The sequence below is a fragment of the Falco rusticolus genome, chromosome 5, assembly GCF_015220075.1.
Source record: "Falco rusticolus isolate bFalRus1 chromosome 5, bFalRus1.pri, whole genome shotgun sequence".
Lineage (NCBI taxonomy): Eukaryota > Metazoa > Chordata > Aves > Falconiformes > Falconidae > Falco > Falco rusticolus.
In genome coordinates, this window is record NC_051191.1 from 18,225,623 (window position 1) to 18,297,711 (window position 72,089).

A 72,089-nucleotide genomic window follows, 5' to 3' on the forward strand; every position below is an offset into this window, starting at 1 on the left:
GCTTTCCATCAAAATACATAGCTTTAAAATCACAGTTGGCATAACTCAGTATTGCTGTACTTAGACCAGTGGAATTCTGTTTATTTGTACAGTTGATAATTTGCTCAAAGAGTTATTGTGCCTAGACGTTGGCATTCATATCTCAACACGGTTAAAATATTCTAGAACATTTCCAGTGCATATAAATAAAACTACAAAATACTGTAACATTAGTTAATTTTGAGGGGTTTAATTTTGAGGGTCTTTTTTCAGTGAAAACACAAAAATTTCAACACACAAGTTAATGTCTCCACTTCTGGGGCACAGTAAGGAATTTTGCAACAAAGCTTCATTACACTACAAACTCATTTAAAATACTTCACTACAATGACAGTAGTAGTTTTACTACTTCTGTTGTTTTACTTGTTATTTTCTATGCAGTCCTGTATTTCAGCTTCCCTCACTGAAGTAGTTTTTCACCTCATTTCCCTGTCACTTTGGTTAGGTGGGTTTCCAAGCTGTCTCCAAGCTCTTACCACCTGAAAAGTGGGTAATCTAGGCTAGTCATATAGTTAAATCTATAGGAGTGACTAATCCCAAAATGGTTGAATACAATAGGCGACAAATTGTCTTTCAGGAGTTTCTTTCTTTCCCTTTGCCTGTATGGAGGTAACACCCACTAGATAAATTGCTTAGATTAGATGCCAATTTCTTGATAGCTAAAATGAGAAGGAAAAAAAAAATCTTAACTGGTGATGGGAGCACAGCTTGGAGGTAGCTGATCTACCTTTAACCCCTGTGGCAGCACAGATGCCAGCATGCACTGTAAACTCAGGCAAGGCAAAGAGAAGGTTAGCATGAGGCAAGCTCTGTGGTGCTCTCTCTGGACTCGTGGCACCAAGAACGGGTCAAGTAAGAGGTCATGTGCTGCTGCAACATCTAGTGGGCTGCCCAGGAGTAGAGGTCAGGGAGCTGTGAAGTGTAGGCTGAGATAGAAGGTGGTAGTCAGAGACTAGTGGTAGGGCTTTTGCACATCAGTGTTCACTGAACTGTGCACACCTAGCTTTCATTGTCCTGGGAGAATATGAGATTTCTTTCTATTTCTGTATCTACAGAATTCTACAATGTATGTTTGCATCCTCTACATGTCAATATATGTAAAAGGATTTCAAGTAACATAGCTCCTCTTGATACTTTTTGCATTAAAATGAAGACATGTTAGTAGTAAGAGTCCAGGGTTCTCATTTATGATCCCTCCTATTTGCTTCTTATAACCTAGCACACCCAATTGTTCTCTTCCATCAATTACGACAGCAATTACAGTGAATAGCTCACGAGTTTCTCTGGTAAATAGTAGTATTTGGATCTAGTCATGTTGGCATATTACTGCCCTCAGTAGTCACTATATTTTCTTTGCAGTACGTTACTGCATCTGCAATAAGAGGAGCAAAAGTTAATGTATGTCAGCTTCTCAGCTACTACAATCCACTGCCAGCCACATTTGATTAGGATACCAGGCAACAACAGGGAGAAAAATGAGCTGAACACAATCTTCTAACCATAGCTCTGTCAGTTGTATTTGCAAGTTATTAAAAGATTTGTATGATTTTGCAGAAGAGTAATGAGGAACTCCAATGAACTCAGAGAACTCAGGCTATATGCTAATAAAAAGGACAAAGCTAATTTCTTGCAAGTAACACCAAAAATTAACAAAGGTGTCATGCTGATTAGTTACAGTTTGGATGAATAACTGGGAATGAAGTGATGTGTAGAATTTGAGCTCTAGCAAAAAAAGCTCAACAACCCTTCAGCCTTTCCATGTTCCTCCTCCTCCCCACCCCTACCAAAAAGACCCTCCTCCCTTCCCGGGATGTGAGACATGACCAGTGACAGAATCAGAACCAGGTTGTGAATCTGAGGAAAGGCAGGATAAAACTGCACCAGCTAATGATTAAAACCCATCTAATTGAAAAGGGAAAAGTCACTAAAGGACAAGTATTTATGATCTGGATTTGCAACAAAAGATGTGAAGCCAGAGCAGGTACACAGAAAGACTAGTGGAAGGTAACAACGGCAGTCAGAGTTTTTCTTTCCCACCATTACAATATTTTAGTTGATCAATAGTAAATAATATACTGTGGGCAGGAGCTATATATAGAACAGAGATACAGTAACAAAAAACAGATTATACTTTTGTTATATTTGATTCTAATTGACAGAAGAACATTGACAGACATTTCCCCAGTATTTCATTGTATTTCATGCTTGTAAAGAAGCAGAACTAATGAGGTTTTCTGGAATCAATAGTGGCAGTCAACAGCACTGGCCCCTTTTGGGCGTGTTTTTCACACTAACCATGGTAACAATGTTAAGTGTTCCCATTAATGCAACTCTATGTCACTTGCCATACCATGCATTATTTAACGGCCTTTCTAAGGCATATAATTGCTTTTTAAAATCAGCAGGTAATTTGTTAGATTGTTTGATTGTATCCCTTGGAGTTGGATCGTCATACCAGCCCAGCCTTTTGCTGTTTTTAAGAGCACAGGAAGAAATGAACTGGCTAAATAGAAGGCAAGTGTTCACACAATGCCCAGACTAGAAACCTAGAGGGATTTCATAGTAATCTGATGCTGAGGGAGTGCAATAATATAAATGACCAGTTCAAAGCCATAGAAACCGCTGTAGAGTTCAGGAAAAGGTCCTATGATTGTCTGTTAACTTCTCATTTTGAACAGTAGATCATTTCCTGATGTTTTTCAGTGACTGATCCAATGCCTTTATTAGTTTTTAGTGACAGTATTTGAGTTCTACATCCTTTTCAAAGTTTCAATATAAAATCAGAAGCTTTTTGTCAGACTTGGTTGTTATCCCTCATTCCTTTTTTTCAGTTGTGACTGTTTATTTATTGAATTTATTCCACCTACCCTCCAGCTATTAGCTATATATTGTCTCCATAGCAATCCCTCTCTTCTCCTCAGTACAGAAGCAAAAGAAGAGGCTTGGTAATTGTGATTTTAGATGCAAGGTGTCATTTGAATGCTTTCAAGAGTGCAAACAGTAGGGAATATGGCATTTCTGACGCTTTTGGATAGCATCAATGTGTTCATTATTTTTTCCATATTCATGTTTCATCAACCATTTGCAAATTTTCATTTAACTTGACTTACTTCAACAATGCCTTTGCTTGCATTTTATAATCATTAACAATATCAACTTAATAATACCATGTTCTTCTTATCAGGCTGCTTTCCTCATGCAATTTTGCATTTACACTGCAAGTCTTAAAAGGACTTTACAAATTCTCCCACAAACCTTTGTCATATCTTTTCTATCATTTTGGCTTTTTTTTTTTTACAACAAATCAATATTGTTAATATCAAGAAAGTTCACTTTCCTTCTACAGCTGACAAGTGTTAGTATACATCTTTTTCCTTGAATCATTTACAACTAATCCCATACTAATGAGAAAGATTACACTTTTGTATGTGTATGTTAAGAACATCATTCAAGGGATTGGATGTTCTGTTTCTGCTTTCATGTTCAAAGTCTTTGTGTATGAATAAAAATGGCACCCTACATTTAGAGTTTATTACAAAGAACTAAGCTGAGTAATGTACACATTTACTACTGATTGCAGTGTTGCTAGATAGCAGCTGAAACATATTAATGATATCTATGTCACCATTAGGTTTTTTGTTATTATTGTTATTATTATTTATAGAATGAATTAAGTGTAGATGGTTCTTTAGAACACAGTGAGCTTTGGGCTATATCTTGGATAGTTTGCTGTCTAGCATGACTCCTTTATATGTTTTTGGCAATGAACTGATTCAATACTACTTTCATAATGAACACATTTCCTACTATCAAGGACCTGCCATTCCACAGTTCTACACTGATATGCAGAGGTGATGTACTGCCTCAGTACCAGCGTTCTGCAAAAAGATGTAGCTCTGATTATTTATATTTTTCCACTCGCAGTCTATCAATACAAGAGCCCATGAGGAGGAAATGAACTTGGAGAAGCAGAAAGATCATTTGGAAACAAGCCAACTTTACCAAGAATATAAAATTATGATTTATTTTTGATGTTTTTTAATAGTAAGGAGGGCTCCATAAAAGACTTAAAGCTTAAATCTCTGCATATTAACTGCATTAAGAGATGGAAGCAACTTGGGATAACTCCCTACCTAACAAGGCTTTGGAAAAAAAGCTCTGAGAAAAAACAGCCTCAAGAGATTAATTAGTATCAAATTCAGGACAATCATGTTGGCAACAGGCAAAGATTGACAATTTAAGTTATAAAAACATTTCTTATTAAACAACACTTGTTCAGTGTTCAGTATTGTTTTGAACCAAATTTAATTTTCAGTCTTCTCAGATTCAGCCTTTTGTATACTTGTTCCACAGACTGACAGCACACATCTTGGCAAAAAGAAGTAGTAACCAAAACTAGCTAGCATCGAAGCAGAAAAGACTGCATGACAAGTAATAGAGGCCCTTTTTTATGATTTAGCATAAAAAAACCTGCTTCTTGATAAAATTCACCGCCGTAATTCAGTTTATATGTATTTAAAGCAGTAACCTAAAGGCAGATATGGAAATCTTGGTTTTAATGCAACTTATAATTCACTTCTTCACTACTATAAAGTACTTTTGTGGATATAAGGTTTAAGAAGGGAAAAATAAGATCAGAGTGAATAATAAAATATTGTCTTTAGTCACACAAAATGAAGACACTAATATTTGCAACACCAGTTTGTATAAGCAGACCATCTACTAGCCTCACTTACAAAAATGTTTCCTCACTGATGCATTCTTCCATGATTGTCCACTACAGTATTTTTGGATATTTACCGGGGAACATTAGGGACCAGCTATTCTTAAAGAAGGGATACCGCAAAAGGATAACTAATCTGAAGTTATATTACAATTCCTGTACATCAGTAATTAACATTCTTGCTCTCATCCTGGAAGTGAAAGAGAGAATGCAAAGCAAGACCATAAATTACCCTTTAATATCAACAGATTTCTCTTCAGACTGCAGTGAAAAATAATAGCAGAGATAGCAAAGAAGCTTGTGCTATGGCTCCCCTGCAGCAGATTTATATACTTACATACAAGGCTTTTTAGTGCAATTTATTTGTATTTAGACAGAGAGATAGATACATATATTCATTTGTAAAGCCTTTGGCTTTCACAGTATAAATTAAGCACACTTAAATGCCACAATTCCATGGACTTCAAGACCTTACTACCACTGGGAAAAGAGAAAATTCACACTGCTGCAATGTGATGTTTAACAAGGCAAACGTATTTTTTCAGATATATTGTTGATATTTTTCTGTGAAATTACTGTTTTGGCATAAGAAAGAGCAAATAAGCATTAACACAAAATACTAAGCACCATTTTTTGCAGTGGAAAAAGCAGGGAGAAAAGCAGAGGTGGCAGGACATCACAGTAGGCTAAATTATTTGGATCTGTGAATTCTGGAATTCAGTTCTGTTAATAAGTTAGTGTATAGCTATTTTAGAGGCACAGTAAAATATTTCTAAATAAAAACACCTGTATTTCATATAGAACAATAGCATATATGATCACTAATCTGTAGTTTCATAAACCATTTACAATATATTGCAGTTGGTTTTGCAAACAGGTATGTCAAAGATTGAAGACCTCCCAGATTTTTTATTTCAGCCTTTTCCAATCTTCCTACTATTATTTAGCTTTCAGGCTAAAAAATAAATAAATCAAATCATAATAATAATAAAAAACCTAAATTTGAATATTATTAATTAGCAAATAAATTAGCATACTGAAAGTGAATGCTTTTTTGTCTGTCTTTTTTTTTTTTCTTTTGGTTTCAAGTTTGCTAAATGTGATTCTCATTTTGCACAATGCTGAACATTTCTGTGTTGGCTGATCACGACCCATCTGCACTATGTAACTGTCAAAAGCCTGTCTTGGCCTTGGAGCACGTTGAAAGCAACTATTGTACAGAGGGTCACTTGCCATTTTTATGTAATTGTCCAGAGAATGTCCTAGTTCACATTTAAATGACTCTACCATACAAAATTTCTCCCAGCATTCAATCAGGCTTTTGTCTTGCTCTGAATGGATCCTATTAAAAAGCAGAAATGTATGAATAGAGAGATACCACACTGCCTGCTTCAATGTACATCTAAAAGATGTAACGTGCTTGTGAATAAACAATATAGATACATGTCTAAAGAGGAAGTGAAAATGAAAAAGTTTGGTGTGAAAAGTAACATTTATATTTGGATAGGCCAGGCTGGTGTGGCCAAGTCAGTACTGCAACACCTATTCCTGAGAAAACTGCCACGTTTCTCTGATACCTTTGTTGTTCCTCATCCCTGAAATCTGGGTTGTTTGCTCTCTTATTACGGACTTAAATAGGGCATAGCAAGCCATGAACGTTCATTACCGTTTTGTACTGCAGGCACTAGCAGAGGGTGCCTGGGTCACACAGGCACTTTCAAACAGTGCTGAGGAGCCAGATTTGCTGGGGAGCCAGTTCTGCTGTTTAGGCAGGGCACTGCAGTAAGCCTGAGTTTATAAGCCCTTTCTGAAGCATGGTAACGCAAGGTGATTTTTCTTGCCAGGCCCTATTAGCTCAGAAATGGCCGCACTGCTGTGTAAGCCCAGCTCGCTGCCGGTGCCAGCCACGGTGTCCTTCCCCTCTGCAGCTTGCACGGTCAAGTCACACATTCACGTCACATGTTCCCCCACAACGCCGTAACTGGAAAGCACTCCCTCTTCTCTCCCCAGTTTCCACTTTCGTATTTAACAATTACATATACTATCCTGCTTAGAGATCGGATGAGAGACTGAAGGGTCAGACTACTCAGCGCAATAATATAATTACAAAGGTGATTTTTAATGCCAACGCCAGCTCCTCTTTTCTGCCAGTCACCAAGACCTGGAATTTTTGTAAAAATCAAAATTCAGCAGCCAGATCTAGTAAAAGGCTTGGTAAACCTGGTAGATAGAGCTGCACTGCATACTTATGTGCCCATACTTCTCTTTTCCAATGGCTTTTAGGTGATTTTTAATCAGTAACATAAATCAGGCTTTGAACTCTAGCTGTAAGGCCTAGCAGCCTTACAGCTCCTAGCAATGAGCTAAACAGGAGTTCAAGGGAACGCAAAAGTTGCCAGACATCTCTGCCATGTTTCATACCTAATTAAAAGGTTCTTTTTATTCAAATTACAGAATTCCATATCACAGCTATCTGCAGCAAGTCACACAGCTTTAGTTTAACTAAGGGAAAACCATGCTGTTTTGAGAATCAGCCTTACTTGTGGGATCTTTTGGAAGGTCACATTGAGGAAATCTGTAACATCTAATTAGAAGAGATTTGCTACAGTTCATTCCTAAATTATTTTACCACAGGTATGCTGACATTAAGGAAGTCTAAACAAACGGATTATCTAGTTTGATTTCCCATCTGTCACTGACACTTAAACTATGTACTTGTCATTTGGGAAAGTTTCAGCGGTGGCCTCGGTGCCTGCTCAGAAGCCATGCCTTGTCTCGGTAAAGCGCAGACGTGCCATACCTTCTGAAGAGACCGTCTGAACCGCTGCAAGATGCAGTGCAGCCAGCTCCTTCTGTTCCTGCTCCTTTTCCTTTTTATTAGGTAATTATCCCTGTGCATCTTTATGATGATTTATACGTTGACTGCAGATTTTCAACTTCCTTTTTTTGGTATGTCCACATTAGCTCTCCAAGTAGTATTTCAATACTGGTCTCATTAAAACTTGAAGAAGAGGTAAAATTGCCTCTTTATACGCTAATTCTTTGTTTAGTTATATAAACACTTTCTCCTTCCCCTCCCCCTCCAGGGTCCAGCATCACAATCGTTCTAGGTCATGCTGTATAAATGCCTTAGCCTCAATCTTACTTAATGTTTTGTTGGCCTGTGTGTCATATCAGATATGGTATGATAATTAATTCAAAGTTATCAAGCACAGAACACAAATGAGTCCTCTTTTCTGCAGAACCCTACTATAAATCCCATTCATCAGTGAAAATCTGGGCATAATATTTACATAAATGTCACAAATGGCAGAAATACATATCTATATAAAGATACAGAATTTTATATGTATTTTTAAAATCTGCCAGGTCACTTTATATAAAACCCTCTATGGTCTGAATCATGGATAAAGCATATTGCTGCATTTTCAATCTGATTGTCATGGAATACTTAGTCAAAAGCCTTACAAGTTTCCATTAAAAAATAAAAAATATTTCTTTTTTGAAAATTAAATTCAGTAATATTTTGATTCAAATTGATTTTATTCCTACTTTTTAATTCAGAAGGAAGTGAATTGTATATCTGTTCTCTGTTATTTTGACTCAGACTGACCAGCCTACTGTAGCAGGGGATATCTCAGCAGCACTAGTTCAATGCTCATGTAATTAGTTTTTTATTATACTATTTCCATATGTATCCTCTCAGTGCTACTTTTTAATAGATAATACAATAACATCAGATCTGTCTTTCTAGGAACAGAAATTCGTTGTAGAAACCTACTGTTTGCACATTAATTGAACATATGTCAGAGTATCTCTGGAAATGAAAAAGTGTAATATAGCCAACCTAGCTTAGCAAAAAACAAGGGTTGTAATGGGATTTACTCTTACCTTTTGCTCCAATATGCAAAAGAAGCATAGATCAGTGAGAGAGCAGGTTTATTTAAGATTAAGGAAACCTACCAAATGGGTCAGTTCAGAACTTATGAGTTCTTCATGCTTTTTTGTTTATGGCTTGGATTTTTGTTTGGATGTTTTGTTTTGTTTTTGTAAAAATGAAGGTTGTGCATTCCAACCTGTTTTGCTCACTACCAATCTGGTTTCAGTCTAAGACAGTTCTGGGAGAAAACTCCCATTGCTTACCAGTCTGCTCTGAAACCAGAGCCTCAGGCTCCAGCGCAGCCCAGCCTCCCAGAGGGGCTGCTGTGAGCCTCAGCAGGTGGAAACTTGTGAACTGCAGCTATTCCTTGACATAGTAACTCTTATCCACAAGCAAAAGAGCTGCTAAGAACTGTAATGGTTTCTCAGCTGACAAGTTTCAGTGATCTCTGAGACCTGCAAGCCTCTGAGTTTTTGGGTGATAAGCAGGTCTTCCAGCCCATCCGCTCAACAAGAGCCCATCTACAGCCCACCTGCCTCCCCACACCCATGGGAAGTGCAGCTCTTCAGTCACACCTTAAAGCTTACTATCATGATGGCATTTCATCTTCTGTCTTTCCAAGCCTTTCTGTCCTGCAGATAATAACTCATTCTGTGGGCAAGCACCGTACCTGCTTGTACCTCCATTCATGATCCGCTCCTGATCACTGTGCTGGCAGTGCATTACTCTGCTCCAGCTGGAGCTCACTGCTTGTCTGGACTTCAGCTTCCTTCTGACTCCTCTGACCCTAGCTCTCTTTAGAGTCCCCTAGATCTTTTTTCTATTCTTAATTCTTCTTTGAAACTTGGTCCTACTAATACAGGGGATAGCTGGGCATCCCACTCCCTTGTCTATAACTCCATTTTTAGGTTTTTTAACCAGCAAAGTACCTTGTGGACCACTTTGCACTGCTGACCTGGATTGTCTGACCTTGGACTGAGTTTCTATTAACACTCTAATCATTAGGGTAGTGGTCATTCTGCACACAACATTAGCATTCTGCAGTAACAAACAGTACTCAGCCTTTCCTGTTTAAATTCCTGACAGTTCTTTCTCATCTAAAAACATTTCCTGTTTTTGTTCCCTTAGGCAGTTTTATCAATACAGAGTTTTCTAAATCTGGGTTCCTCAAATTCTTGCAGCAAAGGCTCACAACTCAGCTTTCGAGTTCTGCTTTAGTTAGGGAAATATCTGGATCTTCCAAATGCCTCTCATGAGAGAAGCTGAAAACAGCATCTACTTTCTTGGGAATAGATATATTAGCCAAAATTCAACATAATGGAATAAACTGCACAGAATAGTTTGCCAGATTATTCATTCAGGTGATCTTGCGACAGACAAGGAAGGGTTATTTTTGCATACTGAAGAGGAGAAGAAATTATTTTGTTAAGAAAGGTTTTATTTCTAGATTCTTTCTTCACACCATATAATCCTAAATTACAACGAAGTCTTACAGATACTGATGACAGCATTCTACTTTCCTTACAGTTGATCTATGATTTGGTATTAATAAAGTTGAATGTATTTAGCTAACATATATTATTTCTGTTGCCAACCATAACTTTTTCAAGACAAAATATTACTGAAAATATTTTCCTGCTATTTTACAAACAGATTTTATGCCTGTTTCAACATTGCATTTTTATAAAAAACATTGTTTGTGTTACTTGATTTTATCTTGTTAACACAACTGATTCCACAAACTTTATTCAAGAAAAAAAATCTTGTCAGAATCCTCCTCTGGTACCTGTAGGGTTTTTTTTTGTTTGTTTGGAGGGTTTTTTGTTTGTTTTGTTTTTTGTTTTTGTGAGATTTAAACATATCAACAGAATACTCCAAAGCAAAACTTCTTAGCTTTCAAAGGCAAGATTATATTCAAAATGTAATTTATAATACCAGGCACCATTAGACATAATGTATTATTCAGCTAAACACCATAATGGTATTCAATTCACCATGAAAATTAAAAATTAATAACTTTGTGACCATTGATTCTCTGTATTCTGTGCAGATGTTGAGAAAAGTGAACTAGTCTCCTTGAAAAAAAACTGCAGCCCATTATTACTATGAGCTTTAAGGACATTGAACATGTAAACAAACAATAGAATGAATAATATTACCCAGGCAACTTGGGCTAATTTATATAAAAGTGAAGCCAATGCCATGGTAAACAAAGGAGCACTGAAATATAACCAGCTACATGCTGGGTTTACTTGTTCCTGTTTGGAAGACAAAGGATGGAGCATTAGAAACCACTATGTCCTGCAATGAGGCTAATATCTGTTTTGCCCTGAGTAATTATTCATTTCATATAAATCAACAAAACAGAACCTATCTCGCCACCACAATAGAGAATATCCTGCATATTTATCCACATTTCTGTGATGTCAGGAAGTGTTCTGCTTTTTTTAGGCAATTTAAGGAGAAACTTAAATGAGAAAATTACTCAGTTACAGAAACACAAAATTCAGAACGGAGATGGAAATTAACTTAGATGTTATGCTTCAAAGCCTAGACGATGAGTACATCTCTCCTCCCAAATAATTTAGTATCAAATTTGAGACAAAAAGTTATAATGACTTTCTTCATTTACCCAGTAAAAACAATGCTTTTGCAACACAGTAAGTGTCAGCACAATCTGCCTAACTGCATAGGAATTTTGAAAGATGCTGAGCACCCTGGCATTAAACACACGTATAACTTTAAGCACTTGAGCAGTTCCAAAAGAGAAAAACTGGATGAGGTACAGTAACGGTAAAGTAATAGTGATGGTAATATTTCCATTGATTTCAAGGTACCCAGGATTTGAACCATGAATTTTGTAGTTTCTAATAAACTGCTTAAAACTTAGGTTTGGTGGTTGATTTAGATCACCAGTGCAACTAAGGGAAAAAACCCAAGCTTTAGGGCATACAAGCCCTTCTTCAGAAGCAGCAGAATTCAAAGCTAATTACAGGACAAGAGTAAAGCAAAGACAGATGAAAGAGTAACTCTGGATTGAATCTGGGACCTTGTATGGCTGAGAATGAACAGGAACATTTTGAAGATTCAGCATACATGGAAACACAAAGCCATGACAAAGGCCTGCCTTCACACCTGCTTCATGTTGCTCTCCATAACAGTCGCTGAAAGTAGGCAGGCAGTTTTACCACTTTGTTTCTTCTCCATTTTTTGTAACCAAGGGACTCTTAGAGAGTCACAGTAATAGAATCTCAAGGTCTAGTATTACACTTTATGTCATCATGCCTGGGGAAAAGAAGGAGAAACCCACCCTGATATATATTTCAAAGTCATTTTACTTGGTATTTACTGATCAGTGCTCACACATTCAGCATTCTGAAATGGAATGACTACTGCCATAACCCACACATAAATATTTGCAAAAATAGAAAGGAATACTTACTAAACAATTATTTTTCATTTACATGTAAATATCATGTACCTTTCATTTGTTAGAAAATAAATATTTATTGGATAAGATGGTCATAATCCACTCCATCCAATCAATAGACTTTACCCGCGATTTATTTTGAATTTGCAATTATTGGAAAAAACTCTGAATCACTTTAAGTAATCAGTCCTATATTTGGTTTTTTGATATGCTTTGTTAGCAAAATGGTTGCTGGATTTGTAGTATACCTACAACTAGGAATTAAAACTTTGTATTAATACATTATAGAATCTATTTATCACAATAAGTAACATTCATATGCAATTTTCAAATGCAGTAAAAGAAAACAGATTATTCAGGTACCTACTCATAAGAGCTGCCTTTTAGTGTACATGTGAAGACACTATATATGACAGTCAAATACTGCTACGTTTTCTTACAGTTACTCTGTGTTTATGTGAGAGAAAACTGGAATATTCCTGCAGTTTTTTTCCCGAGTATCTCATTTAGTGTAACATCTTACATAGTTGTTTCACTCACTATACTTTTACAGATTTTGAATAAAGAGGTTTATCTTAAATTCATTTAAAAAGACACCAACTCATGATGACCTAGTATTGTAAGAGTGAACATTATGCTGATGGATTTTTTTGCCTACACACTGATGTTTACTTCCTACAATTCAAAACTGAAATAGTCACTACAACAAAGATTTACAAAAGCTTTATACAAATAGAATGACATCTACTCTGTAATGGTTGCTGATGTGACAATTGCAGATGAATGTACATATTTATGCATCTAATTTTTACTCACATGCAGTAACATTTACCAGCACAACACTTAGTGGTTCACAGTGTCATTTCACACTTACTGTGAAATAATTTCAATTTATCCATACCTACAAAGGAACAAAGAATAATATAACTGCCCCAGACCACATCCCAAAGAGGCATGTATTTCATAACATTGCATGTTTACCTGTTTTTTTGCACTTTATTTCATGTTTAATTAGTTTCTGCTATGGGTTTACTAAAGGCACTATATTATGAAGTTCTACAGTTTGTGCTGGCTTCTTAGCACTATGGAAACAGACGTGTATCTGTGTGTGTCTCTGTCTCTCAAATTAATAGAATCTTTATTAATAACATGCTCAATTTTTCAATGAGTTCTTCCTTGGTTTATTTATACTATGAACTCCATACTATGATTAGTTCATTTGCAGCTCAGGGTTAGAAATGACAGTAGATTATGTAGCTTCTTTTGCCAGAACTATTCAGAATTAAATCTAACAAGATAAATCTTACAAAAACATGCAGACTGCACAGAAAGAAATCTGCCTTGCTGAACATTTGCTTCTGACTGTCATATTCAAGGAGAGAATTTATCTACAGTGTTTTGAACATAGAAATCATCAGCTTACAGACACACAACTTTTGGAAACCTGATCTTTTGGAAGGGTTAACATAATATGAATTAAATGTCAAACTCCCCTCTGCCCCACTACTGAGCCTTCTCCTAGCAAAATACATGCAGTCCACCTTCAAGGACCTCTGGATTACACTGTATGTATACACAAAGCTGATTCCTCTCCCACATTAGTGTAATTAGCACTGCCTTCATTAACATTAACGGAATCCTTACTGTGTATGTCAGGGCAGCAGTGAGTACTAGGCTGTGCACAGCACTCACTGGCCTACACAGCGTATGGCTCCTCTCCCTCCCAACGGTGCCATCCTTGCACAATATACACCTTGTCATCTCCCAAGGCACTGACAATAATTACTTGCATCCACAATAACAAGCACTATAGGTGTTAGTATGCTACCAAGTTACAGCTTACTCACTTCAGTATTGTTCAGCTACAGCATTAGCAAATTTTAAAACTGAACTTGTTTTGTGGGTCCAACAAAAATTTCATTTTGAATTAAGCATACAAAATCTCTTAGAAAGGTCCTGAATAGAGGTGTTGCATGTGACATCCGAGATCTGCCCTGTCATTAGGGACGTTGCTGAACAGGGACATTATAATAGCTAATTAACATCTAAAGTATCCACTATCTATTAATTAACTACACTAACGTGAGAGCAGAATCAGATTCGTGCAGCATACAGTGTAATCCAGAGGTTCTTGGAAGGTGGACTACATGTACTTTGCCAGAGGGTTCAGCAATGGGGAACAGGGGCATTTGACATTTAACTCATATAGTAGATTTGTATTTGTTTTGATGTCTATTTTACAGCTCTTCATGTGATTATAATTTCAAATAGTGCAATACAATTTCTTACCATTGGTAATTAGTTAGGTATGATGCCATATGGGACCATGGCATCACATGGGAGGCCCCTAGTTAATCTGGAAAAAAATGGGGTTTACTAAAACTGTGAAAAAGTCAAGAAGCTGGCTAAAGGCAACACTGCAATATATACAGTTTAAAAGTGAAGCAGCAGTATGGAAGAAGATACTTTGTACTGAATCGTGGGAACATTTTCTTTTCTTAGCACAAAAAGAAATTAAATAAATTAGATAAAATGTTATTTTAGTTTAGGTGTTGAGTTATAATTATGCATGTAGTTACATACTTTATTCAAAAGCATTTTACTTTGGTCTGTTCACTTTTCCAAAGATAGAAATTCAAATTCTTGCCCATTTTCCTCTATTTCTTTCATAACAATTATATTCAATTTCTCATACATGACTTTGCATATTGTCTGGTTAAAGATGTGAGCAAATAAGGTGGCTGAATCAGATAAATTAAAATCTGGGGAAAAAAAAAGCAAAATAGAAGGCTAAAGGATTATCATTATCCCCACAAAACTGTATATTCTACACCAAACGTGAGAAATTCTATCTATTAAGCCCATGCAGTAGCAGCTAAAGATAATCTTACAGAGAAACGAGCCCAAGAGCAGGTGACGGGGACTCAAAAGGAGGTCATACTAAACAATGGCTATTTGTTGTTAAAGCTAGCAAAACAACAAAAACTCTTGAAATAATCCTCTTGCAGGAACAAGGCCACACAACACACAGAGAGCTTCTGAGCAACCTCCCAACTTGTCAGAGGAAGGGAAAAGCTGTATAATTCTAACTATAGGGATGAAATACACTACTTCATATAACCACACTGCTGTGAAGCAACTCTAATCAATGCATTTGAGCAAAAACACTCCTGACATTTTGAAATAAAACTGATAGATGGTGTACTGCCCAAATACGGACTGTATTTAACTATTCAACTATAGTTTCTTTCCTATGCAGTAGAATATATTAGATTATGGGAAAATATTGTAAAACATCATGGATTACTATCTATATTCACATATACAGATTACATATCTATACTAGCTCCAGATATAGGTTCAGGCCTCCACTGCTCTACAACTTAACATCGTAAGACAGTATTTGCTGCAAAGCACTTCATCGACAAACTTTGTTCTGAGTATTTCAAGTTTCCTGGCCACAACAGAGTTAGCACAATCATTCTTCACCCATCTTGGGCACTGTAAAAAAGATATGCCTCATTCCATGATCCTGAGCTTCTATCGATGTGAAGTAACTCTAGAATATAATAATATATCACCTGGGCCATTATTCCATAAGTAGAACTAAACAACTGATGTCGATGAACACAGTTTAAAAGATCTTTTATTGTTTCAAAGGACAGTGCATAAGGAAGTAATATTGGTGAATCATATGTAACCTGTAACAAGTATTTCTTCTACTCCTGTAAAATTAAAAATAAAAAATTAAAAACAAAAAAATGCAAATTGGCTGAAAATTTCATCACAAGTAACACCATGTCAGAGAAAACATATGCAAGCAAGTCTTCAGGATCTAGACCCTGGTTTTGGTAATGTTGTCCGTGTACATAAAGGTACACTTTATCCACAGGACTAATAGCAAAAAGGTAGAGGAAAAAGCCCTAATTATGAAATAAAGTGTTTTTAAGATAAACAGGACTAGAAAGAGCATGAAATCTGTTTATATTTAAGACTAAATACGTAAAAAAGCAGACACTATACAGTTCTGTTTTCCTGTTACAGACTGACGTAAAAAAAAAAGGGTCTCAGGCCTATTTCAACCTTTATACCTCTGGGTGTAGTGACAGTGTTAAAAGGGCAAGAGGGCAGAGACAGAACCATAGCAGACACTCTTAGTCAAAAGTATAAACATGTGTGCACTAGGCACATGATTAAATGAAACAAAAGCCACGCAACGCTGGGGTGTCCTAGTTGTAGCATCTACAGCCTTGTAACATCTACCTCTCTCATCACCACATTATTTTCATCTACCATAATCTGTTTACTACTTTCTTATTCGCTAATCTGCACTTTCATTTGCCGATACCCAAACCATGTGTTGTTTATCTCAGAAATCACTCTTTATCCTTTATTTCCAAACCAGAAAACTATCCCTTAGCTTATTAAATTTTCTGCTCCCCTAACTCCGTTCCTTCCTGAGCAGCGGTCTACATCGCTACCTCTGCTACTTTGTCACAGGAGATACCAGGAACCCTAAAACAAGACTAGGCTCCCATATGTCAGATCAATTGTTCTGTAAAAACTCTTATCCCATGGTACCAGTGTTGAAGTCTGCTCAAAAGAACACAAAATGGACTGCATACATGAACCTCTCAGGAGGGTAGATGACTGGTGGCTAAGAATCAAGTCACAGCTCACAGCTGCCCAGCCATTCTCCATAGCAGTAGCACAATGAAGATGGCCAAATAAAATGTCTTGGAGGTCTAATGAAGTCTTAAGAGTTAATGTTGTTTGAGGTTTCTTTAAGAAAGGATTTTATACCATGTTTTGCTAGGGTTCAGTGCATGCTTACCAACCAGAAAATGTTAAACTTATTTAAGTCACAGTTTAATTGAGCATTACTTACATCATTTTACTTCATTACTTATGGTTTATTCAGCATGAGCAAAGATTCCTGTAAAGAAAAATATCCAATAAAAGATGAATATTGAGTACACTTTTTCATCAAGATTAAGTATTACAGGAAAAAACTTTTAATTTTCCAAGTACAGTAATAGCTGAGTCTGACTTGAAGTCTTTGTACTCTAATGCTGAAACACCTCCTGTATGGTAAAATTCTGCTTTTTGTGCTCATTCTGAAGGCTGAAATTCCTGAGATCCTATAGAAACAAAAAATCCCAAGGACTCACTGGGGAAAATGAACTTTAATTTAACAGATTTGCCTCAGACTCTTGTGTCTTATGGTTCAACTGAAACTTTTTTCTGAGATTCAGCTTTATTTCAGGCGCAGGCTGCTTTACCTAAGAAATTCTGTGAAGCCTACTTTGCTTCAAACAGACTGTGCTCACAAGCTGGGGAATGGTGGTGGATACATCACCCAGAAGCTCAGCTGACCCTGCTTTGGGGCAGGAGGTTGGACTGGGTGATCTCCTGAGGACCTTTCCAACCCGATTTATTTCTGTGATCCTATTATAAGGTAATAGGATCTTTCTTTTGTAATCCAAACAGTTCAACACGTGCACGGCGGGGAAAGAATTGTAGCAATTGCATCTTAGCATGTTTTCTTAGGGGGTTTATGTTAAAGAACAGAACGAGCAAGCAACAAAATAACCCATCGGCAGATGGGATGTGGACATGCAGACAGCCCTACACTTGAGCTCTCAGAAAGCACGCAGGGCACGCGAAAACTGGCTGAGCGGTTTTGAGCCGTGGGGTGGGATCGTCTCACTCGGCTTTCTTTTAGCGAGGGAAAAAATGCTGCTGGCTGGTGAGTCCTCAGAGCAGAGAGCCCCGCTGCAGCCCCAGGCCACCCCCCGGCCACCCCCTCCTGAGGGGACAACCGCCCTGGAGCCCACCAGCACCCGGCGCCGTGGGGGCTGGACCCCGAGGCCCTCTGACGGATCTCGGCAGCGAAGCGGCGAGTAGCGAGCACAAGGCAGGCGCGGACACCGTTAGCAGACGGCGAGGCTGAGGAGAGCGCTCCCCTCCGCCGGCTCCCGCTCCCCGCCGCGCCGCAGGACACCTCAGCCTCCGGAACCGCCCCTGCGGGCGGTGGTACGGCCGCGCCCAGCGCTCCCCCGCCCCGCCGAGGGACGGAACCTCCCGCACGGAGCCGTTTAAATCCGAGCCCTCGGCGGCTGGCCCCGCCACAGGCAGGTGTGCAGCGATGGCACCTGCAGGTGACGGTGCCGCTCAGGCCCCCCGCGCGCGTTTCCAGCGCCACGCGCGTCCTGGTTGCCTTGCGCTTCCCCCCGCCCTCCGCAACGGCTCGCGGACGCCGTGCGCACGCGCGGCCGCCCCGCCCTTCCCGCCGAGCACGCGTTCGCCGCTCTCCTTCCCCCGCGCCCCCCACATCCGCGCCGCCGTGTGGGCGGCGCGCGCGACCGAGCGCCTGCGGGGGGCGGGGGCGGTGCCGCGGGAGCGCCAGGGCCGCGGCGGCGGGAGCAGCAGCCTCTCGGCCCGGCGGGCAGCGGGCCCTGCAGCGTGGCCTCCGCTAGCGGCTCTCCGCCCGCTCCCTCTCCGCGTTCCCCGGGGGACGGCTTCAGGCAAGCCTCCCCTCGCCCCCTCCCCGTTTTCTTCCTCTCCGGTTGCTTGCGTGTGAGGTAAACTCTGCGTGTGGTGCCTGCGCCGCCGTTGCGTTTCAGGTGAGGGAGGGGGGGGGAAGAGAAACAGAGCGGGAAGGCACTCACTCCCCCTCCCTCCTCAGCGCCTCTCCGGCGGCCCCGGGCGCCAAACCCCGCCGCTCCCTTGCTTCTCATCTCCCGGCGAAATAAAACACCCCCCTTCCCAAAATGGGCTGCACGCTGAGCGCCGAGGACAAGGCAGCGGTGGAGAGGAGCAAGATGATCGACAGGAACCTGCGGGAGGATGGCGAGAAGGCGGCCCGGGAGGTTAAGCTGCTCCTCTTGGGTAAGGGCTCCAGTGAGGCCAGGGTCCCCCTGAAGTAATCCCCCTTTCCCGCCGAAGCCCTGGGGTGAGGTGCCCCCTCGCCTCCCAGCCCGGAGGCGAGGGCCCTTGTGTGGGCGAGGGCGGGGCAGGTGCCCACCAGTTCCCGCTAATGTGAGGAGGGGGGGCCGCTCCTCCGGCTTGGAGGGTGGTTGGGCGGTGGGATGCGTTCCTGGGATAACGTGGCTGGAGGAAAGCCGCCCGGCCGTAGTGGGGGGTGTGCTCGTGGCCCCTCGTAAGTTCTGGGGCTGAGGGGAGGCACAGCAGCCCGTTAACGCAGGTGGGCGTCTCGGCTTCTTTCGGGGTTACAGGCAGGGCCGCTCTGGGGAAGCGGCACGGCGTAGTTTGTCCCGGGGCGCTTGTTCAGACCGGGCCCTAACTCCCACATGAAGGGGATAACATCTGAAACTTAAGACGTGGATTCTGTGTATCTCTGCTTAGACGAAGGAAATTGCTGGTTGGAGGATGTTTGCTGTTAGTTTCTTGTAGACCCGGACATATAAATTGTTGCTACAAGAATAAAGTGCAGAAAGCATCAAAGGAACAAAAGGCAAAGCACCATTTAACTTCTCACAGTTTCATTTTTGTGGAATTTTCTCGTGTTGCTGAAATCTTAACGGAAAGTACAACCTTGATGGGGATTCTAAACGTATAATGACTCGCATAATATGTATCGTGTGTACTTGTGAGCACAACTCAGGAACTTGAAGCTAGCTTTTTTGTATATTTTGCGATATGTTTTTGTGTAAACATAAGTAAAATCAGACTATTTTAAAAATTACAAGAAAAAAGTGAAGGTTTTAATTAGTAATACCTTTGTGCAAGACTAAAATGACTGTACAGCTTGCAGACAGCTGAAGGCTAGAAGATTTGCATTGTATTAATATTGTAGGGAGTTCGGCAGTATATGCCGTATAACTAAATGAGACCGGATCCTTCTAATCCGGTTTTAGATAGCTGTTGAGTTGCAGCTTTCCCTGTTACTCCCTTCCCCTCCCAGACCTACAGTTTCAGGCAAACTTTTTAAACAATGCCCAGTTTCTCACTTTGCTCGACATCGATTATGCTAGATTCACTACAGACATTGTAGTAGACCTCTTCAGCAACAGAAAGAAGTTACTTTATTCTAAAATAGCTCCAGAAGGGTGCAGGAAACTGAAGCACTTCCATGTGTAGATGAAGAGATGAAACAAACCTAGTATGGGAAAAACAAACGTCCTAAAATGTGTTTGTAGACCTAAAATTTCACTTGGAAAAGAAGCAATTAAAGCTTTTATTTTTTGTTTTCCAGAAAGTGTTAGGCTTTGGGTTGGTACTGTTGCCTAGTCCTGTACACCTTTGGAATCCTTGGATTGTTGTATGGAAAGGTTATCCCGTTATGAGATCAGTAACACTTTCTGCAGTGCTGCTATTGTCTCTTTCAAAGATGACAAAGTAATGCTTTGTGGTTTCTGGCAACGCATTTAAAATTATTTTTTCAGTGCCTTGCTGTTCTGTATGGAACTTCTAGGACATGTAGTTTGGTGGTCGTCTTCATATCTTTCATCATACTCTCTGGGTATGGATGAAGTATAGAAGTATGCTTTAAACTTGAGAATGAGTTCTGTCACTGTTCTCAGGTTTTTTAATGCTCTTATGTGTAAAGTACTGTGCTATGAGTTTTGATTTTTAAATTTCACAAACTGTGTTTCTAATACTTTCCTCAAAAGCTTTTCTGTATGTTTTTTCTGCTGGAATCTCATGAAATCTTGGGATATGGAACTAATGCTCAAATACAAGTGTTTTCTCATAGTGTTCTGAGCAATAGCTCAGTTGGTTTAGTATTTCCCCCTCCCCTATTAAAAAGAGATAGGAAAACTGTCAGGCAAACTTTTACTACCAGTGTTTGAATCATTATTTAAACAAAAATTACATAATAATCTACTGAACTCACGCTGAGGTTTTGTATATATACCCTTGGATGTAATTCTGTATATCACATGTCTTGGAATTAAAGTTTTTCAGTTACTTTTCCTTGCAACTCTGTCAGATGTCTTAAATGTTATATGAATGCTTTATCTGATCGCGAAACTATTTATAAAGTTACTTCCACTAGAGTCACTTCCTTCTCACCACTCACTGTCCCAATTGCTTGTTTTGCCCATATGTCATAGTTTATAATCTGCTTGCTTGTACTACATCTATTTATGGGATTTTTCTGTTAAAAAGATACTGAAATAAAAGGAAAAGTACAAATTGTGGTCTGCTGCCAGGAAAATACAGTGTGTGTGAGGCATCTAAAGTACCTTGCTTATGTAGAAAAAGAGCATGTAGCTATATACCTACTGACCCTATAAGACAGATTTCTTACAGTGTCTATAAAATTCATATTTTTGTGTGGTGACTAAAGAGTTCTACTGAAGCTTCAGCTAGAATGCTCAGTTGAGGGGAGGTGTGTTTATAAAATTAGTCTGTATCTAGCCTTTAAATTTAATTTATTCCAGTATATGCTTTTTAAAGGTTTTTCTAAAACAGGAAATAACAGTGATTTAATTGAGATAGATGTGACACAGCTGTACCTAAACCATGACTTTGTAAACAATGTCACTGATCCATGTTATATTTTGTTGTCCTGTCTTTATGAGGAAGCAGACATACTTAAGCTGTGCAAAATACTCTTGGCCTGGATTATCTAGCTTCTTTCATCGTTATCTGTAAATTGGTACATCATTTTGTACAAATTTGATGGCAGGTCATTTGGAACAAAAATACTGGGTTTTGACCATTACCCATGTATAACTATTTTATCCTTGTAATTCTATGCACTCCAATGTGCTATCCCAACAGCAGGATAACCTTTCCTGAAAAATTTCTGAGCACTATCCTCATTATTAGTAGTAAGCTGAATTTGAGCATATAGTTTGTAATCCAAATGGAAGATGCTTGTTTATACATGGAATTAGGTTATTTTAATTAAAAAAAATCAATAAATAAGCAACTTTCTTTCATTTAAAATTATTTTCAATGTGTGACCTTCCCATAAAATTTAAGTGCAGTCTAGCATATTGTCCAACACTAAAATATAACATGCAAAAGTACTTTTCCTTAAGCACTTTAATATTTGTGTCAAGTTGACAGTTCCTAAACTTCTGTTTTCTAATTGTTTGAAGTAATTGTTTTGGGTGTGGGGTTTTTTTTAATTTTTCACATGCTTAAGTGTGAGTGAGATTTTTGAAAAGCAGTGTATATTTTGGCTAGCTTCCAAGCAGTGTAAGCAGTAGACCCATGTTGTTTTTCTCTTTCATGGTTCCTCATCTTAACTTTTAGTATTTATCAAATAAAAAATCCAGTGGTGCTTGCCAAATGAGTGTAATTCTAATCATGTTGGGAGATGGTGGTTCTTATGTACTGGGTTAATATACATGTGATCCAGATCAGGTGTGGATTTGCAAGTACATTTCTGTTGAATTAGCTAAAGCACATAAGACTGAATTTATGCCAACTGCAGGAGAACAGGCAGTTCCTCATTTAGTAGAAAGCCTTCTGGTATGAGGTTAACTCATCAGGTTTTATGAATATATTCAAACCGGCAGCATGAGTTTATAGGATTAGCACTTTGTCTTGTGGATTATCACATTCTTAACCTAATATAGCAAATTCAGTGAAAGGAGCAATAGATATGTCTTAAACGTCTTCAGGAGTGGATCCTGGGATCCAGGAGGTCACAGGCCATATATTTGACAACTTTAATTATCTGTCTATTTTCTGGATAATTGTTTGTAGATTTAACTTCAATGGATACCTTTATTATCATGACCAACAAAGCCGCTTTTCCATTCCTGAATAGATCCTTGTAACTTGTACTGGAACATTCTTAAAGATACCTGGTTTTTAATTTCAGACAGAGTACTGCTCTTAAACTTTTTCTTTCATTGCAGTTCTTCCTATTCCTTAGGGTAGCAACTAGAACAGTTCTATGAAGTTAACTCTTCTAAATCTTCACACTTCAAGCATCTTTTTCTCTACTGCTTTTCTTTTGTTATAGAGCTGCATCTTTCTGTCTGCTTAGTCAACAGACTCCCACTGCATGCGCATCTTTTCAGCAGCATGATCCTTGTAGTCCTTGGCAATACCTGCCTTCCTCCAGACCTGACTGCACATTGGACTAAAAAAAAAAATCTATGCTGTTTGTACTGTTACTTCTCTTGCCTTTCCTCCAGAGTATTCTCTTTCACCATGCTTGCAGACAAAAAAGGCTATAGAAGTCTGAACTTACGGGAGATCTCAAGAAAGCCTTATTCTCACAAACAAGCATTGCACACTTAAGAGATGTTGACCTCATCTTTGTTAAGTTATGCAAGCCTAGTCTAAAACGTATCTGACAAAGTATTTCCTGTCTCGCTTTCAGAGGCAATTATCTATAGATATTTACAAAGTTTACTTCCAATTTAAAAGCTGTTTTGTGATACCTAAAAGAAGTGTTTAATGTTAGGGGTTTTTTTTGCTTGTTTGATCTTGTCTGTCTGCCCTCTGACTTTCTGCCTGTCTGGTTAGATCTAGCAGGAGTTCTGAACTGGGAGCTTTTTTTTCTCTTGCATTTTAATATGGTACAGTTGGGCTCCAGCAATCAGGATGTTATTTATGAGGACTTTTATATCTGACTTGGTAGTTAAGTCAGTGAAATCCTCAAGCCTTTGTACTAAACACAACAATAATTTCAAAGAACAGTCAAAATTACTAGATTCCCATAGTGTAATAATCCCCCTTCCTTTTGTGAAAGGAGGCTCATGGATATACAGAAAACACAGCCATTCAGTTATGGTTGTGTTTGTGTAATTGCAGTTTGTGTTCTTTTATGCTTGTCTCTTTCTATTTGAATGTTGGTGTAATAATTTACAACATTGTAATATTGGTGTCTAATGTGTATATAGACTTCATCACCGCAATACAAATTGTCTTCAGTGATTTCAGGTCACCTGTTGCATTATTTTAAATCTTCATTTTGGAAGTTTCTTCATAAAATCAGCATTTATGATATCATGATTTTAATTTCCTAATGTTCTTAGGAAAAAATGTATTTCGGTATGTGTTTTAGAAGGGGCTGAAGACAAATGGTACATTTTGTGCCATGTTGTGATAACAGTAATCGCGACTTTGCTTTTTTGTCTGTTGATGAAAAAGTGTAGTTACGGATATATACAAATTACTGTAACTTCTCTTGCATTAGGCATTAAGGCTTTTTAATATTTTAAGAGTTAGAAAACACTTTACAATTTAAAAAATATTTTCCTTTAAGTTGTCATTTAAAATCAACGTAATGCTTCTTCCCACCCTCCCACCAAAACCAGAGACCAAAAAAGCTCTGGTTAATGTACCTTTTGGTCATCCATTCACTCCCAGCATCAGTGGTGGCTCAAGGCTACACTTAAGTTCTGTAATACGCTGACTTAATTTGTTTCTTCCTACATTTTCTGGCAGCACAGTTTATTGTATTGTTATTGTGCTGCTATGACAGTTTACTTCAGCCCTATGGATTATATTGCTGAAATGATTGTGTATTTAAACTAACTTCCTCTTGTGAAGTTATTTTTAACTCACTTCACAGTATAGCTCCTTGCATAGTTGTTGGCACAACTTGAGCTCAGGCTTTGTGCTGTGAAGATTTAGGCTGTGCTGATTTATATAATCATATGGCCAAAGTGGATTGTTCTTTTGCTGCCACATTTTACCCTTTAGTTGTTTTGGTCCTCTGAAAAGGAATAATTGAGTAGTCAGCATATCCTAAAGTCTGGCTAAATATTTTGAAACCAGGCCATGAGTCTGGCTTCAGAAGGCGTGAAATTCTGAAGTCAGCTTTTGCTGCTGAGCTTGATGGATGTCTGCTTTCCTGTAATATACTATCTGGCAAATTTCAAGGTAGAAGATGAAGTAGAAAAGAGGTATTTAAGATGTTCTATTAAGTGTGAAGTTTTTCTGCCATGGAACACTAAATATATATCTGAACTGACTTGATAATTATCTATTAATAAGGTCTTTTTCCAAACTGTGTACAGGAGAGCCTGTATTGATGAAAACTCGCTATTCTGAGGTGGAGTCTTAGTCACTGTCCGGCTTTACTGAGGTCAGCTGTTCTATTTATTGCCCTTGTTTGCTCAGTGTCCTGTTACCTCAGGCTTTGTGTAAATTACTGTTTTGTTATTCTGTAAATGGAACTAAGTTGGTTTCACCTGAGAGATTCTGTATCCAAAAAGTATTTAAGTTGGTAAGGTATAGAGAGACCAGTTAGAAAAATCAGAACTTCGAACTTTTGAAAGCAGTAGGTTTTAAGTGCAGTATTCAAAAAAGGCAAGAGTTTTTGAAGTGATAAACTTGGTGACATTTCTGAGCAGAAGGATAATTAAGATACTGAAATTTATTACACAATCACAATTAAACCTAAAACTTTGGTGAGAGACTTGTGTACTAGAACGTATGCTTTTGCAATAAAAGATTTGAACTCATCTCTTAATGCTAAACTTCATTCTCCTTGTCTATGAAGTAGGAGCAGACAAGACAAAATAAGATTTCTTAATGAGAATCAAGATGGGAAGAAGGAATGATATGATGTCATAGACTATCTTATGTTTGTGGCTGCTTATAACCCTTTCACAGTATAGCTGTAAGAAGTGTTAGGGTTGGGAATTTGGAAGATGTTTCCCATCATCATGGCTTTGCCCTTGGAATTTGCAAAGCTGTGGAGCCAGAGCCAGCTTCAAAATCTCTGGAATTATCTACAGCTTGAATATGTAACAGGAGGTAAAGTATCATGTATCTCGTCATGCTGTACCAAGCAAAATGGCCTAAAAATCACTTGGTGTCCCAGATACCTATATGTACTATTCCTTGAGCATGCTATCTGTTTAGTTCAATTTTTGTCTTCCCACATCATTTTTGTTTAATTAATGGCCAGCCCTTCCTTGAAAACTATACTTCTGTGTAATCTTTAAAATTTTCTCATGATAGTATTCTTTCAGGATCTCAGCTGATGGGGTAATTGATGTAGAGCATTTAACAACCAGTTCTTAAAGAGATTTGTTGTTAAGTATTACAGGCAAATAAATTGCTTTCCTTGCCTGGCTTTGGTAATTAAAAGGTCACTGAAGCTCTGAGTAAGAGAATTTCTTTTATGTTTAGGTAACAACATAAATCAGGTAGCAGTGTTGACATCTGTCTTTATGTTTATATGGGTGCTATGTATTTATGTTTAGGGATGCATGTAAATGCAATATTGAAATTAGAAAATACTTCCCTGAAGCTTATTTAAAGGAATCAACAGCATTCCAATATACAGTACTTCAATTAATGAAATAAACTGTACCTCATTACATTCTCATATATGCCTTTTAGAAATGTAGGATTGCATTTGAAGTGCGTAATATACTTAGTAAAGGTACCTGATTAAATCTTCAGTGAAATATAACAGTATCTAGGCAACCAGAATGGACAGGAAGTCTTTACAGAAGCAGATTGCTTCTAAAGAAACCAAATGTACTGTAATGAAAATCCCTGTGAATTTTCTGTGAAGCAGATTTATAATTCTTAGTATCTTCTACAACTTAATATGGTCTGCTTCTTTAAATGAAAATACTGTTGGAGTCAAATAGCTACCTGTATCCCATTTCCCCTTTGCAAAGTTGATAAAATAATTTCTTGCATATAAGTATATGTTGTTTTTTACATGGATAAAGCTGTTGTAGTCGTTTAGTTTGTGATATGAGTTGTTACCTATCACAATCATAAGGATGTTCTGTATCTGTTTTGTTTTTTTTAATAGTTTCACTAAAACTCAAGAGGTTCTTGCCAACTTTCTAAATCCATATTGGAATATGGGGAATTAACAGTGCATGTTGTCTAATAAGCAGTTGAGCCATTCCAGAAGCTTTGTGTTGGTTAAAAGGAGAGTGTTCTTGCAGCATCTGGCTGAATGGTTTTGCTCTGACTCTGGCCCTTTTAAATGCTTAATTCCGTTTTGAGCTTGTTTAATAGTAAAATTGGCTGTCCTGTTTAGACTTAATTTGTTTCTGGAGTGGTTAGTTTCACTGGTATTTCATAATCACAGAGTGGTTTGGGTTGGAAGGGACCTTAAGGATCATCTAGTTCCAACTCCCCTGCCATGGGCAGGGACACCTTCCACTAGACCAGGTTGCTCAGAGCTCCATCCAGCCTGGCCTGGTTGATGGCCAGGTAATGGTCTGGTGAGGACTTGAATAAAACCATTGATGAGGAGCAGAGATAAATGCCATATGCAAATGAGTACTGGAAATGCATAGTGCCGGGTGGAGGGGGAAATGGGTGCAGAATAGGATTCTTTCTGTTTCTGCATTTCTGTGCCACAGTTTACTGTAGAATTGGATTAGGGATAATGTGAAATTGTGTTCACTTTTGAGGTCCAGTTGGTAGACAGAATAAGTGGGTTTTGAATGGAGTTTAAAACCTCGTTGGTGGAATAGGAGATGATGCCATTCTTAAGCAGTGTGGTGATTAGGGCACTTGATTGGAAGATAGGGGTAGGAGTTTGTTTTTGTTCCAAGTCTAAGGAGTCTCACACCTGTGTTTCCTTATGCTATTTTAACTTACAGGTCATAGGCTTGAGCAGGAAGGATCTTTTTCTACCTAACACTTTGAGGAATGCAGGATGGTAGTGGACAAGAAGCATAACTGCCAGCTTGGTGTCCAAACAGTAGAGAGGAGAATGGAGATGCTGGTCTCCAGTTAAAACAGTAAAGTTGTACTAATATTATAAACAGAATACAGTATGAATGTAGTATTGGAATGCAATTTTAGAAGTTGCTATGACTGGAGATAAATGCCTTGCAGTAACAAAATTGGGACAAAATAAGACAATTGTTTTGAGTATTTATAGATTTTATTTAAGTTATTTTGCATACTTGTTGCTTTCAGAATCTGCCAGGGGTGTACTATACAAGGGTGAACTGAAGATAAGCTAAGTATCATTTAATTGTTGTCAGTATTCTTGATGCATTAAAAATTTCTTGAAGCATTTTGAAAATGCATTTCTCAGCTGTATGCAGTTCAGTTACTGATAGTTAATAAATCTGGTAAACTCTTAGCAATACCATTAAATGCATTCTAAAGCTCTTAGACATTGACAGGGATTCCTTTTAATATGCTTTAGTGCCTCAGTGTTTGCTAGCAAAGGCTGTCATTTAATTCCTGGATGAGAGACTACCTAAGTTGTTTTCTCTGTGCTGTTTTGGAACATAGGACCTTTTGGGGTTAGATTACATCAGACTTTGACAGTATACTAGTCTGAGGCCTAACAAACTACTATATGTGTAGGTATCTATCTTAACTCTTGCTTCTGGGCCTGTTGGGTGTGCAACTCCGTGTTTGAATAGGTTGATATTTTTGTATACTTCAAAGCTTTCTCAGCTTAATTTGAGACCAGTTAAATGCAAAGTCTAAGTAGCAACCAGAAAGAGCCATAATTTTGTTTTAGTGCTATTAACCACAAATAATATTCTACTTGTAGGTAGCTTTGCGTGGAAAATGCATGTAACAAAAGAATATGGTTGAGTGCACAACTGAATTTTCTTTCCTGGTTCACATACAAATAACAGTTCTGAAAATATTTGCTTTTGAAAAAGATGAGGCTGGATAGTTAGGTCTTTTTCATATAACATTTCAAATCTGTGTCACTAAGTACTGTTTTTTAGTAGAGGTGGAGACATTTTTGTAGTGAATTTAGGTCAACCGTCAATATGCTTATTCTCCTTATTTTTGTGGATTGTAGTTCTAGAGCTACAAGATGAAAAACACTGAAGTGAGGCGTGGATGAAGACTGGGAATGTATGTGAACTAAAGTTCATGTAAAACCACTACTTCTACAATAATGAGCGAACCTTTAGTGAAACTGCATTTGTCCTGGTATAAACTTTGAGAGTACCCATTTATCTCATTTGCAAATAATGTCTTGGTGTTGCATGACAAGTAGGGCTTTGAATAAAATCAGTTGAGATTTTTGTCGTATTGTGATAGGAATGCCCACACTTGGCTTTCTAATTTTCCCAACTCTTTGTATAGTTACATAGGGACAGTCGGCTCTGTCACAATTGTAGATAATAAAACAGTAGTGTTGTTCTGAATTGCAAGTGGAGTGTGATGAAAATATGCAATGAATTCCATTCCAATTTAATTTTGTTTTATCTCTCCACCAGAATAATCCGCATAAAGTATGCCTCTGTTGCAGTGTGGGTTTTTTAATAAAGTATTTTTGATTTTTATTAACGATAGTCTACTTACTAGTAGAAGTTCTCTGATATCTCAGTCACTGAACCTACCGTTTTTGCACACCGTATTTATAGCTCAGTGAATAGTAAAAGGCCACGAAGGCCAATCACGCTGTCGAGAAAAATGTCAGGGCACTCTGGATTTCTAGAGGTTTATTAGATAGATATTTGGAGTCTGGATGAGACATGCTGTACTGTGGCAGAAATTAACAGTAACTGTCTTGGTAAACCTTGTAAGACCAAAGGAGGTGCTTCTTTCTGTTGGAGCACTCAGCATTTATCTCATGTAGTGTGGTCATACACAACATCCACTCAAACTCATGTTCTAGAAGGTCTTTAATCATGTTCTTTTATACTATGGTTTCAAACTATGTAGTGATTGTTTCTGAGCATACTACAAGAAGATAAATCAATCAAGCAGCTCAGTTATTTGCTATTAGTGAAGTTCTATTAGAAACACAAACAAGTTTCTGGACTTCAAATTTTGAGGCGATTCCCAAATCTCTTAAAGGTAGTGTAGAGGCTGGCCTTTGATACCTTTATCAGCTGACTGCTTAAATGTATCAGCGCTGACATGTTAGATAACCTGGAGCCACAAGCATTTTAGCCACTGGTGGTATGGCGTATAGTTGTGAGGCAGCAAGCATGATTACTATCTCTAAATGTGCATCCATTCCCTCATTTGATTTCTGGCATAAGAGGTTTTATTTCCAAACCTTTGAATCTCAGCTTATGGTCCTGCTGTGTTTGGCACCTCACACAAAGGAAGCTATGCCTATATCTTAGTTGAAGAAAATGCCTCAGATTTTAAAGTAAAATGGCGCTGTCCCTCTATAAGGCAGTGATACCGTTTTAAGACACTGTGTACATTCTCAGAAGATTAGTCTTTTTAAAGTAGATTCAATTCTAAGGTACTGTATTTCCTTTTGAATGTTTCACAGAGTTTCTGAAGTATGACACTTGGGATTGTACTGGTGCACTGCTTGATAGTGAGACAAAGAGTCTGCAACTTGGTTATAGTGTAAGTGATGCACATAATGATAGAAGGGTTCCTCCTATATAGCAGTAGCTGTACAGCCAATAGCTTGAAACATTTGAGGAGTATTAATATAAGAATAGTCTTGAAGAGCTAGGTAGAATTTATATTCAAAAGCTGTGTACATTCAAGTGGGTTGTACATAAAATTTCTGCTATGGTGTCAGTTTATGATGTGCATCAAATTCTAAGCAAAAAGACAATTTCATAAAACCATTGTCATAAAAAGATATTAAGCACTAATAGAAAATTTGAAATAGCTCTAAACTCAATTTATACTTCAAAAGATAAAGATGTGAATAAAAGTTACCAAAAGGTTTGCAAAATGGAGTGTGCGCTCTGGTTGTTTCACCGTAAGCTTTGTTTTTTAGAATTCAGTAAGTTCCAGAGGTTATACAGAATATAAACTGATACTTTTTAATTGTTGTTTCCATATTAAACTAATATAGTCTTATCACTTAGGTGTTTATTATAGTAATGGCCTAGGTATCTAAGAAGCTCTAAGCAGTTTATTAGAGGTCTAGACCTGAATAAACAAGCTGACATGAGTTAATAGGCAATTGCTTCTTGAGGCAACATTTTATATAAACTTTCTAAAATTATTTTATGTGTGATGACTAGTTTGGGTACTACTGATTTTGAACATCTACTAAGAGCAATACTGAAGACTTAGGAAAGAAAGGATTAGTTGTAATTCTTGATTTCTTAAGAAATTTACAAAACTGAAGGGTGGCTTATAGGTTTAAATGGTGCTGCTTCTGTGGTATTAAGCTGGCATGCAGCTACTGAAGCATTGAGAATTATCTCAGATCTTTTTTCTGAGTCAGTGTCATTTCAGAATCTGTCACTCTTGTGGTTTCAACCAGTGATGTAATCTGGGATTCACACTCTATTACTACATGGCTAACTTACTGAAATATTTTGTTCCAGATATTATTCACACAGCTTCTTTCTTAACTAATTCAAAGTTTCCTGGCACATTCAAATTCCAGTAGCTGTGGAAATTCCAAGACTAGTGCCACTTTATAAATAATGAGTACTATCAACCTTTGGTTGTCTATATGAAAACAGTTGAGAAGGGGAAAAGGAACATAAACTGTGTCAGTGGCAGCAGCCACCCCAGAATTAGGAGAATACAAGATGGTGGTAGAAAAGAAGCATAACTGCTGGGTGGCTTCAAAAAGGGTGAGTGGGAACATGAGACAAAAAAAAAAATAAATTTTGCAGGGAAGTAGTGGTGTAGGTGCTGCTGTCAGAATGTTTCATTTAGTGGTCAGCCTGTTTAGAAGTGTAGCAACAAGTGTCCACTGTGCGTTTCTTGTACTAGCATTGATGTATTTTGAATACGGTAACAGTGTTTAGCAGCCTGAATTCATACTTAAGTCTATGTCTGGTAATGTCATGAGGTGATATTTAAGAGATTATACTTCCAAGCTATCTGCTTGCCATGTGCTTTTGTAAGAGATTACTGGCCCTGTAGCAGATACAGTAGAAATCACTGGGCATTTAGCTTGTGCTGTGACCAGTGGCAGCTGAGGAGCCGGTACCATTAATCTCGAGCATTCTCCTGTGAAATGCTAACATCTGACAAGACTGGATAGGAGAGCTGTGGGGACTTCACAGTAGGTGAATCCAACAGTTTAAGAAGTAGTGTTTTATTTTGAACTTCACATGTGTCTCTAACCTGGTACAAGTCTCCTGTTGTACAGTCTGGAAAACTGACAAGCATCCACTGAAATTTGTTCTATTTATTTAATCCATTAAATGGTATTAATTATTCTTGTCTGTACTTTAAGTCTCTTCTGGCAACATAAGACTATTGTACTTGTTTATGGGTTCTGTTCCTTTGTCCGATTTAGTTGGTGGTTCAAATCTGGCTCCATTCTACTCTTCAGTTTTTATCCAACTCTTAATCTAGGTTGGGGGGTTCCCCCCAAAAAATTTAGGCTACATTTTTTTTTGTTAGAGTTGTGAGGAATATATTTGTGCTATTAGGAGTTGTACTTGACAGTTGGTTTCCCCCAAAGAGGGGTACTGTGAACTTGAAGTGTGCATTGTTTTTTATTTTGGTATTGCGTTAGCTTCTTCAGTAAGCAGTTAGTAAATGCTTCACTTAGAAATGTTACTGTTAAAATCTCAGCACTTCCAAGCACTGAAACTGCTGTTTGTGTGCATAAAACATTTGTTCCAGAAATGTGTAGTTCTGGAATGCTTGCTATGTAGGCAGTGTGTGGGATAATAAATCATGAGACACCATGAGTAGTTTAACATTTTTGCTGACCTGTTACTTTGAATCAAATTATAAAATACTTAGTTCTTTTTAAACACAGACCTGCTCCATTTGGAAAGTAAAAGAATATTCATAGTAGTGAGTCATAGGGTCATAGAATTATGTAGGTAGGAAAAGACTGAAGATCATAAAGTCTAACAGTCTGTCTTTTTAATATTTTTTAGTAAGTTCTTGTGTAACTGGCCAGATATAAGCTTGGAAAATCAAATATTGCTTTAGCTGTTTAAGTTTATTTGAACTTTGCTAGCCATACTCTGTTCCTTCAGACTAGTGTGAGGTTGCTCTATTAAATATTTTTTTGTTGTTTTTTGGAACATGAAGGTGCTTTGATTTTTCTCACCATTTCCAAAGTTGAAAGTTAAGAAGAAACCACAACACTTTGAAAGAAAAATTGTAGTACAAATTTAGTCCCTTTTATTTAGCTGAGCTTCAGATTAACTGTGCCATGGATGGTGCAGTAGGATTAGTCATAGGCCTGGGTTTATATGCTCCGTATGAATTTACTGAGTGCTCTCATAACTCATGCTGGATCCAGGTAAACAGCTGCATTGGAGAGCACCAAGACTAGCTGTGGAAGCATTGACATGTGACAGTAGAGCCTGATTACTAAACTTTGAGGCAGAAGATCCTTCAGATTATAGTAGAATCTGTGTGTGTGTGTAAACAATGGTTCTGCTGTTTCCTGTATTAAATTGTGCTGATAAAGTTGGACATATTTTGCTTCCACACATTGTCAGTTTGCATAATGAAACATAAGGATCTACTTACTTTCTGGCAAGCAGGTGTAGTAAGTGTACTAGACTTAGCTGAAGTTATATTTCTACTGAACTATGTGAATAGAAGTTTTAAAACTGCTTTACATTGGATTTTTGTAAGATGTTACCCTTTTTTTGGGGGGGGGATGCATGAAGGACACAAAGCAAACAAGAGATGAAAACACTCATCAGTTTTTCAAACTCTTTTGTCAAAGTGATGACCCAAAAGTTAGCTCAGACTTTCATTTAAAACTAAGCAAACAAAAAATGCCCACCATTCTGGTAAATTTGGAACTGATGCACTGCTGTTTTTCTAGTCTGAGCAGAACTGTCATGTCTTTATTTATGTATAACATAAAAAATATTAATAGTAACTAAGCCAATGAGACTTTTTGGCAGTAGTGAAGCTGAAATCAAGTATCACACTTCAGTAGGCAATAAATAAAATCCTTTACAAGATGATTGAGGAATATACAATCAAGTCTGTCTAAATTTGGGTAGGGTTTGGATGTGACAGTACAGCTAGCCCTGACGTTTTATATGCAGCTGTCCCATGAAATATTTAATACTGCTTGCTCCTGTCTGAAACTTCCTAAAACAGAGTTCTCATTTTGCTGTATGGAGAACTTATTCACACTGAGATAAGGAGGAAATTTTACAAATGCATCCTTTAGAAAACCTGGCTGAGCTCTGCATTCAGGAGTACAAAATTAATCAATCTCCTTTCAGTATTGGACAGTAAGTAAGGTGTAGCTTTCTTGCATACTTTGCAAAGATTATTAGGCAAGCTGCAGGATGCATTTTAGCATGCAGTTACAGAAAAAAACCAAAACCAAACACAACTGTTTCTATTTTCTGTTAAATAAAATTGGGGAGTTTCATCTTCCAGGAATTCATTGTTGATATTTTAAGTACTCTGCAATACATAACTTTTTTGTGATATGTATTATGAGTGTTTGTGGTTATGTTACTAAGAGTGCTTTTATGGCAGTTCTAGGTGTTCAGTACACATGAATTCTAACACCATAGAGAAACATTCATACCTGACTGGGGGGGGGGAAGAGTAGAAAGTGTATTACAAAATTACATTTTGATACTGTGACTAGCCCTGACATTCATCTGCTACGTTAGTCAAGTGTGGGGAATTTTTAACAGAAAGAGCACTTAACAATGTTACGTAAATTAAATGTTGTAGTAATATTTCTTAGTATCTCCAAAATTGCTGTTGAATGCAGGGGCATGTACTTCAAATTGTGTGCATAAAAATATTAACCCAAAACAAATTGTAGTAATTTCATAAATAAGTGACAAATTTTAAAAATTAGCTTTATTAGTACTTAACACTTAATCTGTAAATATCTAATTATGCACTTAAGTTTATAAATGCTTCAGGTGTCACAATAACAAATTACTTGTACTGGTGTCTCTGTTTTCTGTTCCTATTAACATACTGATACTGAACTTCCATGGCAGCTCAGAGTCTGAAAACTATTGCTACTCTATATAAAGAAACTTAGAGTTTATTAAAAAAAGGTATTTTACTTGGACACGAGCTAAAGATGGCACTAAGCAATCTCAGATTGATGTTCACAGGCCTACTGTATTCCTCAGCTACTTAATTCTGCAGCACCCTAGGTACTGTTGGTGCTAGCACTTGTTCTGTATGTTGAAGGAAGTGAAGTCTAGCCACAGCAGCAGCAGTGCTGGAGGAGGAAGTGGGGCAACTTTTGGCAGCCAGTTTTAAATTGGCCTTCAGCCTGTCGTGAAGCTACATATTTGGCTTAATTGAAGGAATGGCTCAAAGACATCACTATACAGTAGTGAAGATATAGAAGTATTATGTTAAACTGGCATAAAATAATATTTTAAGTTGGAAGAAACCTCTAGAGCTCACCTGGCTCAATCCTTGGCTCAAAGCGAGGCTAGCATAAAAAATGGATAAGGTTGCTCAGAACCTTGTCCAGTTGAACCCTGAAGATCTCGCAAGGCAGAGTTTCTACTTTCTCTATGTGCAATTGATTCCAGTGCTTAACCTCTTCCAAGGAGATGGGTTCCTTGCCCCCGCCCCTTAATATCGCTTCACAGCTTCTTAAATGCTTCACATCTTTTTGTTGCGTACCACGGAGAAGTTTGCTTCTGTCTTCAGCTGTCTTGAGTGGGTTTTATGGAGAGGACAGCAATTAGACACACACACAGCCTCCCCTCTCCTCTTTCCCCCATCTTTGTAGCTTTTCCAGGATTAAAAAGCCCAGTTCTGTGTAGCCTTTTCTTTTATGCCATGTGTGCCAGCCCCCTAATCAACCAATTGACCTAGTGGTTTTGTCTAGTTTTATCACTTTCTCATTTACTGGGCACTGAGGGGGGGAAACAGTATGTAGTGCTCGGATACAGCATCAGAAATGCTGACTGCTGGGAGTAACAGCTTCTTTTGACTTGACTGCAGTTTTACTAGTGCCGCAGTGGTAGCTGTTGGCCAGGGTCAACCCAAACACCCACAACTGCTTGAATATTCTCTTCCTTAGGATAAGGAGAAACTAAAAGGAATGCAAGAAGGTGTGTCGATCCAGATAATGCCATTTTAATAGGGAAAACAAAAGCTTGCACACAAAAGCAAAGCAGAAATAAGAACTAATTCCCTCTTTTGTATTGGGAGGCAAATGTTTGTCCACCTTCTGGACAGTGGGGCCTCAGCGTGCATAATTTTTGTATGGGAAGAATCATGGAATCATTTCGGTTGGAAAAGACCTTTAAGATCATAAAGTCCAACCTTTAACCTCATACTACCAAGTCCACCACTAAACCGTGTCCCTAAGTGTCACATGTACATGTCTTTTAAATATTCCAGGGATGGTGACTCAACCACTTGTCTGGGCAGCCTGTTCCAGTGCTCAACCACCCTTTATGTGAAGAATTTTTTCCTAATCCAATCTGAACTCCCCTGGTGCCATTTGAGGCTGTTTCCTCTTGTCCTATTGCTTCCTACTTGGGAGAAGATACCAGCCCCCACCTGGCTATAACCTCCTTTCACATAGCTGTTGAAAGTGATAAGATCCCTCCTGAATCTCCTTTTCTCTAGACCAAGTACCCCAAGTTCCCTCAGCTGTTCCTCATAATGCTTGTTTTCTAGACCCTTAACCTTTGGAAGGGTGGTTATGGTAATGACAAACAAAGGTTAAGACAAACTTCATAACCACAGATGTCCTACCTTCTTCCTCCTTTCCCTGAGCTTTTACTGCTGAGCATGGCATCGTATGGTATGGAATATCCCTTTGGTCTGCTTGGGTCAGTAGTCCTATGTCCCTTCTCAGTCTCTTTGTCCATCCTCAGCCTCCTTGCTAAGGTTGAGGACAGGGTAGAAAAGAGAAAAAGCTTTGATGCTGTGCATGCGCTTTTTGGTAATAGCAAAAACACTGGTGTTACCAACGCTGGTTTAGCCACAAATCGAAAGTGGCACCACTTGGGGTGCTGTGAAGAAAGTTAACTCCATCCCAGCCAAACCCAGTGCAGCAGCTGGATATGTAGTTGACCTTTACTGCCACAAGGGACCATTACTGACTCTTCAGGTTGCTGATACCCACGTTTTTTTCCCACAAGGTTGTTCCCTAAATCGTTAGTTCCAAGACTGCATTTGTCTCCGTTCACTATCATGAGATTCTTGTCAGCTCAGTCCTCTAGCTTGTTGAGGATCTTCTGAATAGCACCTCTTTCTCTAACGCTGTGATTGCTTCTTGGCCTCCCAGGCTGATGTCACCTGCAGGCTTGATGTAGGTACATTCCGTCCTGGCTTTCAGGTCATTGATGAAGGTGTTAAACTCTATTAGCCCAGTATCGTCTGAAACTTGCCTCTTTTAACTGGCTTCCGGTTAGATATTAAAACAGTGACCACAAGCCTTTTAAATCTGTCTGTCTAGGCAGAATTTCAAACACCCTGAAGTTGATACTTGCCCAGTTTGGTACAAGGATGCTATGGGTAGTGGCATCAGAAGCATTATCAGAGTCAATGACATCCATTGTTTTTTTGTCCCCAAACCCAACTGTTTCTTTCTGAAAAGCTATCAAGTTAGGCATAGTGTGCACTTTGTAAATCTATGCTGACAATTCCCAGTCACCTTCTTTTTGTTCGTGTGCTTGGAAGTGACTTTCAGGAATATTTGCTGTATGGTTAGTCTGAGGATCAAGTTGAAGCTTACAATGCCTCAGATAGCTCTTCTTGCCCTTTTTTGAAGATGAAAAAAATACAGCCTTTATCAGTGGTCACAGTGACCTCTAAAGAATAGAGTTTTCTTTGGCTGTATTGGAATTTGACAACTGGTGATCTGTTTGCATTAGAAACACCTGCAGACTCTGTGAAGATTATACTTGCTTCTGCAAAACAATATTGAGAAAGAGTAAATACAAGAGGGAGAATTCTAAACAAGGCACAGACAAACTGTGGGAGCATGCTGTCTAAAGGGATTAGTTCACAGCTCTAAGTTCCATAATTTCTTCAGAGAGGGGCAGAGACTAAAGGCAGTGGAGATAAACGAAGGTGGTTGAAACAGCAAAAACTGCATTGTATTTTTCCTTGTCTGCTGACAGGCATACTAATTGGTTTTGTAAGCTTTGTGTTTTAACATAGTATGCTTGTTTTTTTTTTTTTTAATTTATTAAGCATTAATCATCATTGATATCAGCATGTCTGGCAAACCTCATGCAATCTGTTCCAACAAAAAGTAGTCTGACCACGTTGGTTAATTCTTGCAAGGGTGAAAAGGTGGTTACAAGGACTAGAACCCTGAAGACTTTGAAGGTGTTCATTTGCAACACTGAAGACCATTAATACAGTGAGAAGAACTTATAAAGGAGGTTTTTGGTTAGGTGTTGATTAAAAAGGCGGTTGGAGGAATTGCGCTTCAGACCCCTTTGAAGTTGGAAAATGGATCACCTGTTTGTGTTAGAAACACCAGCAGACTGTGTGAAGATTAGGCTTCTTCCTATAAAAAGAAAACCAAAGAATCTGCTAGAGTTGAAGGATTTGTTCTTAAAATGTCTTTATTTTGAAACTTTTAGCTTGAGACACGTTTTGATATTAAAAATTAATTTGTAACAAATGTATTTTTAACTATTGAAGGTTTTTAAATTGGTTAGGTATTTTAACTGTAGAAACTAAATGTATTTTAAAAGATTAGTGAAAGTTGTTCTAATGAATTCTCACACATTTATTTTTCAGGAGCTGGTGAATCGGGGAAAAGCACAATTGTCAAACAAATGAAGTAAGTATGGTGAAATATTAGGATTGAGAAATATTTTTTTAAAAATTGCGTAGAAAATTTATTTTTTTTATCCTTCCATAGGATTATCCATGAAGCTGGTTATTCGGAGGAAGAATGTAAACAGTACAAAGCTGTTGTCTACAGTAACACCATTCAGTCCATTATTGCTATCATTAGAGCAATGGGGAGGTTGAAGATAGACTTTGGTGATCCAACTAGAGCTGTGAGTATTGAAGTACACACACAGCTATACAGCTGAAATATCTATTAATTTTCAAATTTTGTCTGTTACTATTTCCTGACATTGTCTTTGGAGAATACAAAGTTTGACTGAAAACTAAATGCCATTGGTCTTTATGTAGCAAGGTGACCTGCAGAGCAATCAGCACTGGGTTGATTTGCAACTATTTGGTGTAGATACAGCTCTCCAAATTCTATCTGGATTTGGAGAACTGAACATCTGAGTCTTGGGGAGTTTTTGAAGAACTTTAAGCTATGCAGTTATGTGTGCTTTTATTTTCTTTCCATAAAAACCAATGTCAGAATGTGGAACACTCACCAGTACAGTTTTTGAAGCAGGAACTAGCCACGTTATGACTGTCTTTCAGGAAGACAGAGGAAGGTTTTTTTGCTATTCATGTATTGAAATAAGTATGTAAGGTAGTCAGAGGGTTATTTTGTCGTAATTAAGTTCTTTCTGTCATGTTAAAGTTGAGTTACAGTTTGGGAGGAGAAGAGAGTCTTGAGAAATAAATGGTTTGTAAATTCTTAATTCATGACAATGTCTCATGCTTAAAAAGCAATTGATACATATTAGAGAGCATACTCACAGCAACCTTGTGAAATGCGTTATGTATGGTTGTTATAAGGAAGGCAAATGTTCATAAGATTATGTAAAGTGAGCCATAAAGCTGTATCTGAAGTCTAAATGTGAATGACAGTTATGAAGTATTAGATACTTTTCTTTTTGCTCTTTGATAGTAGTTATTTTATGTACATATGTTAAATCTACCTGAAACCTCTTCAGTTGTAAACATAACTAGTAAAAGCTTTGTTTTCATTGGTTATTCCTCTCTACATTTGTTCTCATGTGTTCTGTTGTCCTCTCTTAAGACCAAAGTTTTCCAGGGCAGCAACAGTATCTTACTGCATGTTAGTTCAATGTCTGTGCAATGGAGTCCTCTCTGGAGTCTGGCAGTTAATGCTGGAAAGAGGCAGATGGTAGACTCATGTTACTGAATACTTAGAGAAAACAGAGGAGTAAATTTAGGTGTTAGCAGATAAAATGACTAACGAGAAGATTTTAAGGGCTGTTTTATATGATACAAATTTGAAGTCATCTGGGTTTCTCTGCTTCAGAGAGCTATATAAATGATGAGGCAAACTTTTGTCATGGGTAATCTTAAAATAGTGGCCCATACCTATGCACTTAGGCAGGTCTTGGTGGTCCAAGTCCTTTTTTCAGAGCAACACTGCTATGGAATGTCAGCACTAGATTTTTATGAATTGTGAAGTCAGAAATGGAAAAGGAATTCAGAGGCTGTGTTACACGTCAATCTTAAAATAACAACAAAACCCCCCAAACCCCAAAAAGTATGGTTACTCCTCGAGTTTTATAGTATAGTCTTTTTAATTTTATTCTAATTCATTTATTTCATTGTAAATTTGTTACTTGTTGGCCAAAAAAAAAAGCACTCAAAGTTGTAACTCCTAATAAAAATGGTTACGTTCAGACTGTTTTTCTTTAAATTTCAGAGGGGAATTTATGAGGGTTTTACTCTAAATGGCATAAGTTTGTTTGGAAAATCGTATACCTTCATTTCTGTCATAAGACTAATGGTAAAGCAGCAAGTTGGACATTTTCAGTTATTCAATGAAGGGAGCACAGATCACTCCAGCAGCTTCAGTGGTGGTCAGTCTCAAGACCAGTGTATCTTCCTGTGTCCTGCAGGTTGTTTCAGTACTGAAGTAGAAACTGTCTTGAGAGACATTTAGTGAACATACTTTAAAAGACTATGGACCACTTTCTGAATGTGAGATTTACTGTAACTACCTAGAGAGATGGTTAAATTTGTTTCTTTACATTATCTCATTTATGAAATCTGGTATAAAAGTAGTAACACCTAGAGAGGAAGCTGCCTCATTCCAGTGTAATTAAAGGAAAGCATCTAGCATTGGTTAATTATTAAAATAGGACTTGATCATTACATACTACCTCATTTGTGTATTTAGTACTCGCCATGCTTCGAAAAGCAAGTATGGGAGTAACAGAGACCCTTTTTTCTTTTAGTGTTTGGCTTTTAAAAAGCAGAAATAGATTCTCTTGTTCCATGTCCACTTTCCCCTCCTGCCTGTTCTAGAGCATGTAGAGATTAGACTTGTTTGGAACAGAGTAAATTTTGTATGTTTGAGAGTCAGACCATGTTAGGTATTAATGGCATAATCATTCATGAAAAAATTGACTGTTGGTTTCTAAGCTGCTTCCATCGTGTGTCTTAACATATTTGGTCTTCAAAATCTGCTGCTTCTCTGAGTTGCACATCCTTGGCATTTGCATCCACAAACAATATTCAAGACCAGAATTGATATTCAGGTTGCTTTTATGCAGGCAAATTGCTCAAAATACAGTCTATGAGATGTGACTATCCAACCTTTTGATCTTTACTGCTCTGTTTTTTATGTAATTATTGGTGCAATACACTGACTTTTTATTTGTTTTCCACAATTTGTTCTGTGTATGTGAAGTAATTGGTATGCTGTTGATTGGTTTGACAGGTGTTCATTTTTAGATGGTGTAACTACTCTAGCTTTCAAAAGACTTTTTGAACTACATATCTGATATCCTTGTTTATATGTATATATACATATCTATCTATCTGTCTATCTATCTATCTGCAAGTTTGCCTTGAATTGAGTGAACTGCAAGCTTTTTGTTTTCAAGCTGTGAATATCAGCCCATCTGTATGGGCTCCATCCATCTGTAAACAATTTCCATGTTAGCTGTCATAATCTTTGATTATTTAAGCCTACAGTGGACAATATCTTTGGAACAATCACTACTTTCTGTGCTTATCCTGAACATATTTTTTTTTTCAGACCTTATTGTTTGAACAGCAAAGATGAAGAACCAGACTTTTCTATAGATTTGCATCTGTACCGTCACTTACTGTTTTTTAAGAATAACCTTATGTTGCTTTTTTTAATCCTCTTCTTCCTTGAAATACTTTCAGTTCCCAGCTGATGTGCTAAAGTCTCTCTTTTCTCCTTCCTCCTTTCCAGTATCACCTGTTCTCTTTCTTTTAATTATTGGACAAACAGTACATGCTGGGGTAGTAGTTACAAGCCACAAGTGTGCTGATTTGTCTGACTGACATATCTTGGCATTAGGTCACATACAGCTAATACCCAAGATCAGGCAGCTACCCACAGGAGAGTACTAATACAGATCTGTTTCTTCTACCCAGCTGCTATCTTCTTTTTCCAGTGCCTTACAGGTCTAATATTTTGAAGTTTCTTTCCTCAATCAAAATTGGATGAAGGTAGCCAACTAGTCAAATTCTGTTAAAGGAGACTGGTGGATTGACATCCTGTACTCCTTGAGCCCCACTCTCAAAGGCAGTCTTTATATATAGTCTTAAAATCCAGCATTTTCTCTCTTAAAAATCTTGATGTTTGCTTGATATCACATTACCAAGAAAACTTGGTCTCCATATAATCATGACTTGTAACTGGATATTTGTAACGGGTTTGTCTGGAAGGGTTTTAAGAAGCATTTTTCTATATCCTGATGCACATTTTGGGAAGAAATTATGATTTGTCACTTCCAAAGTTTCTTGAAGCTTAAGTCATTAATGTATTTTCTTCAGTCAATCAATGTACATCTGCATTTCTGAAGGTTCTAGTCTGTGTTGTAACCATTCTGTTCAGTTTGTAGTCTTTGATAAGCAATTAAGGTCAGCTTTACACTTGAGCACAAAATATGTTACTACTTCTGTTTATAGAAGCTTAATTCAAGTTATAAACGGATCATACATAAAAAGCCGTATCAGCAAATGACAAATTTGGTTTGCTAGACTCTGGTGTTGAAAAATGTGGGAATTAATATCCTATGCAGAACATTAAAACCAGCTGCTTTCCTTCACATTTTTTTTGTCTGGTTACATTCATGTTTATCAGGTTAAGAAAGTAACTAACTTGCTGAATATGGTTCTTGGATGATAATACTTCTGTTGTATGTCTTAGTGTTTATGTCTCCACTTTCTGTTTACATCCTAAAGGATGATGCTCGTCAACTCTTTGTGTTAGCTGGAGCAGCAGAAGAAGGATTTATGACTGCAGAGCTTGCTGGAGTTATCAAGAGACTGTGGAAGGACAGTGGAGTTCAAGCTTGTTTCAACAGATCTAGAGAATACCAGCTTAATGACTCTGCTGCCTAGTAAGTACTATTGTGACAAACAAGATTCTCTTTGTCTTGTAAGCAGTAGCTAAAAGAATGTAAGGGAAGTCTTACCTTTTGAGGAGTTTGCTCACATGCAGATGGAAAATTTAGAATTATCTGGACAAAGATACTGTCTACGTGGGTCAAAAATGCTCTAGCTAGGCTTTAAGGTTGAAAGAGAAGAGTGTGGTCTAATTGAGAATTTGAGTCATGTTCTGAACAATTGTGGGTTGATCCTGGCTGGATGCCAGGTGCCCACCAAGCTGCTCTGTCACTCACTTCAGCAGAATGGGGCAGGGAGAAAATAAGATGGAAAAAAACCTTATGGGTTAAGATAAAAGTAGTTTAATGAAGCAATAGCAAAGGCCATGCATGCGAAAGCAAAGGAAAACAGAAGATGTTCTCTCTACTTCCCATCAGCAGGCAATGTTTGGTCTCTTCCCGAAAAGCAGGGCTTCAGTATGTAGCAGTTGCTCCAGAAGACAAATATCATAAATAATATGATATTCCTCCTTTCACTTAGCTTTTTATATCTAAGCAGACGTTATATGGTATGGAATATCCCGGTGGTCACTCTGGGCCATCTGTCCTGGCTGTGTCCCCTCCCAAGATCTTTCCCACCCCCATCCTGGTGCCGAGGGGGGGAAGGCTGGAGAGGCAGCGTTGGTGCTGTGCGAGCCCTGCTCAGCAGCAGCCAGAACCCTGGTGTGTTAGCACCACTGTTCCAGCTACCAGTACAGAGCACAGCGCTGCGGGGGCTGCTGTGGGGCTCAGCCAGACCCAATACACCAGTTGTTTCATTCTCTTGAGGAAGACAAAAATTGCTTTTATAGCATTTTTGTTACAAGAACATGACTCAAGTACCTGTTCAGTATCTGAACGTGTCCAAGAAACACAATTATGTGATGTAAATCTGTATTACCGAGGATACTACTTCCATGTTCAAAACAGTTTCTCCTATGATTCAGCATTGCTGCATTTTCTGTGTTAATTAATTTCTGTTAGAAATGTGTTGAGCAAAGGTAACAATCAAGATAGCGTCTTGTATGCTAGGGTACTTCATAAAAAAATAATAAGGAATCAAGGGTCTGAGAAATAAGATGCGATAGCAGCAAGTAATGGTAAGTCAGTCAAAAGAGTCCATTGAGGGAGAGGTAAGATGGTAAAGAATGGCAGAGCAGTGATACTGGCCTTACAGGACAAATTTTTAAAGCTTTATCATTCTTTGTAGTGTTTGAAGTTGTTTTTTTCCATTTTCCTTAAAATAAAGTACTTGTATTCTTTAGAACAACTGTACATAAATAAACAACATGCAGATGAGGTAACTGTGAGAAGACTACAGCTGGAGTACTGTAATTACAGGTGTGCTGAATGAACAGAAATGTGATCAAATTATATTGAAATAACACTGATACTTCCAGCATGATTGTTACTTGTTTCCTGAAGTTCTTCAAAGAAGGTAGATGGCAACAGGCTGAGCTCACGATGACACATCTCTTGACTTAAGAGATAGCACTTGTATAAACTTTCTTCAATATAGAGCACTTCATTTGGATGATTGCTTACTTTCCTCTGGTAACCTCCTCTGTTCTATGTTGTTGTTTTAGATACCTCTGCCTCCAATTTTGTAAGAAAACTGTTCTTCCAGCCATACAACTGTATTCTCAAAATTGCTAACTTGGGGTTACCCTGAAAGAGGAACATAATGCCTTCCTTATTTACTATGGAAAAAGTACAAATAAGATTTGTATGGTTTTTAGAAAGACTGAGCTTCTTGGCCTGCATTACAAGAATTTTGACATTAAGCATTTTCTTAAACACATAATTCTGGCCAAAACTCTAAGCTGTTCTTTTCATACCTATTATCAAATCCAGGGTTATTTGGGGCTTTGATTATAGTTCAAAGCAACTTGTAATTCAACAGATTACAGAGATAAAGATGTTCTTCTAGTTAGTGCAGATAACATTGGTGTACGTGTTCCATTTTGCATTTGGGGATTTCAAAAGAATTCTTTGTTAGTGGAGTCAGTTGCGTAAGTTCTTGTTCTTCTAGGGTGAAATATCTTTGTGTCTCTAAAGCTTATTTCAGAAAACCTTGGAAAATTGAGAGGACTAATGTGACTTGGTTTTTGTCTTATCAGAGAAAGATACTTTATAAAAGTCAGGTACAATATAATGAATGGACCTAGAACTTCTGTAATTCTTTGTTATTATTTTGTTATTATTTTATGAATAACTGAAAGCAGTATTTATTTTTACCTTCAGTTACTTGAATGACTTGGACAGGATAGCACAAACCAGCTACATTCCAACCCAACAGGACGTTCTCAGGACTAGAGTGAAAACTACAGGAATAGTGGAAACTCACTTTACTTTCAAAGATCTTCATTTTAAGTATGTAAATCATGCTGCATGTTCATCTGTCTGTTACAGTTTGTGTGAAATTCTAGAAGACGGTCTTTTCAATGACATGATTTAACAAATTTGTCTAATACAAGTTTGGATCTCCTCCCCCCCTTCTTTTTTTTCCTGAGAAATTCCTCACGCATGGCTCAGTTTACTGAAGGAACGTGGGAGTTGCTGGAACTCCTGTAGTAACTCAGAATAAATATGCAGATATTAAGTAATAAATTCTTTGGGTTTATTGGAAGCTTTTTGTAAATATATTTTATATGTAAACTGAGTCTCAGAATATTCCATTTTTCTGCTGTATTAAATAGCTGTTCTGTCAGATTCTTCTTTTTAAATTCAGTTGGAGAGCTGGAGGCTTATAAATGTTTGCTTTTTTATGAAAAACTAAATCCATTTTCCTGAAGAGCTGAATTCAAATGTGTGGTACTTTAAGGTAGTACTTTATTTAGTGATGAAAGAATGCGACATGTTCCCTGTGGTGTAGGATTTACAAAATAATGCTAATACTCTGAACATTTTATGTCTACAGACATTCATGATGAAAGCATAAGATAGTATAAATGTAGTAATACTCTACCTTTTACTGATCAGGAAGAATGAGAAGAAAACTCAGTAAAACTCACATTGCATCTGCATTTAGATTGTTGTCAGCATGTCTATACAATGTATTTGTTTAGTATCTTCATGGAAAGTATTTTTTTCATGTAAACGCATAGCAAGTACTGTAATATGGATGCTTCAGGGCCATCAGTACTGTGGAAGTATATTTTGTTCCCTTGTTTTAGTGTTTAAGTATACGAAATTTGTATTCATCCATAAAATAATAGCTGCTAAATGGGAGTGATTCTCTTGCAAACCTAAGGAGAGTAGTCCTTAGCCAAGCCTCAAGAGAGGTCTTCACTATTCTGAAGAGCTATCCATTGTCTTGTTTCCTAACGTTTCATGTTCAGTTCCCTATTGTAGATGGGTTTAAATTCTTCTGCACTCTGAGTGAGTTTGTATGCAGGTAGCTACTTCCAGTCTGTACTGACTATTAGGACTGTTATAAGGTCTTTATGAGTACAGTCCTCTAAAGTGTATTACAAAGACCATATGATTACACTTCTATAAAATGTATAACTTTAGACAGGCCTTTGGAGGTATTTGTGGTAACATTGTACATTTAAACACCTGTACAGCAGGTGTTTGAATTTTATCTGCCTTAGTGAAAACAGGAAAGGGGGATAATAGAAAATACAGATCAGTTTTAATAAGTGTGTAATATGTGAGACTTCCCAGATAAGTATCATATTTTTGTAAATACCGTTTAAAAAAAAATATTGTCAAATTCTAAGTCTTTTGCAGGGCTGGGGACTGGAATGAACAACTTGTATACCCTTAAAAAGGAAGTGAAAGCAATCATAATAAGTATCTAGGGTCCTATTGGCCCATATCACATTTTGCGTGGGTATTGGAAGAATGATGTTTTTTGCTTAAATAGTCTGAAAGAAGAACAACATAGCAAATCTGGCAACGCTAGCTTTCAAAAATATATTGTGTTAATGGAAGGATCTTGCATAAGTCCTTAAATTAGCATAATTGCAGATAAACTGTTCAGAAAGCTCCCCATTTAACACAGCTAAGTAACATGGCTTAGTTGTGACTGGACAAGTGTCTTGAATGCTTTACATTTAGTTCAGTGAAGTAATTTGTCTTAACATGGCATAGTAACCTCGTAATCTCATTGGAGAAGTCAGTTTTGTTTAAATAATGGAAAGGCATTAAAGCATTTCTCTAATACCACCTTCTTAAGATAAGGGGGGTGGAACTGGCTGTTACAAACTTCAGTTTGTTCAGCACTGCCTTTTTAGTCCATTGTAGACTGACTTAAAAAGTATTTCTTACTAGTTCATTGTAGACTGACTTTGCATAAGCAACTTGTGGTTCTTTTGAGTCATACCATGGACGGTACTATGAATTTTAGCACCTAAGGCAAGTGCTTAAAAGTTGGACTTGTACACAAAGCTGTGTGCACGTCCTGCCATATTGGAAGGTGGAATCTGTAAATCATTCTTTCAAAACTTCTTCTAAAAGTTATCTGCATACTTTTAGAAAAGTATCAGTCTTTTGGGACTGTGACCTACCGGGCCTCAGTATGACTTCTAACAGGGTCAATGGAAAGCTTATGAACTTTAAGACCACTGTTCAGAATGGCTAATTTTTCTGGAAGATTCTTGCAGCCTTTTTGGTTTTAAAGAATTTTTTATGCCAGATAGTTTATGGCTTTTTTCTCTATATTTCTCTGTACTGATATCATGTGGAGAAGAAGCTTCCTTATATAAACCAATCCATCAGGTTCTTATTACTTGCTGTTGAGGTGTTCACTGTGAAACTGCGGTGCCCAAACCTCAAAGATGAGTGCAGAAAGATGGTTTGCATAAAGAACTGGGAGTTAGGTGCAGTGGTAGAAAGACATCCCCCAAAAGAGGCAAGGATCACTGGGGAAATACACCACTGGCAGAGAGGCCACTCTTAACTGAAGCAAACATTTCTGGCTAAAATCAACATCTGCAAAGAGCAACTGAAAATTAAAATTCTTTTATATTCTAGAAGTTGTCTTCTGCATTTTCCCTCCCTTCCCAAGATACATGCTGTCAACATGTTCTAAACAAGACAAAACAATGAAATGCCTCCCGACCTATTTTCTTTACATATTTTTGCTGTTCTTTGAAAGAACTACAGTTTTTTAGTTATATGGAAAGTTTTGCCATTTTTTCTTACACCTCTCAGTTACCATCTTACTAGTAGTAGTTTTGCATTGAGCAATACTAAAAGATATGGAATTAAGTGAGATCCATGTAGATTGATATTACAGTACTGCCATCGGTATAAAGCATTTTAATTTCTCATCTTCCTTAGAAGCTGGTGTCCACATAAAATAAAAGGAGCAATTTTCTTGTTTAGTTTTTCAGTTAATTTTTCTGTGTTGTATTCTCTTCTGTCTTACAAAGAATGAGATGATTTGTTGTTCAACCCTACGTGCCCTGCTGTCTACCAAAAGCCCTCAGTGTGATAGCCTTATTACTAATACACTTCTGAATACATTTAGGCGATTCTGGAATATCTTTACAAGAATTGTAACTGCAACTTAACAGTTGTTGTTTTGCTCTGGATTTCTCTTTCTGCTCATATGACATTTTTACCCAAAGGCTTTTGTGAGAGAGCTGGTCATTCTACTACTTGCAGCAAAGAGAATGGAGATAATTGGTCTGTCCTCTGGTCTTTCTCTTGTCTTCCTCCTCTCATTTGAATATTTTCATATCTATTGAATTCTAAGCTTTTTTTTTTTTCTTGACAATGTAGGGAAAAAGTTAAAATTACTTGTGAAAAGTCCTAAAGACAAGTCAGCCCTCTTTTCAAAGGAATAATTATATTTGCTTGTAAGTAGGAGGGAAAATTTAATTTTTTGACTGGTGGAATATTGACTTACACAACGAGGGAAGTAATATGTGACATATTTGCATTGTTCTGAAGCTGTAATTTGAGGTAACAGGCTTTTTTTTCTATGATAGGAAAGGGACAAGTGGGAAAAATTTGTGTTATCTCTCTTTGAGAAGATCCTACAATATATATATCAGTTAATTTTAGGATACCACTGTTTGTCTGTCTTCATTTGTTCTTTGGGGGTAGTTTTTTTTGTTTTTTGATGGATTGGGGGGGGGGGGGTGAGGCGGGGGAAGGGGTGTCCAATCCCCCCACCCCATGATTCACAATCCATTATATCAGGATGCTATTTTATCTGGCTTGCAAAATACTTGAAAGTTCCTGATGATGTCTAATGAAAGCTTTGTCTTTCAGAGAGCTGTAGCCCATAATAGTTAGTAAATGGTCATGTAAAGCATGTAGTAGAGAAAAGTATATCCGCATGCTGTGCTGATTTCCTGATGGTCTGCTATTACATTGTGGAATGTGGTCTTTTCCTATTGCTCTATTTCTGCTAAGCTAAGAATTCAAAAGAAGCAAGACTCACCTTTATAGCTCAGTTTTCCTACTTAACTGCATTTCCAAAACATGCATTTATTTGAGAGAAAATTATTATTATGATGATATAATGCTTGTTTTGTCTTTTTTGATAATTTTGAATTTGATGTCTCTTTAAAAAATGCCCCATTTAAATATGGACAGCTGAAAAAAAGATCAAGTTGCATTTTGGTTTAGGAGAGAGAGGAGCTGAAACTCAACAGGACTTAGAGGTTCCAAAATAAATTTGAAAAAGTGAAAATTAGGTTTTATACATTTATATTCAGGATACTAAAATGAAAATAATAAAGTCAGTGTTATTTGTATCCAGCTTCCTTAGTATTGCATTATTTCAAGGTACTAAACCAGACACCATTCTGCTGCTCTTAGAAGAATCTTACTTTGTTGATCAATACCTCTTACTATGTTAGACTTTTTATTAATTTGGGCTAAAGGTTGAATAATACTTTGATCTAGTTTACATTTAATAAGGCTAACCCTGTGTATTTTTATTTTTCATAGATTACAATTAACTCCGTTAATGAAATACATTACTGTAAAGTATTAGTTTTATTAAGCTTTTCTCTCACATTTTCTCACGTCTTGTAAAATGTTGTATAGGAAGGCTTTTAAGGCCTTTTTAAAATGTTATTTTTTATACTGAGACACTAAATAGTAATAAAGGTTGCAGATTTTTATGCCTTTTTGCAAACTTCGTGATTAGACTTACACAGCTGATACTTCCAGATTTTATTGGTTATCATTCAGAAAGCTAGAAATTCCAAAGTTTATTCCCTGCTTTATGGTTCTGTTTTGCAGAATGTTTGATGTTGGAGGCCAAAGATCGGAGCGGAAGAAGTGGATTCATTGTTTTGAGGGTGTTACAGCAATTATTTTTTGTGTGGCGTTAAGTGATTATGACTTGGTCTTGGCTGAAGATGAGGAAATGGCAAGTACTTTAGTGTTGAAGAAGGGAATAGTTGGCTAGAAACTAAACAAGTTTGAAAGGAAAGCCATAAATACATCTTTTGGAGTATTGCTGCTTTATAATATTTATGGGGTCTGTGCAAAAGGTCTTTCTTAGAGAGATGGTGATAGAATTCATGCTTTTGGGTTTCAAAGTATTCCCTTGTATTCTCAGAAGGGATACTATGAGACAAGTATTCTTTTCAGTTATACTCTTTCATGTTTTAAAGGATGCATAACTTAATGATAGATTGTCAGCAATACACGTTTTAGTCTGTTTTTGGATGCTGGAAATATATAATAAGAAATTGCTTGACTACTTCTACTTCAGCACGTTTTGTTTTCCTTGCCTTTGTCAGGCTTCAGTTTTTGTGTCTTTCTAAATGTGTTTCTCTGATCTCTTTCCTGAGTTGCAGAAAATTTTCTCTTCCTTCTCCCTTCCAACCCCTTCCACTCCTTTCTCCTCTTTTAAGGTGTGACTCCTTTCGTATCAGTATGCTTTTTACTGTCTGAGTGGTCTAAAGTGATGCTCATCTATTGTGTGTGAATCATTAACAGACTTCTGTGCTCTTCCTCATGTTCCGCAACCTCTTATGAAATATAGTTTGGAGAGAAAAGCGAAATAAAAATAACTTGCAAGTCAAATGTAGTCAAAGAAGGTCATCCTGCTGCCTAAATGACTGGAGCTTGGCCACATTGCTTAGGTGTTGGATAATTTTTCTACAGTTAAAAATTATGGGTTAGAGGAAAAAAACATGCTCACTTAATTCTCTAGTTCTATAGAGACTTTTTTTTTTTACTTCTGCTGGGATCTCAGCTAGGTGCGGAATTTAATTTTCAGTTTCCAGAAGACCTAATCAGTATAAGACAAATTCAGGTAACTCAGCAACTCTTGTAGAGTGTCTGTACTGCAAAATGTCAAAACATGCCAAAATTTGCTAAAATATGAAAGAAATCAAACCTGAGAATGAAGGAAAAAAAAAAAGAAAACGTAGTTGCTTAAACTCTTATTGTGTGAAAGTGTTTTTTGTAATGGTCTTGGCCTCTCTGTGTTTCCCTGTGGGAAAATGTGATTCTGCATGCTAGAAACTTAGTTTTGTAACTTCTCTGGTTCATTTTTATTTAATCAAAAATATGTTTCCTGATTTTACTACTAAAGTCTGAATAAAATACAATGAGGTGTGTTTTCCAATTACAGAATCGGATGCATGAAAGCATGAAACTGTTTGACAGTATCTGCAACAATAAATGGTTCACAGATACTTCTATTATTCTCTTCCTGAACAAGAAAGATCTTTTTGAAGAAAAAATCAAAAGGAGTCCTCTCACTATCTGTTACCCTGAATATTCAGGTATTGGAGTGGGATGCAGGTGTGAAGTAGTTTTTGGTTAGACTACCTCATTTTGGATGCACAAATCAGGAGGAGTTTAATAACTTCATTTAAATATTTTAGATACTTAGAGTTTAAGCTGCGGTGGGGGGTGTGTGTTTTCCTGGATCACAAATAAAATAGTACTAAGTCAGTTTCATCTTTTTAACCAGCTGAAATAATGCTGGTCCATTGTTGGCATTTACATGTTACTGCTGCAGCTCTTTTTAGCCTAATTTATTTAGCCCACATCTTTTTCCTGATATCCTCCTATTTTTGTACTTGGATGCAATCTTTTTTTTCCATTAGCAGGAATCACTGAGGATACATGAGAGCTTATTTGAACAGGGAGTGTACACAGAAGTTAGAAGTAGGTGGCTTATTCAGGAAATACATAGCAAAAGAAGGTGATTTCATTTAAGAAGCCTTAGTCTTTTTATGTAGCATTTTCATTGTAACTTCAGACTATTCTATTGTACAGAAAATAGCAAGTTGGAGGTGAAAAGCTCAGAAGAAATGGGTATGCCAAATGTCTTTGACTTTGGGAAGAATCCAAACCTTTTATAAACTTAAAAATTGAAAATTAAGGAAACAAAATAGCCTAATCCTGGCAATAGTGATGGGTCGTCAATGACCTGCTCCATCTGCCACTGAAGTAAATGGGAAGATTCTTCCTGCAGTTGGAACTGGAGTCCTTAAGTTTTCATTCTTAAAGTGTGTCCAACAGGTTTCCTTCAAGATTTATTTATGGTATCTTAAAGCAATGGCTGTGCAATTACTCCTCTTCAGGTTTAGGGTAACTGTGTCCAAAGAACTACTTCTTTCAAAGATACAGGATGCATCTTTCTCAGTTTGAAACCTGTTTACCTGCTTACGGAGCACTTCTCTCCTTTTAGGGTCAAACACGTATGAAGAAGCGGCTGCTTACATTCAGTGTCAATTTGAAGATCTGAACAAGAGAAAAGACACGAAGGAGATCTACACTCACTTCACATGTGCCACAGACACAAAAAATGTGCAGTTTGTTTTTGATGCTGTAACTGATGTCATTATTAAAAATAATCTTAAAGACTGCGGCCTCTTCTGAGAACAGACAAAAGGTTGTTAAATGGTAAATTACGTGCCTGAGAACAGGATTTTATGCTCATGCTGTGTAAAACCTGCATAGATATACTTAATTCTCTTTTATTTTTTTCTAGGTTTGGAGAACGACTTCGCACAATTTTCATCTGATTCTTTTCAAGGTGAAAGAAATACAAAATACATTGTGCTGAATGATAGATCAGTACTGTACTTGCCTGTTTTAACAGCTTTATTTATGTTTGTCTTGTAAATTTAAGTAATTAGTTAACAATGAGATGTCAGTTGATTGTATGTAAACTTATAATTGTAGTAATGTATTTGTATAAACGTTGAATGGAATATTTTAGTAACTTGATGTCCTCTAAAATTTCCATGTTTTATGAAGATACTCTTAGAGGAGACACTTTTTGCCTTTGAATTATTTAAACATCTTGTAAAATTAAATTTTCTTTTCATCTTAAGGGTGCATGCAGCCTTATTCTTTACTTTTGTTGGTAATACTGTATATGGCATTAGCTTTTTTGATATTTAAACAGCCTGGTACACCTGTCAGACTTAACAAAACATAACAAATAAAACTTGTTTTTTGCCTTAAGTTTTGAAAAAATCTTTTTATAAATTTAACATAAAGGCAAAGATTATTTTTTAAATTTAAATGAAATCCACAGTTTATGAAATCTGGGCTTGCAGTCTTTGCAGTGCAAATGTGGCAACACTGAGAAATTGAATTTTAAGGTTCAACTATTATTGAAGGTGATGTAAGTGCAAAAAGGAAGTTGTTAAAATAATCATATCAATAAAAAGTAAGTTTGAAACTGTGGTCTTTACTCAGTGGAGTGAATGGTAAAATTACCTTTGGAGTTTTTTTATAGACCATTAACAAAGGCTGGACTTAAGAGTCATATTTTTTTTCTGCTTTCTCAAGAAGTAAAATGTTCTCCTTTTTTTCTGTTTTCTGGTAATAAAACTAGTTTGATAATTTATATCAGGTTCTCCCACAAGACATGGCACAGTGGCTTCACAGATTAAAGCAATTTCCCGTTGCATATAAAAAGAATCTTCAGTGTTTCAGAAGGAGTGTTCTAGTGACTTGCAACTGCTGATTCTTTGATTTCCTCTGTAATTATAATTAGTCTCACAGTTTCTTTACATTATAAGTTAAAGAATATGATTTTCTTCTGGTTATGCTTTCATTATGTGATTTGCTGTCTTAGCTACTTATCATCCATTGCCTTATGGGTAGTGCCAAAACTGATTTTTTTATACAAATTTTAAAATTAGTAAGCTTCTATTTGTAAATAAGTTCATGGATGGTTGTCTTAAATGTATGTCATCTAGAAAATACAAATGTACCAAACTTGGAAACATGATTTTCTATAATTGTTAAAATATTTCAGGCAGCTACAGTACACCATAAGTTCTTTGAGAAGTAAATAAATCTTTGAACCTGTTGCTATTTTTCTATATTAGCTTTTATGTTCTTAGGAATTTTCAACAAAGATATTTAAGTCGTCGTTCTGTTGTTTAATTTTTTATTGTGTATGTGTTTCATCTAGGCCTCAGATAGCTTGAGTAGAAATTACCTGCACGTCTCATCCTTTATTGCTTCCTTTGTTAGGTACAGAAATGTGTTTCAAATCAGATTAGAAAGGAGATAACTTATTACTGGAGGTTGTTAACTACATTCATACATTATGAGCTCTTTCAGCAGTTATGGTAAACAATCTGTATATCCTGGGCTGCTTTTAATTGTGCTTTACAGTTCTGGATACATAACTGATTTTAAATCTCATTGAACTACTTTGTGGAAATTGTATTTACACCTACATTCAAGTTGATTTTTGTACTTCATGTGAAACAAAAATTGGGATTAATCAGATTACATAAATAAACCTAAATTTTGTGCCTTGCTTGAAAGAAATGGTTTTTATTAAATGTGCTGAGGGAAGTCTTTTTTGCATCCATCCTGTGGAGATAACTAGGTAGTAAAAATTAGACAATGCAGAGTTCAAGAGTAAATTCAAAGACTTTATGCAAAAAACAATAGAATGAAAATGAGCAGAAATTAATGATCGTTGATTAATTCTTTAACCATTTTTCCCAGCACTTTCATTTGGAGAATTTTTGGAATTCCGTAACTGGGGTTTTCTGAAGAATTTACATCTTAACACAGAACAAAATTGTGAAATACTTTTGCTTGCTAGCCCGGGCAGATAAGCTTGTCCTTTTTTGCCTCTCAGACAGCAGGTATGTTTCCTTGTAGACCTCTGTACTGAGCGACCAGTCTTTGTCCTGAGCTGACAGTTGTCAGCCTAGGCCACTGCTCTAGGAAAAGGTACAAGAGGATTTCTGTTCAGTAGTGGTGGTAGGCGCACACCTATTTCACTACAGTTGTAACAAGGTTCTGCTCCATCTCTTTATTTTATCAAGAGGCTGCTTCTCAACTGGAGCACTGGAGAAAATGCAGGAAGTCCTGCAGGTCTGCCGCTGTCGGAGGAGTCTTGTCCCTCAGCATTCTGAGCCTCTGTTCTTTTCCAGTTCTCTCATTTCTTCACGCAGTATATCCAGGCAGACTACTTTTTCTAGCCTTACACAAAGAAGCTCCCTCTACTAATTTAAATATTCTTTCAGATGATTTTAAATATTCTAAATTTAGTATTTGTAGGGAATTAGAACTTATGGAGGCATCTCCAGCCCCTGTGGTATTGTGAGCATTTTGTCTGGTTGAAGTCTCTCAGTAAAATGTAGCCATCGTGAAATAGGTAGTTATTGTTAAAGGGGTTTAACTGTGCGGAAGTGTGGTTTGGAAAACTTGGTATTTGTCTTCATGATGCTACCTATTCAAATGTCCTCCAAATTCATGTTAAACGTAGGAACTTCTTAGTAGCTAAAACAGGGTCCAGGATCATAGCATGGGAACAGCATAGTTTGCTGGATTGCAGTTTCTGTTTTCATGTACGTAATTAGAAGCTTTGTGATTTAAATTCTACATAAAATCTGAAGGAGCAAGAGAGATGGATCTGCAGCAAGCTGAACAGCGTGATTGCTAGTATGCGTTTAGAATTGGCAGCAATGGAAGGGTAAGTTTCTATTTTAAATGAAGCAAAAAGGAAACCCTACCAAAATACTGGCTGTCCTGCTGTGCGGATGTCTCTTGAAGTTGTTATACTTAATAACTAAGAGCCTGTGGGACAGAGCAATGCCAAGGTTGTAAACTTCAAGTCCTTGACTACTTCATTTTGAAGAAAGCGTAGAAGGTGCAACAAGAGGCTGAGAGCAGCTCATCCTTGAATAATTCATAGCCTGTGAGAGTGCTGTTACCTGACAGCGGACATCAGGGTTATTGAGTTTTATTTCAGTAACAATTTGCTTGGCCTAAGGCATAATTCAGATTGTTTTTTGCAGTGCAGGCAATGGATTGAGATCCATATGGAAGAGTGTAATGCTATACCATTTTTGGTCACACTACTTGCTGGATTTTAAGAAGGGAAGGAGTTGAGCGCACAGTGTAGAAATAAAGAGTTCTGTAGTAGAATTTTATTTCTGTAGTGCAGTGCTTCAATTCTGAAAGGGATTTCAGAGGATCTGTTACAGAAGAAGGGTCTATGTATGCAATATGTATCCTGATCAGAATGTGCTGTCTGAAATCTGACTGTTCTTAATAGCAATGGAACAAAAGATGTGTAAGACAAAATACTTGTTAGCAGAAGTCACTGCAGCTTCAGAGAACTAGCTGTTCCCAGCTACCTTTATTCCTCTTTTCTGTCCTTCCACTAATAGAGGAGGTTGGAAAGGGGTGTAGTCACTGGTTTCCACTCACAGGTTGTGCTGTTGTGTAGACATCTTAAGGAATGGGTACCTTGAACCCTGCAGAATATGCTGATCTTTCATTTCTTTTGCAGATAAAGAACATACAGATGTCTGTATGTAATGTAAGAATATTATTATTACGGTAATGTAAGAATGTGCAGACTGATTAGAGAATAAATATGTGTACTTTAAACTGCATGTGTTCATGTTGAAAAGCATAAAAAAAAAAGTCTAGGAAACCAGGAACTTGAGCAGGTGAAGCTTCTCAGTGATGTAGCTTATAGTTTCAGAGTGATATATGGTCTGATCAGACATCCTTACGGTATGACACAGAGCACGTCTCGAATACCTCCTATGAACAAGTAAGTGTCCTGATTTCTACAAAATCGGGATGCATTTCGGGACGGTACAGTACAAATGGCTGAGTGCGAGGCACATTTCAGATAGATACCAAGATACTTCCAGAAGGGTTTGGCTCTTTGTCAAAGTAGCAGTGACCTAAACTAAAACAAATGAGGAATCCATCAGTTTTGCACATAAACTCAGGTGTAATAGTTTACCTCAGGAACCGTAATGTCTTATTCTGAAAGAAACACGCTGAGGTATAGTCACAAATTCTCATTCTTCCTCTGTTCCAATGTAGTGATTCTCTTAGGATGTGATAAAAACCCTGTGAAATCTGTGCTAAAAAGCCTATGAAACTAAGTCATCCTGACAATGTTACATAGTTTTGATTGAAAAAGGCTAATACTTGTTCTTTATGTTTTAACCTACCAAAAAAAATCCTAGCAAAGATGCAGCTATTCATGTTTTGATACCAAAAATCACGAACCTAAAATACTTTGCCAATCTTTCAACAAGAGCTTTGTTATTAAAACAAAGATAACTTTCCAATGACAATAGTATTAATGGTGTAAATTGCTAAAACTTACATTTCTTTAATGAGAATTATTGGTGGATTTATTAAAATAGATAAAAACCCAAAGTTACCAACAGCATAATTTAGAATATAAAACTGAAAAACAACAACCAGAAAAAGCATTTCCAAATTATATTCAGTGACTATTGTAGCAAACATATTTGAACGTGTGTTCAGGATGTGATGTTGTCCTGTCTTAAGATGCCTGTAAGTCAGCAAGGATAGTTGATCACATCCAGTTTCAAATGATGTTCTTTCTACTATTTTTAATCTTTAATGGTTTTAATCCTTCATACTCCCAGAAACTTTATGGTAAAAAAAGTCTTAATTTGTTAGATATTGCACATGGAGATGAGTACATTTGATCAAATTCTGAAACCGTTGTTTTATAGATTTTGCCAGTGTCTTTCGTAGTCAGGTTATGTTGGTTTGGCTTAAATGTTAGTTTGCCCCATTTTTCTACTTACAGTTTAGTACTTCATACTTGGTATTTGGCCTTCTGACTCTAAGGGATGGAAGAAAGTCGTAAACTGTATCTAATCTACTGAGACAAAAAGAATGTTTTCAAGATGTTTGTAGTCAGTCCAGCATATGAGACTGATGCTCTGGGAAAGCTTTAAAGAAAATACTCTGTGATGAACTTCACAGCTGTGTCCAACACTTAAGAGAGCGACTTTGGGAGAGTGATGTGGCATAATGTTCTTTCTTGCGTTACGGTTTGTTTTTGTTGTCTGGAGCTCTGTTTGTGAGGAGATGACAGTGAGGTATGTGCAGCTGCTCGGCTCCTTACACCTCTTTCCCAGGTGAGGCTGTTAGATGTCTGTGTGTTAATGGTCCAGGCAGCCTGATCTTACAAATACTGAGGAAAATGCTTGCAAATTCCTCAGTAAAAAGAAATGGGCAAGAGGCACCTTGATTCTCCTGGAGAGGAGAGAGGACTGAATAGAGGTGGAGGGGGTGGGAGGTGGCTGCTCTTCTGATGTCTGGTAAGTTTATGTTTTGAGTCCTCTGAGGACTTAATACAATTTTACAAGAAGAGATGATTTATTTGGGTGTTATGGGGAGAAGGTTGTTGGTATGTTGTATGCTTAATCTTGAAATATCTTGTCCTATCCAGATTCTTTGCCCTTGAAGACCTATCTTCCACTAGTTAAAAGCCATGCCAGAAAGAATAAAATGCTAATATAGCTGCAGAGTAATAGTGTGCTAGTCTTGAATGAGTTTTTTCTTCAAAACCAGAATTTTTAGTGTTACAGAGTCTCAGATAATCTGAAAGATAAATCCTGAGGCTGTTAAGCAAGTTTCCTAGTGGTTTAAATATTAAAGTGCAGGGATAGGGACACACTATTTCATTTCACTTTATTTTTTCCCCAGTAAATCTGTGAAAGGAAGATTAATAGAACAGTCAAAGTGCTCTGTGTGAGCCTTCCCGAGACCAGTGCTGAAATACAGTGCTGTGAGAGGGGTGGAATCTTCCGTGGAATTGCAGCAAGGACCTGCTAGTGCTTCCTGATAAATCCAGTACATTGACAGCTGACATCCTTGTTGAAGAGGAAAGAAATATTAAAATAGCGTCAATGATCCAGGACCCTAAACTACCAGAGTACAAGTGTTAAGGTCCTTTGAGGCCAAACTGATGGCTGCTGTAGAAGGGTTGTTCACATAAACTGACTTTCAGTGAAAGCTTTAAAAGGAGTTCGCTGTTTCATCACTTTCAAAAGGACTTCAGAAAAAAATGAGCAGTTCTGTTAGAAATGGGATAATTTGCCTCACTTTAATGTTCAGCATCTCAAGGGCGTTAAAACAGTTTGTCAAGTGCTCGCCTATCAGCTGGCATGTGGTAATGGTATGTTTTCTTAGCTTTGGCAAATGCAATGTAGTTCAGTTTATTTAAAACACAATTACACTTCTACATCTAAAAAGTAAGGAAGACACAATCGCTAAAGAAATAATTTGTAAAATTAAAATTGCCTATTAGGTAACCAAGGCTTGCATTCTTCCTGTAACACTTAATACATATAATCGTGTTATATCAGCATTTCAGAAACTCATTTATGCAGTAGATCTATGTTTTTGGAGATAGCACTTCTCATGCTATACACAGAACGGGATGGTGACACTGATGGCATTTTCCATAGTCCAGCAAGTCTATTCAGCTGGTAACTGGGAAACTAAGGTTCAGACTCAGCCTGATTTTTGAAATAATTTGGCCACTTAAATCTGAGAAAAGTGCCCTAATGAGTGGGCTAGTAAGTACTCAGAAACAGTTATGTTTACCATGTCCTGTTACATTGATTTCGCTTTACGTTATGCTGACTTCTCATTTCTGCAAGGGCTAGAATCTGTATGTATCGCAGTTACCAATCCTGAGCATTCATTCTTTTGCAACAAGTGTCTGTATCTTGTATGAAGTAAAATAAATTCAATAGAAGATCCTTAGACCTTTATGCAGACCCTTACTCTAAACCAAAGCAGATGCAGAACCTATTTGCCTGTATCCTAGAGTATCCTGGCAGTATGTTTTGTGAGGCTACAGCTATGTCCCTCCTCTTCACTTTGAATGGCAAAATCATACTTTTAGACCTTTTTTCCAGATGCCATCTTATTTATAACAGTTTACAATGTCTAATTCAGTTTGAAATTAATGAATCAATTATTTTTTGGGCTACCAGCAAACAGGAAAAACTTAGAGCTCACTTAAGACTGATGTAGTTATCTTTTAGCTGTTTCTTTGTTGAGCTAGATGGATTCAGCCTGATGAAACTTTCTGTACAGGGCATGTTTTTTTAGTCCATTCATTCTTGCAATTCTTTCCTGCATCAGTTTCCATTTCTCCTTGTGTATCTTGAATTGCAAGGCTATTTATAAGTGAAAAGGGTTTAAAAATGGAAGGCTTTTTTGGTTTTGGTGGTTTTTTATTTTATTTTCCTTTTGATAGGATGGATGGAGAAAGAATATGAAATGAGTGGCTTACAAAAAAAATACCAGTTTGATCACATCAACAAGTTTCAAAATTTTCCATCCCAAAGCTTAAATATTAATTCAGAGGTTTGCGGATTACTAAACAACTTAATACACTTAAAAAAAAAAAAAAAAAAGGCAGATTGAAAGCCAGAAAAATACATTATCATAGGCTGAACTAATGAAAACCCTTTCTGCTGTTCCTGGTCAGACTAGAATAATTAATTGATGACTTCCATTAAGTCATGATGGTGTTAGACCAGGGACAGATAGACAAACATGAGAATACTGTGTTTATTCTGGAAGACTGCAGGGAGCGTGTTGAGGAAAGCCTGTCAGTGAAATGGGACTGCAGGAGCAAAGTCACGCAGCTTCCCTGCACGGTGGTCGTGCCTTGCCTCTTTGGATTCTGACTAAAGGCTGCTGCTAAAGCATTTCTTGCTTTAAATTAAAGCATTGCCTCCTTGCCAACCCGAATTCTGCTCTGGAGCTGTTAGTCTGACTGCTGGATGCAGGAGGAGGTTCCTAGGAAGTCCCTTTTTCTTCTTTGCTGTAACTCTCTTAAGCCCTTAGGGGACGTTTATGTTCTTAGGTGGGCAATGGCCCAGGAGCTATAAGTTGGACTTCTAAGGCAGATCTTCCTTATGAGCTGTATTCTGGAAGGAAAAATAGTGGAGTTAACATGTCTCTACAGACTTCCGTGCTTTACGCATGGCAAATTGATGTCTGTAGCATTTTGTGATACAAAAATAAGGTACGTTGTTAGCCATTGCATCAGCACAGCTCTTCACTTGTATTCTGAGTAGGTGTCCAGTGGTGTTGCATTCTGCCTCTGCACTGCATTTTTTGAAAGAGAGATGACATGAGAAGTATGGTGTAAAGAAGCTAACCATCGTTTACCTTCCTGTATCTATTAATCTTTAAAATCTGAATTAATTTTTTTATTGCTGTCAAGCAACATGGAGGGCGTGCCAAGGAGCATGGTAATCGTGAAGCAGCATAATCAGAATGTATTTTGAGTCACAAAGATGAATTTGTTTCTAATGCCAAAGACTGTAGGCAGTGGAGGACTAAGATCCAAATCGCCGAACTCCATACTTCTATAGGGTATTTGAACAGATTTGCTCAATGGATGTTTGCTTTAGATTTCGGCTGGCTGCTGCTCTTTGGAGGCTCTTGAGCTCAAGAGGAAGGTGACTAGATTTGTGGCCTTGGTGGTTTGTGTTGTTGCAAGGTGTTCCATCATAACTCTGCCTCTATTACAAAGCTATGATCTCATGCAATATATGGAAAATGCCTCAAATAAGCATCCTACAGCCCTGTCCTCATTACCCTATTATGGGTTTAAGGATTTAATGGGTCAGATTTAGAGGAGGGTTGTTGGGGTTTTTTGTCTTTGTGGGTTTTTGTTGTTTGGGGGTTTTTTTGTTTTGTTTTGTTTTGTTTTTTTGGTTGGTTGGTTTTTTTAATTCTCTGTTGTTGCTCTCTCTTTCCATGTTCTGTAGCACTACAGCTGTGCTAAAGATCTTTAGGGGAAAAAAGCCACAGGTACTTACAGTCTTGGTGCTACAGTGATTATTGTGGACCACAAGATTAAATGTTTCCTCCACAGTTTAGAAATGTCATGCATGTTTTCTTGTTCTGTTTCGGGACTCCACCTGAAGGTTTGAGTGCTTTCTACAATTACTTTTTAGTGTTGGCTGCCTGAAATACCTTGGTAGCCTAACTTGGGCCATTAGCTCATGAAAGAGACTTTGGTAAAGCTGAGTAGCGTAACGAAGCTGTGAGCCAGTGCACCTTTCTACTTACAGAGGTTTTTCCCCCCCTATAGTCATTTATCTATGGGTACAATAAATGCACTTGCCAAGTAATGCATTGATTTAGGGGGATTTTTATTTGCAGAGGGAGGTAACAGGAAAGGCAGCGGAGTGGATCTTGGGGAATAGGAAGCAGCTGGGGATGCCAGTGGCTGTGGGATTTGTTATAGCTGAAAAATAAGACTTTAATGTCTGTTGTGAATGCTATTTTTAATGCTCTGGAGAGGAAGCAGATGGAGAGAGACTATCAGATCTGTACAATATGGAATGATAAAGAGTAAGCACTTCTAAAGCAATATATAATCTTTACGGGTAGATACCTCTTCTGTAAGTCTCCATATGATGATCATATGGACATAGACCTCTGGCTGTCATCCATGCTACTCTTGGACTCCATGCCGTATGTGTGATCAAAGGAGGTTTTGGCATCTGTTTGTGAGTGCTTGCCATGTTGTGTTTTTAAGTTCTTTGTGCACAACTGTATTATGTGTGTCTCTACTGGGGCTGGTGGAGGAAGAGAACTCATGGCTGGCTGCTGTTGCAATGGTGGTAGGCACAGCTGGCGAGTCTGATGCAAGGCAGTGGAGTGCCAAGTATGGAACCAGGCTGAATTAGGGATGAAGCAGTGATAGTACAAGAGGATTTAAAGAACTGCCACAACCAGACTTCATAAATCTTTCCCATTTAAAGTTAACAAAGTTAGCCTGAATTGGAAGTTGCCTCATTTCCTAGGCAAATTACCTGCTGTAACCAAGAATGCAGAATCTTTTTGGCTTTGTTTCCACAGATGGTCATTTGAGGTGAACTGTCTGGAATAGCATCTTATGGAAATAAGGCATGGGTAAGATTCAATTCCCCACAGTTAATTGGGACACATAAGAAGTCACTCCAGAAAGTGAATCACAGCTGAAGGAGTCTGCAGCATGTGCAGGTGACATCATGCTTTACTGCCTGGATAGGATTTTACTGCAGTAAATAAACCTGAGAGATTAGCCTGGTCTTGAGAGGGATATGAATCTTCTTTAGAAAAAAAAACACAAATATCAGAACACTTATCACACGTCATCCCTCAAAAAACAGTGTCAGAAGTAGGGAATTTCTCTCAAGGCACCAGCAAAATTGCCAGTACTGTAATACAACAGTACAATGTACCTGATGGTGCTGCTCATCGCTTTGCTGCCAACGTGGACAGGGGTTTCATGTTCAGTATTGTCTATCCCACACAACGAAACCACTAAACCCTGCTCCCACCGAGGCTGGAGGGTGACCAGCTGACATAATGCTGAATTACCTGTGATGACCACAAACCCCCGTGCAGGCTAGTAAGTCAAGTGAACAGTCACCTTCTCACATGGCAGTACTTTCAATGGACGTAGTCTGATGCAGGATGGTTTAGTAGCAGTACTTTTTAGCAGGATGTTTGGTATCCAGCAGGCATTTAAGAGGGTCTGTGTTTAGTCTGATGCAATTACATCCAAATGCTGGCATAAACAATAGCATCATATAAAAACTAGCAACAAGACTTCCTTTGTTAATACTATGTTTTAATGAATCCAAATATTTCTACTATGTACTTTAAAATCCCACTTTTACTCTGAGTTCAATTGCTTTTTATTTATTATTTGTGAGTATATAAACAATACCATGTACAGTACAGGTAAGGATGGTTCTCATAGCTGTAAAACAGACCCTTTTCACGTAGTAATTGCTGTCTTGTGCTGAAGATATTTTCTGTAAGAACAAACTGGAAGTTCTTTTCCACTGATGGAAATAACAGGGACTATTACTCTATTACCGAAAACAAAGGCCAAATCTGACTTCAGTTGAACCTCTCAGAGACCATTTCCTGGCATACCTAATTCATTACAATAAATTTCTTGCTCTAAGTTGCACGTGAAGTCTGTGGTACAGCAAGAGAGTACGAGATAATTTTATTCAGCCTTACTCTTTAGGATGTCTCTGAAACTGCACTGTTAGCCCTCAGCCATTTCTGAGATCTGGTTCTCTGGGCTGCAGTGATGCAGTATGGATGGTTTATTTAGTATTTAATTATCCTTATTGCCTGGAAAGGTACTGACCTTTCTTTAAATACATAGGATAGGAAAGTAGTCTAAACTTCCGAAGAGACAGAGTAAAACGCTACTTTAGAAATTTGGTACGTAAACTTTTTCTCATGTCCTTTTAGAAAGCACGTTTACCTGAACCTTGTCTTAGATTAGCCTGTTTATTATGTTTTCTCTGCCATAAAAAATAGCTGACTTCAGACGGGGATTAACTTCTTGGAAATACATTCCATAGCTTCTCTTCACATTTTGTGTGCTTCTCAAATGTAAGATAGTAAATGTTACTAACACTGCTTACAGTATGATCTGTCAGCAGTCCTATTACAGTAAAACTGAACCTTTTCTCAAGGGTTGGTGAAAACATACTAAAACTAGTTTGTAGCTGAAACTGAAATTACCACACCTGTTCCAGCTTGCTGTGCTTTTTATACCCATTAGAGAAACAGAACAGCCCAAATGCACCCTGTGTATAGAAGGAAACTGAGGAAAGTTGTGTCTATGCTAACTTTAATAGGCATTATCAGAGAGTGCATTTAAGTCCTTCTTCCAAATGTTGCAGACCGGTTTACGACCATAGTGTGCCGCCATGCTGTGCTCCACAGTGGTTGCCTGGGCTGTGCCATGGTTCAGCTGCAGCATGAACTGTTACTTCTCCTGGAATGTGTCTCTAGTGTTCCCCATGCTCGTGAGTCACTTGTCTCATGCTCATCTTGGCTGTAGCTGTTGGTAAGCAGTGCAGACCAAGAGAAGGAGGTTTGTTCATGTAAATTTCCTGTTTCTAAGATGCAATGCACAAGTTCTGTGTGTTTCAGGGGATGTTACTCTGAACCAACTGCTCTTTAGGACCCAGTGCCCCTTAGCAGCTGGAACCTGGTAGGATCAGATAGCGCAGAACTTGTCTACAGTGGGAACCAGTGAGGATGACTAGGAAATCTGCTTCGGAAGCATATTCCTGATGAAAACTAAATGTAGACACACCTTATGCTATTCACTCTATGTAAGAGTCTGCGCACATATGCTTGGCCACTATGCATCACTGGTGTAGAAGGAGGCAGCTACCTGCCCGCAATTACCCTGCCCAGTGCTCTTCTTTGTGCTGAAAGGGCATTTGGTCTCCCAGGAGCTCATTCCTCTGGAAGAGAGCCTTGCCATTGCCCTCTGGATCCTGGAAATCTTTCACCTGCACTGGTCAGTGAGGAATCAGATCAAAGAAAGACAACCATCTGCTGGTGGCCTAAGCTTGTGATGCCACAATTCACTTCCAGTGTGGTTTGGTCCATAACGGTTGCATGCCTGGGGTTAATCAGTGCTGGCGGTGCTATCAGGGTTCTCTCTGCTGAAAAGGAGGACACATCCCTGTTTGCAGCTTTCATAATACAATTACAATTGCTTTAAGTTATTATTATAATTCTGTCATTTTACAAGCCCTGTGAATCATTGTGGAAGATCAGTGGTTTCTGTGATCCTCTGCAACAGCAGCTTACCGCTACAGGCTTCAGGGCATTTCTCCCTGCTGCTGCCAGCCTTTTATCCGTGGAGATAAAGTGTTCCTCCATAATATTTCTCCTGTCTAGCAGCCTGCATTTCTGTATCAACCCTTCTATGTGGGCTGCCTTCTTGGCAAAAAGCTTGCTGTTTGGAAGAAGAGTAGGAGCAGAAAACATTGAAACAAACAATTTTTTAAGATTTATTTTTACAGTTTTGGTGAGGATCCAGCATGTAGGGAGGAGACTGGGAAGAGATTGCCAACAGCCTTGGTGGCAACCTACTTGGCCTCCACCAGGGCAGCTTCCTGAACACCTGCCATTCCTCTAGAGCCAGAGAAGTGTGTTGCCATGGGGTCTTCTGGGTGTGGAGTCTCAGATTAGAAAGCACGACCAAGGAACTGCTCTTTTCTTGGTAACCATGACCTTCCTTTGAACGCAGTCCATGAGACAACATGTATTTCTGTTGTTCCTTCTTCTCTTGTTTGCAACATTTTGACAATTAACCTCCTAATGGATGACCCACACTGATTTGTACGTGCCAGCCTGGGAACTGGCGAAACTAAATTCTCCAGTGTTTTCATGGTGAGGAACTGTTTTAGTCTGAAGACACTCACTGTGGCCCATATCTGTACTTCACTTACTGGACCTCAAAACAGAGTGTTTAGTAAGAATGTTCAGTTTGCTATCATACCAAGAAAAGACTTCTTGGAGAAGGGCCTTTACTGAGATGACCTACTGACTACTGCTAAAAATCCTTCAGTGTGGAGAGGGAGAGGATGGCAGTGCCCTCCATGCAGTCTGGATGATCTCCCTGTTTTGCTGGTAGCCTAGAGATGAGAACCTGGAATGAGCTTTTCTGTAACTGTGGGAAACAGCAGTTGAGATGGGAGTGTTGGTCTGGGGCTGCTGTGTGAAGGGTTTGATGCTAATGGTCTGTCCCTGTTTTTCCTTGTTGCCTGCTCTGGAGGGATTGGATTGATTCCTTTGCATTGCCACAGGGATTTGCTCCATTGTGAATTACAATAGCCACAGCATCCTTTGGGGAGACATCCTCTGGGAGTTGCTGTTACTCTTGCTGCTTTTCAACCAGATAGATCTGGGATGCAGACTGTGTGATCTGCTTCTCTTCGTGGTGGCAAAATACCTGGAGTGGGCACTGCAGGAAAAGCTGCTGATGTTCCTTCTCCTGGGGAGGTCAGCATCTGGGATCTGTACCAAGGAAAGGCTGTCCTTACAGAGGCCAAGCAGCCTTAGGAGCTCAGAGTGGTCTTGTGGAAGAAGATGGAGCATGGAGGGCAGGGAAGATGGCAGTGGGATAGTAATAAGGACATCCTCTGTATGGGATGATAAGCGTTTTGTGATGTCTATCTCCTAGGTGCCAACAGCTACTTGATTTCAAACCATACCATGTGTCCCCAGTGTGCAGCCTGTGTTGGCACATCCTCCTGCCCCCGGCAAGCACAAAGTAAAGCAACACAATTTTGCCTTACCATGAAGGACCTAGGGGTAAATTATTTATGACTGAGGCAGAAGAATGGGCGATAATGTTGTATTTAAGGCCTTCTATGGCCTTAGCACTCGCAAGGGTGGTGAATCCATGCAGTTACAGAATATGGACTACTTAGGATTTCCCAAACCCAAGGAAAGCTACCATGGAGATGGGGATTCTGGTACTCTGGGGTATAAAATGGCAAACCTGAAGATCTGCAACTTCTGTCTCTGTCTCTTTTCAAGAAATACTGTTTTAGAATTGAGTGGGGTGAAGAAAAATCCAGCAAAATAGTGCAGAATTCCTGTCAGGAATTTTATGGTAGATAATATGGCAGAACAGATGCTGTTGGACTAGGAAGAAAAGGAAAAAGGCAGGTTTGCTGCTGGAGGTCAAACTTTCTGAAGCTGGTCTGCGTCTCTACCACAGATCTCAATTGTATGGTCTGAATGTTGTAATACTTTCATAACTGTTTGTTATGAAACTGTTTGTCAATCGTTCTGTTTGGAAAAATAAGCTGTCATCTCAATTTGTTTTCTTGAGTATTTGTTTTTTAATATTAAAATGGTAATAAAAAAAGAACTTAAGATTATATTGCTCTTTCCAGTCTTTGGTGCCTGGTTGCATTCTATAAATCCACCATTGCAGTCTATTTAACTTCGTTCTTCAGAAACAACAAAACAGTTGCATCAGTGAGGTTTAGCAATTGTGCTGGTTGCTTACAGGTCTGCTCACTGGTGGAAACATTCGAGGATGTTTCTAAAAATAAGCATCCTCTTCCTGCAAGGCTGTGGACACAGACTGTCAAACACATCTTTAAGGGAGGTACGTGAGCTAGCAGGAAATCAGGTCAGTCCTATTTCAGTTTAATAGTGCTTGGGTATGATGTCACCTTTCTAAAACAAGGGTTGGGTCCTGAGAATAAAAGTAGTAATCTTCATTCTTTCACAATCCTATGCTTGAATGAAATGATCTCTGGTTAGCTCTCTGGCTGAGCCAATATGCAGTGAAGAACAGGAAAGTAGGGTCATTTGAGCTTTCTTCTGGGACACCCATTTTTATCTTGGAAAAAAGTATGTACATTCATATACGCTTTTTCCTTAAGTGATGAAGCCAGTGATAAAACTTACATATTTAATGTTGTGTTCTTTATGCCAATACAGTTAAGGAAATTGTGGGTTTGCAGGTTCTTATTCTCTTCATTTCTCTGGTTAATGAAATCACCCGATAATGTGTGAGACACGAGTTAGCACTTCATTTCAGCTGTCAGAATTCGTATGTGTTACTTAAAAACAGCAAAACTGAACAACCACAAAGAAGAAGAAAAATGACTCTATTGTCCCAGTAAAGGAAGTGCAGGGTCTGCTCAGTTACGTACTCTCCTACTTTCTAGAGAACAATGGTAATGGTTTTAGCAGATGAAAACTGTTTCTTCTGAAGTGCCTTGACTCAAACTATAGGTATTGGTTTCAAATGAAATTTGTAACCCATGAGCTTATTTAAAGTGGTTACTTCAACAGCCAATTATATTGTTATGTTAGGAGAAAGATTTGCAATTATAACCTATATTCCAAATTTCAGTGAATTTTCTTACTTTTGTTGGTTTGGTTGGGTTTTGGTTTGGTTTGTTGTTTTTTTTTTTTACTTGGTTGTTGGCTTTTTTTTTTCTCCGAGGGGGGTGGTTAAGTCTCTTTAAATGTGTTAATGGCTGCACACTAGACTCCTAGCAGAAGTCAAATCTCAAAAGTTATTGAATTTCAGTGCTGAAGAATCCCATGTTATTTCTTGCTTCCTTTTTTCAAGTGATAGAAGTTTTTGCTAGTGTTTGAAGAGTTTGCTCATGTGTACTTTGGCACTAAGAGGAGGGATTGTTCTCATTGCATTAATAATTTACAGCCGCCTTTTGCACTGTGCTTTCTAAAAGTCTTGTGGAGTGTTTTACCTTAGTGCAAACATTTCATCAAGGTTCAGATGAATGGTGTCCTTAAATTCTTCATAAATAAATATGTTACAATTCGTACATTACAGAAATTATTCATAGCGCAGTGTTGCATGATTTATTCATATGAATATATTAATGTTCATTCAAAGTGCTTTATTAAAAGAAGTCAATGTAGTTATTCCCTTCCTATGAGCTGGAAATGGAAGAAGAGAGTGAAAAGAGTCACTGGGGCAAAACATCAGCCTACTGTTAAAATCAGAAAGATTGTTCTGTTTCCAGAATCCTGCTTAAATGCATCCCATACCATCCACATAGGTGGTATGTATACCTACCACATAGGGTGAATCCAGTCTTAACAGGCAAAAATAATACATTCAAATACTAAGGGCTGTCACTGTTCTATTCAAAAGACAAACATCCTGCAGATGATGGCAAGTTTGCAGAGCAAAAAGCCAAAACCTGAAGTCCCCAGAAGTGTGTGACTCCCTCTTTGGGAGGGCTTATTTTGGATATTTGAGCTGTTTGTGATGTTACCTGTGTCCTGTCATGTTGAATATGGTCAGGTGTCATTATATGTAATATTATTTCCTTTCTCTCTTAAAACAAAGTAAAAAGTGAAGTTCTGACTCTGTTCTGCCTAACACTAGGGCTCTTAAGAGTTTCTGGATGTCTGACGCTGACTCTATTCATCTTTTTTAATAAGTTACTTTGGCCCTGAGTGTCAAAAGCAAATGAACATTTACTCTTTTAGAAGCTGCAGGAATGAAAGGGAGGAAGAATCTCCCAGGGTGTCAGTGTTCAAATCTTAAACAGTGGAATAATGAGTATCCAGTGAAGGCCCCTTTATCCTGGTAGATCTGAGATGCACATGCTGTTAACATGGGGTGCTTTTGGTTAAGTTACCGAGACGGATTCAACATTTGGGATTTGGGATCCGATATTACCAAAGCAAAGAATATTCCAGGTTTGTTGGAAACTTTCTTCATTCTTTGCAGCCTAATACTTTCAGTAACATTCAGAGGTGATGCAAATACACGTGCTCTTCACTGGCATCCTTACTACTTTCAGGTAGGTTTGCTTATAATTCTGTCCTCAAAATATTATATTTCTGGATTTGGATGAATCTAAGTGTGTGTGTGTGTGTATCATATGGCTAAATCATGTAACTAAACAGTCATCACAGCCAAAGTCTAACAAGAAGGGCTCCCAACAACACATTTCTGTTGCTTGAACAATGCAAGCTGGTGGTCTTCTCTTTCTTTCCTAAAGACAATGCTGTCTTGAAAGCAGTGTGAAACCACTTATCTGTTGGGAGAGGAATAAATTATTTTATTTGCATCTCAAGAGTAATACAAAGCCCCAAAACCTTGTAAAATTTTGCAAGACTTTCAGTAAATGGGGATTCTAGCTAAACAACCTCAAAATTACTTTGCTAAATATGACTGAGATCTATGAGGTGTTAAATGTTTTTGAAGACGAGGATATCAAGTCACAGACAGAGTTTTGAGAACTTTTCATCTTCTGTTTACTGGGAAAACAGAGATGATCTAGTAGCGAGGGAAAGACAACCAGTAGGCAGCACTTGTACATACCAATGCTTGTGGATCTGGCTGCACTGGTATGCAAATGGTTCCGTTAACAGCTCAGGCAAAGTGCTACATGCTATAAAGAAAACAGCTGAATGACATACAGATTTTGTGTGTACTGCCGAGGTTTGCTGTATATATATACCTGGCAGTTTCTTTGGGCTGCAATGTGTAACAGTAAGGGAGGTGAGAATAAAATGAGGAAATGGCCTTCTGAGACCTCTCTGACACGTATCTGGAGCTTAAAGTACAACAAATGTTCAGATCATTAAATCATTCGTAATGAACAAATTCAATGGCTTTCAATCTAAAAAGCCAGGCATACAGAGATACTTTTTTTCTTCAATAAACAGCTTTACAGCCTGATGTTAAGCCTACTAATGTTATTCAGAAGGCTTGAGTTGACTTTTGTATGCTTTGGATGTAACATTTTATAAACACAGTAATTCAGAGGTGATGAATCCCTTTTCTTTTAGGAAAATAAATACAGAAGTCACTTATGAAGCATTCACATATGTGACCAGGGACTCAAATATTCCTCACGACTTGATTTCCTTCAGGAAGTCGAGAGAAATAGACACTGAACAGCCAAAGCCATTACAAGAATCATTCCCCTGGTGTTTAACTCAATCATCAACAGATTTGGAAATGTGGTATAAGTGACCTTTGAAAAACATGAACTACTATCAGAATATGCATTTTTTAAGACATATCTCAATGTTATAGGAAAGATGGAAATTGTGTCAGTAGCCAAGAGACACATTTTCCATTTAAACTTAACATTTTAGGAAGGCAAATTGTCTATTACCAGTGGAGACAGATTTTTGTGTCAACACTGACTGGTATATTCTTGCTGGTTTATTTCATTCTGTCCATACAAAGCAAGCAGAATAAATTTTTTTTTCAGCAAAGTTTATGGCTGCTTTTCATCTTTGGGGTAACATAAAGCAGGTAGGGTATGTTAACAAATCTGGACCTATATTTTAACAAAGTAAAAGTAAATACTCTAGGCAAATATTTACCGTGCCTAGCAGTCAGCAATAAGAGACATAAAACACCTTCCAAAGTTCACATCTTTTTCTTTGTGCAACTGATCACTTGTTTTCTTCAAACCTAGATTTGCAGCAGCTTGTGTCTGTGGGAGAGGG

The 72,089-nt window shown here is 37.9% G+C and overlaps 1 protein-coding gene across 2 annotated transcripts; it reads left to right on the forward strand.

Moving 5' to 3' along the window:
* The first annotated feature begins 18,501 nt into the window (after nt 1-18,501).
* Nucleotides 18,502-54,777, forward strand: LOC119148580 (guanine nucleotide-binding protein G(i) subunit alpha-1). Of its 2 annotated transcripts, none has more exons than XM_037388952.1 (10): nt 18,502-18,656; nt 18,761-18,963; nt 38,557-38,599; nt 38,681-38,822; nt 42,877-43,034; nt 45,303-45,431; nt 50,268-50,397; nt 51,613-51,766; nt 52,681-52,884; nt 52,984-54,777. In XM_037388952.1, the coding sequence occupies exons 2-9, from the start codon at nt 18,846-18,848 to the stop codon at nt 52,869-52,871; spliced, it is 1,065 nt and encodes a 354-aa protein (XP_037244849.1). In that variant the 5' UTR covers nt 18,502-18,656; nt 18,761-18,845; the 3' UTR covers nt 52,872-52,884; nt 52,984-54,777. The 2 variants fall into 2 exon arrangements, with proteins under 2 accessions (XP_037244849.1, XP_037244848.1); XM_037388951.1 differs by having other exon boundaries at nt 18,503-18,656; nt 52,681-52,895.
* Nucleotides 54,778-72,089: the final 17,312 nt, after the last annotated feature.

Bases quoted from the DNA above. Each gene is read 5' to 3' on its own strand.
- LOC119148580 (XM_037388952.1), top strand. From the start codon at position 18,846: ATGGGCTGCACGCTGAGCGCCGAGGACAAGGCAGCGGTGGAGAGGAGC. The intron at 50,398-51,612 runs GCAAGTACTTTA...TTCCAATTACAG, and splicing joins TGGCTGAAGATGAGGAAATG to AATCGGATGCATGAAAGCAT. The intron at 51,767-52,680 runs GTATTGGAGTGG...CTCTCCTTTTAG, and splicing joins CTGTTACCCTGAATATTCAG to GGTCAAACACGTATGAAGAA.